Source organism: Poromitra crassiceps (assembly GCF_964638095.1).
Source record: "Poromitra crassiceps genome assembly, chromosome: 6".
In the NCBI taxonomy this organism is placed as follows: domain Eukaryota; kingdom Metazoa; phylum Chordata; class Actinopteri; order Beryciformes; family Melamphaidae; genus Poromitra; species Poromitra crassiceps.
Window position 1 is genome coordinate 1,006,888 of NC_139627.1, and position 72,089 is coordinate 1,078,976.

At 43.7% G+C, this 72,089-nt stretch overlaps 3 protein-coding genes across 4 annotated transcripts in view; 1 reads left to right on the plus strand and 2 right to left on the minus strand.

Annotated features, from left to right (window-relative positions):
• Nucleotides 1–24,867: 24,867 nt before the first annotated feature.
• elk1 (ETS transcription factor ELK1) lies at nucleotides 24,868–54,286 on the minus strand. Its single transcript, XM_083639230.1, has 12 exons — nucleotides 54,118–54,286; nucleotides 50,936–51,144; nucleotides 49,370–49,555; nucleotides 47,495–47,668; nucleotides 47,200–47,343; nucleotides 45,570–45,950; nucleotides 44,862–44,958; nucleotides 41,747–41,821; nucleotides 41,160–41,308; nucleotides 40,982–41,065; nucleotides 37,309–37,410; nucleotides 24,868–24,975 (listed from the first exon to the last, which is right to left on the minus strand). Exons 1-12 carry the CDS (start codon nucleotides 54,140–54,142, stop codon nucleotides 24,877–24,879), a joined length of 1,725 nt encoding a protein of 574 aa, XP_083495356.1. The 5' UTR covers nucleotides 54,143–54,286; the 3' UTR covers nucleotides 24,868–24,876.
• A 7,876-nt stretch (nucleotides 54,287–62,162) lies between these two features.
• uxt (ubiquitously-expressed, prefoldin-like chaperone) lies at nucleotides 62,163–68,807 on the minus strand (the record flags this gene model as incomplete). Its single annotated transcript, XM_083639175.1, has 6 exons — nucleotides 62,163–62,278; nucleotides 63,681–63,744; nucleotides 65,573–65,680; nucleotides 67,608–67,675; nucleotides 67,856–67,937; nucleotides 68,719–68,807. The coding sequence occupies 6 exons, from the start codon at nucleotides 68,805–68,807 to the stop codon at nucleotides 62,216–62,218; spliced, it is 474 nt and encodes a 157-aa protein (XP_083495301.1). The 3' UTR covers nucleotides 62,163–62,215.
• A 1,877-nt stretch (nucleotides 68,808–70,684) lies between these two features.
• LOC310778678 (cyclin-dependent kinase 20-like) overlaps nucleotides 70,685–72,089 on the plus strand; it is a 22,699-nt gene continuing 21,294 nt past the window's right edge. The window contains exon 1 of one of the 2 annotated variants that reach the window (XM_083639170.1): nucleotides 70,685–70,852. The gene's annotated coding sequence lies outside the window, so the exon portion shown is untranslated. The remainder of the gene's footprint in view (nucleotides 70,853–72,089) is intronic. The other variant, XM_083639169.1, reaches the window with a different exon arrangement.

The window sequence follows — 72,089 nt, forward strand, 5'->3', positions numbered from 1 at the left end:
AAGTCCCACCCACCCTTGTTACAGTAACAAGGTACCTATTAGGGTCATGTGATCAGATGTCTCTGCTGCCCAGTTGTGTAAAGATCTCATTCTGGGCAAAGTGGAGCGCATCCTCAAATGACCCTGCTCACCCCTTACATGACAAGTTCCAACTCAGCCACCGGGGAAAAGGAAGGATCAGAACCACCCAGTTTAGCAAGTCCTTTGTTCCATCTGCAATTAGACTGCTAAATGAGCGGGACAGCACAAAAAGTAAACCTAAGTCCTGATAGCTCTTTGTTCTTTTTTCTTTTACTTTTTATGTGCAATCGTTATTGTTATGTGCAATAGTTATTTTTGTGGGAAATAGTTATTGTTATGTGCAATAGTTATTTTTATGGGAAATAGTTATTGTTATGTGCAATAGTTATTTTTATGGGAAATAGTTATTGTTATGTGCAATAGTTATTTTTATGTGCAATAGTTATTGTTATGTGCAATAGTTGGGGCTATGGCAATCACCTGCAGAGTGTGATGTGTTTCTCTCTACTGATGTGCAAGGGAGAAAGGGAGAGGGAGTGCTAGTGTGGTGTACACTGGACAGAGGCATACCACCTAGCACACATACATGTGTATATATATATATACACTGTATATATATATATATATATATATATATATATATATATACAGTATATATATATATATGTATATATGTAGCATTTATATATTTTGAGACTCTTACGTGCTTTTATGTTTTTTAATGTGCTGTTTTGCACCTTGACCACCTGAATTTCCCTGTATGGGACATTTGAACTTGAACTTGAACTTGGACTAAAAGTTTTGAAAAGTGTTTGCATGGGGTTATAAATCGAGTAATAACACACATTTGAAGGCCACCGCTGCAATGCTATCACATATTTTCTAACTCTAGGTGTATGTATACCTTGCCAAAAATCACTATGAAAATTAAGCCCCAAGATGGTACCGACCAAACCTACTGGCTCACACTTTAATCATTTCTCTGTTGACGACAGCGTTTTCTCTCCTCTCCAACATCTGAACAAATCTCTCCCCCCCCCCCCCCGGCTCAGCAGATTAAATATTGATGAGGTATTAATTATTTAACGAGCTGTGAGTGCCTCGTTAGGTGTCCCGCTGCAGATGCTGTGATTGGAGGAGAGCAGGAGAAGGCGCTTAATTAGCTCTGAACGGTCAGACTGATGGAGACAGACGGACGGACGGACGGACACACACACACACAACCTCTTGAAGGTGGGAGGAGATACAAATATAGAACAAACTAACCCACGCTGACGCTGCTAATTAATTCTCTCTCACACTCTTGTAACTGTCTCTCTCTCACACACTATATATCCCCCCCCCCTCACTCCCTCCCTCCCTTTCTCTCTCTCTCTCTCTCTCTCTCTCTCTCTCTCTCTCTACCTATGGTGGGTGTTTGTTTCTGCAGTCAGGCCTGTCCTGCACCACTACATGCTAATAATAACCACAGATTCATGCGAGGAGTTTGCTGCTTCCAAAATGAGATTTGGTCCATCTGAGGAAACAGGAAACAAAATGAAACTATATGATGCTCTGACATCCTCTACATTTATATTCTTTTACGGACGTCAGCAACCAATCAGCTTCAGTTCCTGCATCACCAACAAGCAACCGATAATAAGGAGGTGAAAGGTCAGAGGTCACCCAGTGTCCCTAACGTAGCCATTTCAATAGAGATCCAAAGTCCCGCCTACTTCCTGTTGGGGCCTACACGTACCAGCATCTGGAAAAATATCAATGGTGATGAACGGCGTGAGACAGTATTTTTTAAATCCTGTTTGAATTGTGCCATGTACGTAGGTACACATGATGTCTGTCAATTTAAAAGATAACTTTGCAAGTGAAGAAAGTCACAGTTTGTGGTCAAACTGTTGCACTATAAGTTATAAATCAGAAAGACTAAACAGGTCTCTCCCACCAGGCCATGTTGGTGTGATATATTGTGCGAGATGAGAGATGTAGTTTTGTTTGCTTTTTTTCACATTTCCCCCCCATTTTTCTCCCCAATTGGACTTGGCCAATTTCCCCCTGCTGCCCTGGTTGCTGCTCAACCCTCTGCGACCGACCAAAGGAAGCGCTAGCGCAGTGACCAGGACAAATACCCACGAGAGGTGTAGTTGATTGAGCGGTTTCATACAAAACAATACGTTTCAGTTTCACAACAAACTGCAACTTTCGAGACATGCAAACGCATATTTTAAATTGAGGAAAAATCATATGTGTACTTCATAGATCAGACCGGCACATCCGGGTACTTCGCAAAACACAAGTCACTTCAGTGTAAAATAGCAGTACAAAAAAAATCTATAGAAAAATAACAGAATTAATTTAGTTTATAAATGACCCAAAGACACTATGACATGACAATATATTTCAACTCGGCCGGCCATAGAATGTACAGTACAAGATATATGGACAATAGTACTTGTCTTATATGAACGCTGTATCCAGCCTACTGATGAGTTTGCACCAGTTACATGCATCATCCACATTGATGGTGTCACAACTACTCTAAAAAACCCATCGCAGATCTGAGTTTTTATTAGATTTTTATTGTTAGTGAAACCAACAACACAGCAACTCTTCGGCATATCTATATCAAATTAAACAATTTAAAAAAGTTTGTTAATTGTTCTCGACTTCCTGTACAGTCTTTTCCTATGGTATGTTAGCCCGTAAAAGGGGCAGTAACCTTGGCGCTGGATGCTTGATGACGCGGCACAGTTGTGGTCTATGGCCCAATTCAAACGGGATGAAAAAAGTATTGTCTCTTGCCGTTCACCAACTTCACCAACATTCATATCTTTTTCTACGCTGGTGGTAAGGTGAAGCAGCTGGTAAGGTGAAGCAGCTGGTAAGGTGAAGCAGGTGGTAAGGTGAAGCAGGTGGTAAGGTGAAGCAGGTGGTAAGGTGAAGCAGCTGGTAAGGTGAAGCAGGTGGTAAGGTGAAGCAGCTGGTAAGGTGAAGCAGGTGGTAAGGTGAAGCAGCTGGTAAGGTGAAGCAGGTGGTAAGGTGAAGCAGGTGGTAAGGTGAAGCAGGTGGTAAGGTGAAGCAGGTGGTAAGGTGAAGCAGGTGGTAAGGTGAAGCAGCTGGTAAGGTGAAGCAGGTGGTAAGGTGAAGCAGCTGGTGGTAAGGTGAAGCAGGTGGTAAGGTGAAGCAGGTGGTAAGGTGAAGCAGCTGGTAAGGTGAAGCAGCTGGTAAGGTGAAGCAGCTGGTAAGGTGAAGCAGCTGGTAAGGTGAAGCAGGTGGTAAGGTGAAGCAGCTGGTAAGGTGAAGCAGCTGGTAAGGTGAAGCAGGTGGTAAGGTGAAGCAGGTGGTAAGGTGAAGCAGCTGGTAAGGTGAAGCAGGTGGTAAGGTGAAGCAGCTGGTAAGGTGAAGCAGGTGGTAAGGTGAAGCAGCTGGTAAGGTGAAGCAGGTGGTAAGGTGAAGCAGCTGGTAAGGTGAAGCAGCTGGTAAGGTGAAGCAGCTGGTAAGGTGAAGCAGGTGGTAAGGTGAAGCAGGTGGTAAGGTGAAGCAGCTGGTAAGGTGAAGCAGGTGGTAAGGTGAAGCAGGTGGTAAGGTGAAGCTGGTGGTAAGGTGAAGCAGCTGGTAAGGTGAAGCAGCTGGTAAGGTGAAGCAGCTGGTAAGGTGAAGCAGGTGGTAAGGTGAAGCAGGTGGTAAGGTGAAGCAGCTGGTGGTAAGGTGAAGCAGGTGGTAAGGTGAAGCAGCTGGTAAGGTGAAGCAGCTGGTAAGGTGAAGCAGCTGGTAAGGTGAAGCAGCTGGTAAGGTGAAGCAGCTGGTAAGGTGAAGCAGGTGGTAAGGTGAAGCAGCTGGTAAGGTGAAGCAGGTGGTAAGGTGAAGCAGCTGGTAAGGTGAAGCTGGTGGTAAGGTGAAGCAGCTGGTAAGGTGAAGCAGGTGGTAAGGTGAAGCAGCTGGTGGTAAGGTGAAGCAGGTGGTAAGGTGAAGCAGGTGGTAAGGTGAAGCAGCTGGTAAGGTGAAGCAGCTGGTAAGGTGAAGCAGCTGGTAAGGTGAAGCTGGTGGTAAGGTGAAGCAGCTGGTAAGGTGAAGCAGGTGGTAAGGTGAAGCAGCTGGTGGTAAGGTGAAGCAGCTGGTAAGGTGAAGCTGGTGGTAAGGTGAAGCAGGTGGTAAGGTGAAGCAGCTGGTAAGGTGAAGCAGCTGGTAAGGTGAAGCAGCTGGTAAGGTGAAGCTGGTGGTAAGGTGAAGCAGCTGGTAAGGTGAAGCAGGTGGTAAGGTGAAGCAGCTGGTAAGGTGAAGCAGGTGGTAAGATGAAGCAGGTGGTAAGGTGAAGCAGCTGGTAAGGTGAAGCAGCTGGTAAGGTGAAGCAGGTGGTAAGGTGAAGCAGGTGGTAAGGTGAAGCAGGTGGTAAGGTGAAGCAGCTGGTGGTAAGGTGAAGCAGCTGGTAAGGTGAAGCAGGTGGTAAGATGAAGCAGGTGGTAAGGTGAAGCAGCTGGTAAGGTGAAGCAGCTGGTAAGGTGAAGCAGCTGGTAAGGTGAAGCAGGTGGTAAGGTGAAGCAGGTGGTAAGGTGAAGCAGCTGGTGGTAAGGTGAAGCAGGTGGTAAGGTGAAGCAGCTGGTAAGGTGAAGCAGCTGGTAAGGTGAAGCAGGTGGTAAGGTGAAGCAGGTGGTAAGGTGAAGCAGCTGGTGGTAAGGTGAAGCAGCTGGTGGTAAGGTGAAGCAGGTGGTAAGGTGAAGCAGGTGGTAAGGTGAAGCAGCTGGTAAGGTGAAGCAGGTGGTAAGGTGAAGCAGGTGGTAAGGTGAAGCAGCTGGTGGTAAGGTGAAGCAGCTGGTGGTAAGGTGAAGCAGGTGGTAAGGTGAAGCAGGTGGTAAGGTGAAGCAGCTGGTGGTAAGGTGAAGCAGCTGGTAAGGTGAAGCAGGTGGTAAGGTGAAGCAGCTGGTGGTAAGGTGAAGCAGGTGGTAAGGTGAAGCAGCTGGTGGTAAGGTGAAGCAGCTGGTAAGGTGAAGCAGGTGGTAAGGTGAAGCAGCTGGTGGTAAGGTGAAGCAGGTGGTAAGGTGAAGCAGGTGGTAAGGTGAAGCAGCTGGTGGTAAGGTGAAGCAGGTGGTAAGGTGAAGCTGGTGGTAAGGTGAAGCAGCTGGTGGTAAGGTGAAGCAGCTGGTGGTAAGGTGAAGCAGCTGGTAAGGTGAAGCAGGTGGTAAGGTGAAGCAGCTGGTGGTAAGGTGAAGCAGCTGGTAAGGTGAAGCAGGTGGTAAGGTGAAGCAGCTGGTGGTAAGGTGAAGCAGGTGGTAAGGTGAAGCAGCTGGTGGTAAGGTGAAGCAGGTGGTAAGGTGAAGCAGCTGGTAAGGTGAAGCAGGTGATAAGGTGAAGCAGCTGGTGGTAAGGTGAAGCAGGTGGTAAGGTGAAGCAGGTGGTAAGGTGAAGCAGCTGGTGGTAAGGTGAAGCAGGTGGTAAGGTGAAGCAGGTGGTAAGGTGAAGCAGCTGGTGGTAAGGTGAAGCAGCTGGTAAGGTGAAGCAGGTGGTAAGGTGAAGCAGGTGGTAAGGTGAAGCAGCTGGTAAGGTGAAGCAGCTGGTGGTAAGGTGAAGCAGCTGGTAAGGTGAAGCAGGTGGTAAGGTGAAGCAGGTGGTAAGGTGAAGCAGGTGGTAAGGTGAAGCAGCTGGTGGTAAGGTGAAGCAGCTGGTAAGGTGAAGCTGGTGGTAAGGTGAAGCAGCTGGTAAGGTGAAGCAGCTGGTGGTAAGGTGAAGCAGCTGGTAAGATGAAGCAGGTGGTAAGGTGAAGCAGCTGGTGGTAAGGTGAAGCAGGTGGTAAGGTGAAGCAGCTGGTGGTAAGGTGAAGCAGGTGGTAAGGTGAAGCAGGTGGTAAGGTGAAGCAGCTGGTGGTAAGGTGAAGCAGCTGGTAAGGTGAAGCAGGTGGTAAGGTGAAGCAGCTGGTGGTAAGGTGAAGCAGGTGGTAAGGTGAAGCAGCTGGTGGTAAGGTGAAGCAGGTGGTAAGGTGAAGCAGCTGGTAAGGTGAAGCAGGTGGTAAGGTGAAGCAGGTGGTAAGGTGAAGCAGCTGGTGGTAAGGTGAAGCAGGTGGTAAGGTGAAGCAGCTGGTGGTAAGGTGAAGCAGCTGGTAAGGTGAAGCTGGTGGTAAGGTGAAGCAGGTGGTAAGGTGAAGCAGGTGGTGGTAAGGTGAAGCAGGAAGTAGGTGGTGACTTTGGCTCTCTATTGAAACAAGCCCCGCTCCAAAACGGCCCCCGACTGACATGGAAGCTTTGTGTATCACCAGAGTAATATATATATATATATATATATATATATATATATATATATATATATATATATATATATATATATATATTAGTTTAGCTTTTTACTGTCATATTTTCTATGCTGTTGTTCTTTTGTATTGTAAGCAGGGCGTCCTTGTAAAAGAGAGCTTGCTGTCAATGGCCTTTTCCCTGTTTAAATAAAGGGATGATGATGATCACCCAGGTGGGTGCTGCTACACATCGGTGGTGGATGAGTTGAGTTCCCTCCCCCTCCCTCCCCTGACATGTGAAGCACTTTGAGTGTCTTGAAAGGCGCTATATAAATCCAATCAATTATTATTATGATGATGATGATGAAGCAGAGGGAAAGAGAGGGAAAGGGAGAGAGGGAGAGGGAGAGACAGACAGAGGGAGAGAAGGAGAGAGAGACAGACAGACAGAGGGAGAGAGGGAGAGAGACAGACAGAGGGAGAGAGCGGGAGAGCAGAGAAAGGAATAGTGGAGAGCGAGAGAGATACAATAGAAGATGGAGAGAGAGAGGAGTGTCTGGAGAGGAGAAGAGGAGAAGAAAGCTAACTCAAGGTCAGGTCTGCTTACATCCTTGTTCATCTGAGCCAAAGGTGCAGCACGCGCGCACACACACACACACACACGCACACGCGCGCGCACGCACACACACACACACACACACACACACACACACCTGATAGTTCCCTCCCACACTGTGTCAAACAGTGACAATATGCTGCTTGTCCACCACAATCGACTCGACTCGTCTGTATCAGAGACAGTTTAGAAAAGCGAGACGGTCCAACAGCGAATCACTTCCTGTATCTGTGTCACGTGGGTTTTGCCACTGCCACACCCCTTTCAGGGCTGTACAAAATGCTACAGTTTTGCTAGCATATGCTATTAAAGATTATTCTGTGCTAAGAGAAATATGTAGCCTATCCACTCGCAAAAACATGGCGCGCGCGCGTGTGCACACACACACACACACACACACACACACACTTGTAATAAATAGATGTTAGAATAATATAAATATTTCTATAGGAACTCACTGTCAGCACTCAATAGCCAGTTTAGTGACCTTACCATAACTTTATTTTAATTTTTATTTCATTTTCTTTTATGTGTTAGTGTTTTGTTTTTTGTTGTATTTTATTTCATTACTTGTCTGTCATGTGATGTGTATTGTTGTCTTGGACCCCAGGAAGACTAGCTGTCGTGTCTGTCTAGGCATCAGCTAATGGGAATCCTTATTATAATAAACAAATAAACCTAGTAGCTGGTACATGAGATATGGCATCCATAACATGACCGTACTTATGACCTCATCATACTTCATGACCATTTATAACCTGGTAGTCTTCCTGGTATATTTATTTAACATACAATACATATTAATGAACATTTTGATGTGATATCTACGGTATCTCTACAATATTCCTGTAATAATCTGTGTAGTAGTTAAATATGAACACTATAGTACCCCTTTAACATTCCTAGTCTTACAGTGAGTTTGCAGTGACCTTATCATAGTTTATGACCATTTGTAATCTGGGTCTTCCCGCTATTTTGGGATGTGATGTCTGGTATTCCTATATTATTCCTATAATATTTGGTGTAGTTAGTCAAATACCATTTCTATAATATCACAATAACATTCCTAGTCTTACAGTGTCTATAGCCATATTTCAGTTTGCAGTGCCCTTATCATTTGTAATCTGGGTCCTCCCGGGATATTTTGGGATGTGATGCCTATGGTATTCCTATCATATTCTGTGTAGTTGTGTGTGGGTCAGAGGAAAGACGCCCATGATGCTCTCTCCTCTCTCTGTCTGTCTGTCTGTCTGTCTCACCTCTCCTCTCCTTGTGCAGCTCCAGACCAACTCTCAGGCAGGAAGTAAAGGAAAGCAGATGTCCAGATTTGGAGATGTTCCAGATGTTGCACAGCAGAACGTGTCCTCCTGGCTGCACGGCAGGCGCTCCTCTCCTCTTTTATCCCAGGCTTCCCTCTCTCTGAGCCTGTCCTCTCTCCGGTCCGCAGCTCAGCCCGATCAGCCAATGGGATTAATAGGGCCACCAGAGATGGACCAATCAGAGCGCGGATGCTGTAGGGGAGGGGGGGAGAGGGGGCGTGGCCGATCTGCCAACATGACATAATGCTCCAGATTCTCTCTACTTCTGCATCTGCATCTCTCTCTCTCTCTCTCTCTCTCTCTCTCTATGTCCCTCCCACTCTCTCTGTTTATTTCTCTATCTATAGCCTATTTGTCATGTCCTTTACAGGTAGTCTCAATGAAATCGAGATGTCTTCTCCATCAGAGACCGGTGTGCATACAGAACACCAACTGTAACTGTAAATTTATATGGGCCTATTATTTAAAGTCAAGCTGACTTTTTAAATAGTGCACCTATTTAACAATGTCTGCCTTGTCAATGTGAATTAGCCTTTTGCTGGATAAATGGATGAGAAATGAGTGCATATCAATGTACGAATATACTGTGTGTGATCTCTGTATGTGTGTGTATTAAATTTTTTATTTCTGTAATTTTATTGTTTTTGCTAGTTATTGTGGTGATTATTATTGAGCTCTGCTGCTGCGCGGCCTTGCCTGCCCTTCAGCTCACATATGCAGCTCAGCCGCTGCGTGGCCTCGCCCGCAGCTCGGCTGTTGCGTGGCCTCGCCTGTTCTATTGGCATGCGCAGCGCACAATTCCTCAACTTTGCATCACTGATGACATCACTCACTGATGTCACAATTGCGCGAGTGTAACCAAAAACCACAATTGCTTCACTGATGATGTCACAATGCCTAAAAACATCATCAGTGGGCTCGACCACTGTGCGGCTTGCTCCCTTCTGCAGCTCGACTGCTGTGCGGGTTCGCATAATGCAGCTCGGCCACTGATGGCATCACAAGAATTGCTCTTATGACATCTCTGATGATGGCACAATGCCATGCTCTTATGACATCACTGATGATGTCACAATGCCTATGACATCGTCAGTGATGTCACAAATGCCTATGACATCATCAGTGGGACAAACATATATACATACAGTATATATCAGGCAAGCTTCCTAGCTTAGAGCAGTGAGCTTAGAGCATACATACATACACATATATATATATATATATAAAGTGTATATATTATGGGCTGTATTTACATTATTATGTTTGTACATAGACTGTACCTGACCAGTAGGTTTCAGATTTGTCCCGTAAAATACATTACAATATACTGTGGGGTGTGCCGGAATGAGGAGAAAGTGTGTCTTGGATTCACTGGATTATTTATTCCTTCACCACAATAACCACGTAGGCTAGCGCTTGTTCTGCTAACACAGCTAACTTCCTACTAGCTCTAAACCCGGAACTCTCTTTTCTCAACTCTCGCGAACCCCATCTAACCTGACTTCATAAACCGTTTTTTCTCAAGTTCTGGTTTTATCTGTGGTATATAAACTACGGTAACAAGTCCTGTGACCTGGTGGCATATGCTGTTTCAGCCCAATCAGGGAATAGAGACGTTTTGTAAGCAGGGCCTTATAGATAAATACAATACATTCACTTATGTTAAACGTGCTTCAAACTTCTCCATTAGATCATGGTATTATTATTATGTATGAGCAAGAGACAGTGAGAGACACAGGAGTGTCACCTGAGCAGCAGTGATGTCATAGTGATGAAGTCAGGGTGGGCAGTAAAGGGTGATTCTGTGCAGATGAGTCACTGTTACTGTCAGAGGAAGAAGATCAATCAGCTGTTTTGAAGATGAAAGTGATGATGTCATGGTGATGAAGATGAAAGTGATGTCATGGTGATGAAGATTAAAAATAATAATAATAACGGGGCTGCTAGATACATCTGGTTGTGACCTCATCTCTTTAACAACAAACAATCTCATGACAGACACATCAACCCCCCCCCCCCCCCGCTCCTGAAATGTCTATGGAAAAATGAATGGTGGATGAAATCCCTTGGTTCGTATGCTGAATGCGGAAGAGGGCGTGACTTTGGCTCTCTACTGACTTTCTTCTAAACTCCTGAGAACCCTGACCTTCGGCCCTGAACCGTGACCTTCAGCCCTGAACCCTGACCTTCAGCCCTGAACCCTGACCTTCGGCCCTGAAGCTCTTCTCTGGGGAAAAGCTGCTAATTGTCCTCAAGTTCTTTTCTGACAATAATACTGAACTTTTGGACCTTAAAGGGACAGCTTACCCTAAAATCCAATATTTTTCCATTCACCTAGTGCTAATAATCCATCTAGATGGTTTTGTGTTAGTTGCTGAGTTTTGGAGATATCGTCCAGAGATTTCTGCCTTCTCTCCAGCACAACGGAACTGGATAGCACTTGGCTTGTGCTGCTCAAAGCAGCAACAAATACAATTGAAAAATCCAACATCAATGTCAATGTCAGCCAGCAGCAGCTAGTGGGTAGCCTGGTAAACCAGCCGGTCACGTGACCGGCTGGTTTACCAGGCTAGCTAGTGGGTGTACTTCGGTTGAAAATAGTTCCTATAAACTGCTCACAACTGGATTATCTTGAGTAACCGGGTCATGATTTCTGGAGACATTGCTGTTGAGTTTTTCAAATGTTTTTGTGTGTTTGTGCTTTGAGCACCACAAGCAAAGTGCCATCCAGTTCCAACACAGTTAGAGACACAGCTGTGCTTATTAAGCGGCACCCACCCCCCCCCCTCCAACTAGGGCGACCAGATCCAAATATGGGACAAGTATTTGTTTGTGTGGGTTACCAATGTAAGGCTGCAACTAACGATTATTTTGATTATCGCTTAATCTGCCGATTATTTTCTTGACTAATCGATTAGTCGTTTGGTTTATAAAATGTCACAAAATGGTGAAAAATGTCCATCACTTTCCCCCCAAAGCCCAAGATGATGTCCTTAAATGTCTTGTCCTGACCAACAGTCCAGAACTTAAAGACCAGCCAAAAAAAATGATAAAAATGCAAGCCAAAATTCTGAGGGGGCAACATCGGCGGCAACCTTTTTTTGTCTGTTTTTCTCAAATGTTGAAGCCAGATTTAGAGGAATATCTCATTTTAAATTAGCATTAGCATTAGACTGTTGTGATGTCATTATTACATTTTAACCATCAATATTTGCTCCTTTTCTCATTAGGGTAAATACTGTACATTTATTTTTAGATTTTGTCAATTATTTGTGCTGTTATGTTATTATCTTACAGTGCTTTCTCACTGGCACCCCGGTACCGTTCCCGAGCACACTTGTCCCCAAATTGACCCCAGTTTCAGAACATTTGACGAGTGTGAACGTTGCGTTCCGTTCTGTTCCGCGCCCGGGCGAGCAACAGGGACCCGTGACAGGATCCACTTGAAAAGGTGGTCTGGGGAGCACTTTGGCGTGCCCGGGCACAGAACACTTGCGAGTGTGAAAGCCAACTGTTCCGAACCTCATAGACAACACACGGGCGAGGATAAACTCCAGGCATAGTTGATGACGCAAGTGCACTCTGTTCCGTTTCCAAGCGCGGAAGAAATATTGTAATGTGAAAGCTGAACGGAATGAAAGCAATCGTTCCCAGTGAGAAAGCAGCAGTCACTCACTTCTACACTAGCTTCTACACTCACTGCTGCCACTTTTCTTGAAATATAACTAAATCTTGCTTCACCCAAAATGTTATTCACATAAAAAGACTTTCCACAATGATAATTATTTTAGAGAACTGCATCTTTACCTGGAGACATCAAGTGGAATTCTGTGTTTTGCTAACTACAGTATAACCTGTGATAGTGGTGGTAAAAACTAACAGCTCACTCACTGCCAGAACACTCACACAGCTCTACATGACATGTAAACAACATGATTGAGGGATGGCTAACTTTAGCTGCCTGGTACAAGTAGCCAACTAACTTGCAAACAAACTATGCTTATAATAACTATAATAACAGCATTTAATTTCCACATGTTTGAAAAGGGGATTGCTGATCTACTACTACTAATGACCGCCATGGATTTGATTTAGCCTAGATCCCCCCCGCAAATTCAGGGGGGCAATTGCCTCCTCAATTTTACTGGGCATGATGCCTCTGCCAAAGATAATCAGTTTACTGTCATAGAAGACTAAAGACACCAGAAAATAGTCACATTTAAGAAGCTGGAATTGGACTAGTTGGTGATTAATTTTCTGTCGATTGACTAAAGGCCAATGTCCACCAGCTGCGTTAGAGGTCCGTGTGGCTGCATGAACAGACCCACACCCATGTAATCTTGTCAGAGGCATGCGGATCTGGACAAAATAGAACAGCTGCATACTTTTGCCGTACCGAATGTGTTGCCCATGGGCGAGTTTGTTCCGGCAGCCGTACCGTAGCCGCACAAAGCCGTACCACAGCTGGTGGACATTGGGCTTAATTGCATCATCGAATCAGAATATTAAGGTTGTTCAGTAACAGTAATAGTAGAACCAATCTCTCTCTCCTGTAAACAGTGGTTTGTCACTCTACACTCCTGCACACACTCACACACAGTGACATCATTGAGCAGACAGGCTGTACAGAACAAAATAGGTTTTATTCCATCCTGTGTGTCAGCTCATAGAAAGCCAGAGGAATCATCTGGAGAACATTCACACCAACACAAAGTCAATTCAGGTCCATAAAAAACTAGCTTCTCTTTTTTTTCCAGTAAATACATTTACATTTTAAACATTGTCTCAGAAAAATAAAAGCAGCCCCGCCCCTTTACATCAATAAACCCCCGGACAGCCAATGGCGGCCGGGGAGAGGCGGAGCCGCTCGCATCTGATGGCGACGATAGGTCACAGAAACAACACATCATCAGGAATCCTCCTCTGCCATATTGGTCAGGCTGGAGATGATTGACATTTCTCACAGATGCACAGAATATATATATATCTATGACTATATTCGTATACAGAAATATATTTCCATAAACAACCTGCTGAATAGAAAAGCCCATTTACAATGAGAAGATGCAATAGCTCTTATAGAAGGTCAATGGAGAGTCTGGAAAGTCTTTGAGAACTCATGAACGCTCGTTAGCTTGCAGGTCGAGTAGGACCATATGATTCCCACAAAATCGGGGGGAAAAAACAGACAGAATCAGAATTTGGTAATTAAAATGGAATCAACTGTAAAACATGGAATATTGCTGGATTTTCCATAATTTGTCTGAAATTAATAAAAAGTAGGCCTAATTATAAAAAACAAAAGTAGACCTAATTATTCTAATAGCCTAAACCATGCGTGTGTGTGTGTGTGTGTGTGTATATACTGTTTCTCTATAATACTGTATCTGTATATCTGTTTCAATTGTTGTCCCACTGATGTCACAATGTCTATGACATCACTGATGATGTCAAAGGCATTGTGACATCATCAGAGATGTCAAAGGCATTGTGACATCATCAGTGACAGTGATGTCATCAGTGATGCGAAGTTGCGCAAATGGGCGCAAGGGGCCGATACCCTAGTAGGCTATCTATCTCTCTATAAGGTTTATTTGTTTCCCTGTTAAATTTTTGTCCCACTTTGGATGATGTCATCAGCGATTGTGATGTCACTGATGATGTCACTCGAGCACTCCATGATGTGATCAGTGATGGTCACTCGATATAGACCCTAAATTAAAATGAAATTAAATAAAATGGAAAAAATTGAATTTGGAGGGGGGTGGGGACGCAATTGGGGAAATAAATAAATAAAAGGGATTTCATATGGCCCTAGTTGAGTCTCCAGAATAAAATGTAATCAGGTTAATGTGGTCATTGCAATCTGGTCACCCAAAACACATTTTAAAGCCAGGTGGAAATGGGGTCAACATTTCAACAAGTCCTCTGACCACAGAGTCGACAACCGCGTTCACAAAGTTGAACCCGTTAATTAAAACCATCGCTCTGCTCATCAGCAGCGTGGTCACTAAGCCGGAGGCGGAGCCAGGCTCAGGCCTCTGATAACATCATCTTTACACTGTAAAAATCGACCCCTCAGGTTTAACACCTTACAGATGGCTCTTAGCAGTAGCCTACGTGGACAAAATCCATCCATAAGTCTGAAGTCATTTTGAAACTTCACATCTGTTAAAACCACCTGAGTTTCAAAACCCGCAGAAAGGTTTTGGTCCGACGATGACATGACAAATGAGCCGTGTTGAAAAATCACCATTTATCAACACGTCTGATGGATAACTTGTCAAGATATATTGAAAATATTAATCTCCTGTGACTTTTTTAATGATCTTACTTGTTTGTTTATATATTTGTGAGTACTTTGAGATCAGAGGAAAGTGTCTTGTTTTGTACGAAAACAGTTATTAAATCATCAGTCGCTGCCGGTTTCACATGAGACTGCTGCACGTGTTGAAAGTGGCACGTATTTCTTTTTACAGTGTAATACAGAGAACTGTTTCGAAATGGCGCCTCGTCTGGACACCAGCTAATATAAAAGTGTTCAGACCATAATGTTGATGGTTCAGACAGAAACAGACAATCATATGTTTTGCTGGTGAGAGAAGTTAGCTTGACGGTTGACTCTAAGCATGATGATGGTCGTCGTACAAAGTCAACTTCTACTTTAATAAATAAATAAGGGCTTATGCTTGAAAGATGCATATTGTGAATATTGAAGAACCAACAATTAATTTGCTCTCCAATTAAAATCTTCTGTAAGGGTTCATCACTCTGAAAACTCTCTTATATAAAAATAGAGCAAGCGAGGTGAGCATACAGAATGGCTCGGTGCTGCCTTCAGGTTCCCACCGACAAAACACAACCACGAACCGGTCTGACCCTGAACTGACACTCAGAAAGCTGGTATCTAAAGTCAGGGTACATGCAGGAATCCTGAAGTTAAATTCAATACCTTTGAAGACCTTTTCAATATATTTTAAGACCTCAACGCCACTTTGGTCACATCAGCGATAGGGGTGTAAATCACAAGTTTCATCACAATACAATATTATATAGATTCTTTGGACGACGATACGATATTTGCTATATCACAAAGTCTGCCACGATACGATTTTGATTCAAGTCATATGTCCATTTAACACAATAGCTACACAATTTAATACCTCGTCAAATGGTGATTAAGACTTTTTAAAGAGCATGGTGTAGGTTAGAGACCACTTTGCATTAATATGTGGGACTTTTATGTAGCAATTAGGATTCTCTTTTGTTTTCCCCCCCACAGCTGCCTGCATCTAGACTGGTTTTTGTGATGCATCTGCATCTAAAAACCTGCAAATCGAGCAATAACACCTGTGACGATTTTAATAAACAATAAATAAATGTTCGCTCAGATCATTACCTCCATACGCCGAGCGTCTGTCCGTCCATCGAGAGGACGATCGCTGCACTACATATCCTCCCCTCTCTGGAGCTAACCCCCCCTCTGGAGCTTAAAACTCATCTCCTCTGGGGCTTAAAACTCATCCCCTCTGGAGCTTAAAACCCGTCCCCTCTGGAGCTTAAAACCCATCCCCTCTGGAGCTTAAAACCCGTCCCCTCTGGAGCTTAAAACTCATCCCCCCTGGAGCATAAATCTCATCTCCTCTGGAGCTTAAAATCCGTCCCCTCTGGAGCTTAAAACTCATCCCCTCTGGAGCTTAAAACTCATCCCCTCTGGAGCTTAAATCTCATCTCCTCTGGAGCTTAAAACCCATCCCATCTGGAGCTTAAAACCCGTCCCATCTGGAGCTTAAAACCCGTCCCCTCTGGAGCTTAAAACCCGTCCCCTCTGGAGCTTAAAACTCATCCCCTCTGGAGCTTAAAACTCATCCCCTCTGGAGCTTAAAACTCATCCCCTCTAGAGCGAAAACTCCTCTCCTCTGGAGCTCCAGCGAGCACCACTTGCGTCCGTCTGCAACGATATACTAATATCGACGATAAAGTTATACGCCTCAGCCCATTCTGGAGCTGGCTTACATCAGCTGAGATGGTCGGTCGGCTGTGCGGTCTCGTGGTTCTCCAAAATTATATTTCCAAATAGGCGTTATTTTGAGTAACCGATTGCATATTGGGGGTCAACTAGTTTTAGTACTAGTTGTTTGACTACTGAAACTATTACAACTTCATAAAGTGCCATATTAACCATAGACAGAGCCGCAAGGCAACCATAGTTGCCTTGCGGGGAAAACATGGCGGCGCAAAGTTTTCTCTGCTGCTTCAGTGCCGAAATGCATTCAGTGTTGAATTATCGTACCAGAGGGTCAATGATCATTGTTTGGAGGTAGATTATCGTACAAATACGATAATTATTGTACGTCTGGTGTTTTGGAAAGTTTTCTACACTAGACTGTACATTCTGAGACACACATGGCGTTACGTCCACATGGAAGCCAGCCAGAGTGTTAAAACACAAGCCTCTCGCCGTTGACTTCAATGGAAAATAGCAGTAAAAAAAGAAAGAAATTATAGAAAAATAACAATCAATTATAGAAAAATAACAGAATCAATCTCGTTTATTAATGACACAAAGACACCATGACATGACATTACAACTACAATTACAACTCGGCCGGTAACAGAATGCGCAAGATACATCGGAAATAATAACTTTGACCCATTTAAAATCATCTACCGTATGCCCGCGCCCACTTTAGGGGGAACCCCCCATAGAAATATTTAAATATACGGTACTTGGAATGTGTGCTTCTTATTGAAGTATGTGTATGTTGAATTAGTATTCATAAAACGTCTGCATGTTTCTGTAAAGTCTCAACTTGTATGTTTAAACCGTAAGTTGCCAACTTCAAATGCAGCTCGCGCACTGACACTGACCGGACAGCGCGCTCTGTAACCAGGTCGATCTAAGCAAAAAACTGAAGCTTTGTGGACGGTAGGACTCAAAGTATGACAAAAGCAGATGCTTATCACCCTATGAACTTCAAAAGTACTTTAGTAGAGTACTAGACCAGAATAAGTGTTCCAAAGTATGAGAATATCACAACGTAGTTACGTTTGTTTCCGCTGAGCTCCATTGGAAAAGCGGCGAGTTTTAACAAACTGCTGTATTTAGTGTTTTTATTCGACACGAGGAAGCCCCGACTATAATTCGGCTCTGTCTGCAGAAGCTTCGTGAACTATGAAAACTGATGGAATCCATAACTTTCAAGCTGCTCACCTGTAAACAGTCTTAGGCTAACGTTAGCGCCAATGCGTCTGTCCGCCCCTCCTGTAGAAGTGCGTTGGGGAACCAGTGGTTTGTTCTTCTGACTCCTTCTCGTGGCTAGGAAGGAAGACGAAAAAATGAAAATCTTTCATAAGATGGTGGTTGTTTTAGGCCCCTGCATGACACAAGTTCAACCAATTTGCAATACGACCGAAAAATATGGCAATTCCAGCATTTTCGAGCGTTCTCAATGTTGAAAGCTGAGACTTCCGCAACCACGTATTGACACCCCACCCCTAAACCAGCCAAATACCCATAGGCTATTTGTGTCTGAAATAATTATTATTACAGTGGCAAATGTTTTTGGCATGCTGTACACAATCACATTATATTATTATTATTACAGTAAGTACAGTCAGTAGCCCGAGTGAAGTCACAGGTGTTATCTGCACAGATGGCTTTTTTCTTTTTTTGCATGTGCATTATGCCACCTTTTTCTCCATATTTCTGCCCATGGAGCATGTTTTAATTGTTTTTTTTGGTATTTTCATAAGAATCTTGAGTACTAACTCTAAATTCATTTTCTTTTACCTGCACCACGCTCTTTAAGGACCTTAATTTTCCCTAAATTGGTTGATCAACTTTTAATACTTTTCAAGACCCCGCCGATACCCTGAGGTTTGTGAAGATCTCACTGTCATTCTGCACTTAGCACATTTTTCAAGACAAAGTCTTTTAACACATTCACTGCCAGCCGTTTTTTTTTTACTGTAGGTAGGTTCTGCCAGAGGGTTTTTTTGAGGATTCTGGCTCATCTTTCAAGACCCGAGGATTATTTTCTGCTAAGATTTTGTGAACACACAATATCTCAAAAGAACTAATAGAATGTGTGCTTTCTCTGTCTAAAAGAGTTAGTTTGTAGAGTTAGTAATTATGTAAGCATTAGCAGTTGAATACAGCATGGTTTCAGCGTCAGAAAAATGATTCTGAGATAAACGGCTTTTTGTGAAATTCGATAGAACAGTCACTTTAACCATTCATTTTTGGCATCAGTAAGACGTCAGACATCTAAACAATAGTTTTGAACAGTAATTTCCTCCATAACAGCAGGAAACACCCCTCTACTTCAAACTCCTCCCTCCGTGTGTGTTCTTCTTGGCTGCAGCGGGCATGTCACAAGCTCGTTGCTGCTGCTGCTGTAACCTCGCGTCACCAGGCTCACTGCTTCTGCTGCTGCTGCCTGTCTGCTGGCGGCCGCTGTGCAAGTCTGGATCGGCTCGCTCGTTTCTTGTGGTTTGTGTTGAGAGCTTTGATGAAGCTTTTGCGATTCTGGTCTTATTTATGCTGCGTGTTTCAAAGTGTGTTCCACCCGTAATCTATTATGCAAATTTGCAATCCCGCAAGGCCAGCAATCAGCGCGAAAACGAAAGCGTTTTCGCCAATCCATTTTCACGAGAATGGCTTCCTCACACTGCTTTTTGCTTGCCTTCCTCTAGTCTGGGAGAGCACTGTCGCCACTTAGTGGGTCGGTGGAATGGGTTGTACATGTTCGGTGGCTTCAATATTGATATAAGAGATGTAAAAGGGTTAGATGCACATCCCACGGTCAAAAAAAAAAAATTCATTTTTTTGACGTAAAAACACGTCATTGGCAGTCAACCGTTGGATTCTGTTTGACGTAAAAACACGTCATTGGCAGTGAACGTGTTAATTGGAAGTGCGTGCCGTGTGATAATGGAATCCAACTGTGGCCAGTAAGGGCGTTGTGGTTGGGGTGGCAGACGGGGGTATACGTTTGTCTTCAATGCCAGCGGTCGGGTTCATTCCCAAGCATTTTCAAAATACATTTCAACCGTAAGTCACATTAACGTTTTGCTTATTTAACCATGACCAAACCCTAACGCTAACCTTAACCAAGTTGTTTTACTTGCCTAACCATGATCATAACAACCAACCTTTCAGACATACAGTAACTCATTTTCAGTAACATTTTCAAACTCATGGTGCAGGAAGGCCATTCTGGAAAAGTCGTGTCCATGTAACACATCTATAGATACCATTTTTGTGACTATTTCACATATTTTTGTCAGACCATGTTGCATGAAAATAGTCAAATTTAAAATATACTTAATATTGGCACTAAAATATTAGAAAATCAGTGGGTCCTGTGCCTCCCGTCTGTGAAGCTTTCAGACAATTTGGGCTGCAGGCAGCTAAAGATTATTTTCTTGGTTAATCGATTAGTTGTTTGGTCTTTAGACTGTCACAAAATGGTGAAAAATGTGGATCAGTGTTTCCCAAAGCCCAAGACCAAGATGACATCCTCAAATGTCTTGCGGATATTCAGTTTACTGTCATAGAGGAGTAAAGAAACCAGAAAATATTCACATTTAAGCTGGGATCAGATAATTTTGACTTTTTCTCTGGGGGGAAACAAACAAAAAACATAAACCGAATAATCAATTATCAAAATAGTTGGTGATTAATTAATAGTTGACAACTAATCAATGAATCGTTGCAGGTCTAATCACAAGGCTGAATGGAGGAGCGTCATCTGCTCCGCATAACAACAACAACAACAACAACCTGGGGGTTAACAACAGTCAGGTCAGGGCACTGTGGCACCACAGAGCTCAGCTACAACAGTCTTGTTAATAAAAGCGCAATAGGTTCCTGTATTGTCAGGATAGAGCAAGCCGTTTACAAAAACACAACATTCAGATTCAGATTGAGGCTTGGATTGACAAAAGTCTTTTTTTTTTTTTGGGGTGAGCAGAGATAAAAAGGTAGAAAACTTGCAACTGATTTGTGGCATTTTGGCAGCAGGCTAGCTAGCTAGCTTCCCGCTACGTTGCAGCAATCTGGCCGACGCCTGCCAGCTACCAGGCGTTTGTCACAAACTAATTTGCATAAATATGAACTTTGTTGCTTCAGACTTACAGCGACTTAGGTGAATTTCTCCTCCAGCAACGCTGAATCAAAGCTACGTTTTCACGCGGTGGTTTGAACTTCAAGGAAAGACTCTGATTGGGTGGCAATTAACTTTTTTTAACCCATCTGTGCAGTGATTGGTCGTTTCCTAAATTTACCAGCCACATCACTATTTTAGCAGCCAGACAACAACATTCATTAATCTAAAGTGATCCAGACCGACCACAGCTGCAATCTCCACCCATTGTGCAAAATTAAAAGTAATTTTAAAAAGGGGAATACTTCGACACATAACTTGCACACTGCAATAAATAAATAAATAAATCATCCATCCTATCAAGTCATTTCGTCTCATATTCAAACTTCAAATCTGATTCTTCTTAAAATAAGTGGAGCTGAACTTCATTCAACATAATTCTTGAAACAAGTTGATTTGCATTGGAAAAAATCAAATTATCTAACTCCATTGGCAGATGTTTCTGTCCACACACCAATTTGTTTCAATCACTCTTTTTTGGCTCCATGGTTAGACAAAAACTACCATGTCTGGAGTGAGAAGGGGCTCGTTTCCATCAAAGACCTATACATAGATGGTCATTTTGCATCCTTTGATCTACTGAAGAGGAAGTTTGAGTTGTCTGGCACAAACTGGATCCGATTTCTGCAAATCAGAAATTATGTTAGATCCAAGATTCACACCTTTGAAGCGCTTCCAAATGAATATGCTTTTTTCGATGTATTGCTGAGCCCTCCTCACTCCAAGCATCTTATCTCAAGATTTGTATGTCTGTTTAACAACTGCAACACGGCCTAAACTAAGAGAATTAGAGAAGCATGGCAGGGGGAACTTGGTATTGATTTATCTGACATTATATAAGAAAGGAGTCTGTCAATGGTACAACTCTGCTCAGTTAATAGCAGACACCAAGTGATTCAATTTAAAGTCGCTCACCGTCTTCACTACTCCAAGCATAAATTACACAAGATCTACCCTTCTGTCTCACCACTATATGACAAGTGTCAGGTGACAGAGGGCACACTGTCTCATGCCTTCTGGTCCTGCCCTTCATTAATGGAATTCTGTGCCAAAATATTTGATTGGTACTCTAAGGCCTACAAAACAACCCTACAGCCGAAGGCAAAAGTCGCATTCTTCGGCTGCTCTGAGTCCTCTTTGAACTTCCTACAGCTGTGCAACAATCTTTGACCCTGGGGACCACTGTCGCCAAAAGACTAATTCTGAAGAGTGGAAGTCCTCCTCTCCAGCCTCTTTTTGGGTATGGCTGATGGACATGATTTCTGTTATACAGATGGAGAGACTCGGGTCCCTGAGAACCAACTCGCTTGCGAGGTTCTCAACTATCTGGGACCTGTTTTTGGCCGACTTTGACGAGGTTAAGAATGACAGGTGACTGAGGTTGGGGGTGATGGTTGGCTTGCCCGGCTGGTGTCTTGTGGACCCCTTGCGTGAGATCCCATGCACCTTATCCATTACATACATGGGCGCCTTGAGCGGCTGGTAGCACCACATTGCAATGTTAAATGTCGATTATGTACGTACGTTTTCTTTTTCTTTTCCTGTGTCTGAGCCTGTTTGTCTTGTATTGTCTCGTGTATTGTTCTAAAAATAATGTAAAATAAAATATTGGCAGATCATGTCTTCGCTTGTTTTAAGAAAATTACAATTTTAGGAATCAATAAAAAAACGAAATGACTTGTGTAGAGGGAGATATTCTGCAGTGCACCTTAGGGATGGGCCCATTTGCGATCAAATCGTATATTGACGAATGAAGGAAGTGATCGCCAATTGGCTTTTCTACAGCGATTTAACTAATTTACTATCATATGACATTATAAAAATAATATCTAGAAGCTGCGCCCTACTGTACACTGCCTTAAGAGATGTTTCTGGCGAAGGATGTCCGCCCAGAGCTCAGCATGAGTGAGGAGGAAGAGAGGGGGGGGGGGGGGTGGGGCGGTGGGGAGCTGTGCTTTAAACAGCACTCCTCTGCTCTCGGTTCCTGTCTGCTCCTCTCAACGAGCACCGTCATTTCAGGAACAATCAAAAATGTTCCGAATCAGAAAGGATTTTAATTACCGAGTACAAAAATATACAGGAGGTGTCGATGGCGATGTTGGCGTGGTTTATGTTCAGCAGACGTTTGCCGCAAAACTATTTTTCCAGTATTTTCATGTGAAAAGTTGCTCCAGAAAACTTTGCTCAAATTTTGTGTCTGTACCTCATTTTACATCATGTATCTTACTGCTAAAAACTTTACAGAAACCCAAACAGATTAATCAATCAGAGTCATCAAACATAAATCAACACCTGGAATGAATGCAGAATGTGACCTGACAATCATAGTTATTGATCCATCCATCTATCAATAAAACATAAAAGATTATATCAACATCTCTTCCAAGACAAAGGAATGTGACCACGAAACCATCCAAATAAAGTCGGATAGATTTATCTCTGTGATTAAAGCGTTTTGAAAGTCATTCTCTTCTTTCTTCTCCAGTTAAAAAGATGTGCCTTCCTCTTCTGCTTCAAAGAATCCTTTATCAAATATACAATGCTTAATATAGAGATATTTATGTAGAAATAACTTGGCTGTGTAAAACTCTGGTGTTAAATAAAACCACAATGTCCCACCCAGGCCAAAACACTGAGCGAATGCAGCTCAGTTCAAATATCTTTCCTCCTCTGTGATTGGTCCGTTCAAACCAACGTGGAGGAAATCGGTCCAATGACAGGAGAAAGAAGGTGCCTTTTAGTGCGGCCAATAAGAGAGGGGATGCCCTTATATTGTCATCCAAGTCAAATGCGAAGGTATCCCGTCACTCCATGGGCCTCCAGATCAAATCGTTTTCCAAAATACAAACACTCAATTTACAAACCAATGCTTTTGGTTAGACAAGAAGGTGTTTGAACTCATAACCTCCAGGGATACAAATCCCAGATGAGCAAAACGCTCATCTGGGAGTAAAAATCAAGCACATCCAGTGTTAGTCAGTTGAAGAGTGCAGTCAAGTGCCGTGACGTCCGCCATCAAAAACGGTTTGCAAAGTAACAAGCTAAATGTCCCGAGTCAAAAATATCACGGTGTCTCCAGAGAAATCTGTCACACCGCCCGGACAATAGTAAACAAAAATAAATTAACACAGAAAACAACAAAGTTTTTAAAAAGACATGGTTAGCAAAAAACTGGAGGAGATGAACATGAAAGACTCCAGGCTGTCAGGTTCCATTGCCTCTTAGCTTGGTGTGAATTCAACATGGCTGCGCTCAGCTGGTTAGCAGCATCTAGCTCTTAGCCACGCCCCCTCGCCCAAGATGACGAGGGGGCGTCGCATAATGAGGACTTTCCCCAGGCATCCTCATTAATATTCATGATGAGCTGTTGAGTCAGACCAATCCAAGCATCAAGTGGAAAAATGGCTTCCCTGATTGAGCTCCCATGACTCAGCTGCCAGCTAGCTAGCTAGTCAATGTTTCTAAACAATCACTCTGCCTTGTTAGAAGGTGGTTTCCTTGCTCCCTAACTAGGAAGCTTCCTAATAAAGTTTGTTTGAACTATCTGGTTTGAGGCAGACAACGTCATGTGATTGCAACGTTACGCTCCACCAACAGTCTGATCTATCAAGACCGCTGGCACAACTATGACCAATGAAAGTCCTTTAAACACCTGGCTGGATTCAAATTAATTCATCATATTTTTACAGTCGTAGCTTTGTTTGGGAAAACCTTTCCTCAAAGCAGGGACTCTGTCGGCGAATAATTTTAGGAAATGTTCAACAGAAGTTTGGTTCTTCGCTGGTGTTGCAACTTGTTTTTCCTGAATGGAAGCTTCCTCGGTTGGAGATACAGCCAAGAAAGCCAGAACACTTTCTGCTTTCAGAACATCGGCTCATTGAGTTTTCTGCCAGGAAGGTCTGGAAAACAAACGAGCCTTCAGTGATCTTCAGCGACAACTCATGTGGATCGGTCTGTGGCCTGGACTTTACCAACATCAAACAGATGGTCTGGAGACACCAAACCAGACCTGCTCGCTCACTGGAAGCTGCTGTGGAAAGAACCACTAAATTGTAAAGTATGGACGTGACTTGGTGCGATCTCCAGTTTCTCCAGCGTTCCCCCGAGATTTAACTTCTACTCCAACCGACACAGGTTCAGATCCGTCTGCCAATTTCAACATGAGACTGGCGTGAGACCTTTCCACATGTCCACCGCTGGTGCCAATAAGTGCATGTATCCGGGGCACCTTTCCACACGTCCACCGCTGGTGCCAATAAGTGCATGTATCCAGGGCACCTTTCCACACGTCCACCGCTGGTCCCAATAAGTGCATACAGTATATCCGGGGCAGCATGTATCCGGGGCAGTGCCTCCCTGTTGAATAGTCCCCGTCAAAACTTCAAGTCTTACGATTCGGCGGTCGGGACCTAACCTGCCTAAAAACGGCATTTCTGTGGGTTTCAGTGGAGAGTTTGAGTCCTCCGGCCCCCTGGAAGGAGAGGGAGCCCGCGGCGAGGCCGAGCCCAGGTCGGGGCTCTGCAGGTGGGCAGGAGCTCAGGGCTTCTGGGGCCCCGGGGACAGAACCACCGGGGTGGAGAGACCGTCCACACTCAGAGCCGGTATGTGGATCTGGTTACTGCCGTTGGTAGGGAACTAGAGAGAGAGAGAGAGAGAGAGAGAATCCACATGTCAGATGTGTAAATATATACTGTATATATATATATATACAGTATATATATACAGTATATATATATAATGTATATATATATATATATATATATATATATATATATATACTAGGGGTGTTACGATTTAAATTCTGAATGGAAAATCGACCGAAATGAGCGTTCGATTCCAATCATCAAACTTACAGGCAGGATCAGTATTATTTCCCCCTCTCCACCCCACTTGCACGCGCGCTAAATAAAAACAAACACCTTTTCAATGAGACACAGTGGAGGCGGAGCGAAACAGCAGCTGAGCACAGTCAATGAGCTGAAAACACTGGTAGGCTGCATAGAGTGACATTCTGATTCTGTGCTATTAATGGTCTCTTGGCACATGTCCCAATTGTTTGTTTTTTAATCCGTCATCTGAAAAAAAAGTCACACACAGACATCTTGCACACTGAGTCCAATGCTGCGTTTTATTTATAAGTTTGTCGTTCTATTCGCAATGCGAGACAAATATTCGTCCTCTCCTGTATGCACATTACAACATGACTAGGTCGGTGGCAGGCAGCAGCGGTGAGGTGGACTGGGGAAGGCAGATCATGGCTGCACCTTCACCTCGCCAAAGCTGGCTGTGGTACGTCGTGACCGCAGCACCGTGCCTCGGGGGCCAGTGAGTGAAGCGAGCAGCGTCTCTCCAGCTGCCTCTCCGTTCAGCCTCTCTCCCTCCCAATCACAAATACAATGTGTATCAAACAACTCGCAAAAGGCTTTTGACTGATGTGAAAAACGCAGAAAACTGAACCTGTTCCGAAAACTTTGATGACGGCCGAAATTGACGGACTCGTGTGTCAACGATGATTGACACAAGTGAGGGCGTTATTTTTGTTTACGTGCGTCAATTTCAGACTTGTTGTGTAAAGACCATGTATCCACTGTTTTCTTGGTTGTCAGATCAGTTATATCTTTTGTGGATTGTCCTGAAGTGCTTTGGCAATTTTGTTATTAGATACATGCCAGTGAATTGAATTGAATTGATTGTTTATTTGGTATTGACAGAATGGCAGTGTGAATTAATTTCATACAGACTTAATATGGAGATGAAGATGGATGTATTTATTATTGCATGTATTAAATAGATCATTTAGGTTTGACCATATGGCCTTAATGTGGTACATAAATGACAGTTTAGCGGGGCATAAAACCAATGATATGTTGCTGTAAATCAAGACTTGAGTAACAAGGGCATAGTCGTCAGTGCTGGGGGGGGGGGGGGGGGAGAAATACATATTATGTGTACCGTAAATTCCGGACTATAAGCCGCGGCTTTTCCCCCGTTTTTTGGCCCTGCGGCTTATATAACGGTGCGGCTTATCTATGGATTTTTTCAGAAAAAAAAAAAAATAAAAATAATAAAAATCTCTCTTCTTTAGCACTCTTTCTAACTATAAATCCACTTCTGTTTTAATTTCCTCTCTTGCCCTCTTTTCACCACACCGCGGACACTGTGTGCACTGTAAAAAAAAACAAAGGTGGTGTTGTGTTATGTTGTTTTGTTGAAATGTTAATACGGTAAATGGGAGCTTCAAACAGCCATCTCTTTCCCGACAATCCCCTCTGTGCATGAACCCTTACATATGGTAATTACGGTAAGCAAACGGCCACTCGGCCACACGGCCACAGCTTCATCTGCACATTTTATGTGCATTGCTTTGCTGCTTGTTTTTTCGATTATTTTTTTGTAAAGCACCTTGAATTGCCTTTGTGTATGAAAGGTGCTATATAAATAAAATTTGACTTGACTTGACATCATTTGGCGGAAATCAACCGGTTACTCCTACCGGTTCAAAGTTCATTATAGTAGCAGACCGGAATCACAACAAGAGGAGCAGTAGCAGCAAAGGGTCGTCGTGCACTACCGGTAACTCTCTCTCACTCAAGATTCAAGATTCAAGATTCAATACTTTATTGCCATGTCAACAGAGTTGATTGGGGAATTCACCATGGGGAAGAAACGCAGAAATTCACACGACGCAGCTTTCAAGTTGAAAGCAGTCAATCTCGCATTAAAAGACGGAAATCGAGCAGCAGCACGAAACCTTGGCATCAACGAGTCAATGGTGAGGCGTTGGAAGGGGCAGCAGGAGGAACTGTCTCAGTGCAAAAAGACCAAAAAGTCCTTCAGAGGTCATAAAAGCAGATGGCCCGAACTTGAAGATTGCCTTGAAGATTGGGTGTTGACCCAGAGAGCAGACGGCCGAGGTGTTTCCCCAGTTCAGATCCGACTGAAGGCCAAAACAGTCGCCACCGAAATGAAAATTGAACATTTCAGAGGTGGCCCATCTTGGTGCTTCCGATTCATGAGACGAAAGGGACTGTCCGTCAGGGCGAGGACTACTGCAGTGTGCCAGCAACTCCCTCCCGACTACCAGGAGAAAATCACAAACTTCGGCGAATTCACACAAAGGAAGATCACGGAATATTATAGGAGTGTGAAAACATCCACAATCACCAACGGGTTCTGAAAGGCTGGACTGCTGTGGGATGAAGAGGATGACGCCGCCACAGCTGGCGCTGAGGGCCGTCAGAGGCTTCAGAGGCTGTTCGATGCCGACACCGACAGTGACGAAGAGGAGTTCGTTGGTTTTGAGAGTGACAATTAAGGAGAGAGGAGAGTGGTTGACGAAGCCACCCTGAACCTGTTCGTTTCCGACACTGAAGATGAGGACTTTGGTGGTTTCAGTACGCAGGAAGAAGAGGAAGACGAGGATTAGTGACTTGACTTCTCTGGTTACAGCCGTTTGCTGCACCTTCACCTAAAAGATGAAGACAAGGATTAATGACTTTTCTGGTAGGCTCACTACTGTTGACTGATTGTTTTATTATTGTTTTACAGTTATTTTGTTTACAGCCGTGACTGCACCTTATCCTGTGTGATATAGCCTATTGTTGTGTGATTTTGTCTGGGGATTAGTGACCTGACTTTTGTTTTGTTTTGTTTTGTTGAAATGTTAATAAATGGGAGCTTCCCCAAACAGCCATCTCTTTCCCGACAATCCCCTCTGTGCACGAACCCTTACATATGGTAATTAAACATTAAAACACAATAAAAAAAAACAAAAAAAAAAAAACATTAAAACACCCGCGGCTTATAGACCGGTGCGGCTTATATATGTAACAAACAGGCAATTTTGCTGCTGCGGCTTATACACCGGTGCGCCTTATGGTCCGGAATTTACGGTATAATGGAAAATTGAATTGAATCGTGACCTTAAAATCGAAAGTCAAATCGAATCGTGGATTTGGAGAATCGTGACACCCCTAATATATACATAGAGGGCAATGGAGGGCACTCTCGCTGCATAAAGATGATAAACATAAAGTGTGTAGAATTCACAGTTTACTCTACAATGTGGAGATTTTGACCAGATTCCTTCACCAACACTACTCGGACCCATAGAATTGGTTTAAAGCAGGGGGGGGGCGTTTAAGTGTAGCGTCTGTTACCTTTACAACTTCACAGCTTTGAACCGTAGTTGGGAAGCCTCTGGTGTTGTGCTTTTACTAAAAGAGTTCAGAGTCCGGACCAACTCTGCAGTGGAGAACTGGCACTTTAAGAGTCCGGACCAACTCTGCAGTGGAGAACTGGCACTTTAAGAGTCCGGACCAACTCTGCAGTGGAGAACTGGCACTTTGTTTTGGTCCAGCCGTGACCATAACGCACGGCCTCTGTGACGTTCTAACTCTGCTAAATGTACTCACTTAGCATCCTGCAACTCACCCTGTCTGCAGCTAAAAACACGCTCACTTCCTACTACGTCACCTGTGCAGGTTACCCACTACAACACCTTCTTAAAGGGACAGGTTACCCACTACAACACCTTCTTAAAGGGACAGGTTACCCACTAGAACACCTTCTTAAAGGGACAAGGGGCTTGATAGAGATATTCAAGTCATTTGGTGAAATTTCCTGTATTTTTTCTCATCAAAATTAGGGATGGGCATCGAATTTCGAATTTTCGAATAATCGTTGTTATTATCAAGGTCGACTTTTATTATTGAAATTCGAAATTCAAAAAAAAAAATTTTTTTTTTTTTTTTTTAGTGAAATGTTGCATTGTCTCCCCTGATTCTAAGTATAGTCAAATCGCTTGGTTTGAGCAAGTAAAACAATTTTTATAAGCATTTTAAGCAAGGTTTATGGAAAAATGAATGGCGGATGAAATCCCATGAAGAGGGAGAGGGGGTGACTTTGGCACCCCTTTGGCACTCAGACCTGAGCCTACTAAATATTTAATGAACCACTCATGATTGTCAAAACTGTTTTTTATTTTCGAAAATGTCAATGTCATGTAACATGTTCTTTACTTCAGTGGTGCAATGCTTGTTTGAGCTAAAAATCCACAGCAGAAGCTTTTTATATTAATTAATAAAGCCGTAGACTTAGAATCAGGGGAGACAATGCAACATTTCACTCAAAAAAAAAAAAAAAAATTTTTTTTTTTTTTTTTTTACATTTTTTTTTTTTTTTTTCGAATTTCGAATTAAATTCGAATTTGGCCAGCGAATTTCGAATAGTGTTTTTGCTAGAAATGCCCATCCCTAATCAAAATATATACTGTATAGCAGTTTTTTTTTCAATGTCAGTTTTTCCAATATGGTGCTTCCCTAGTTGTAAGGGTCTTCACTAACGATAACGTCCGGCTCAAAGAAAACAGCTGTTACTTCACTTGTAACATAATGTTCATAAGGCTTCCTTTCACAGCCCCCTATGCTGACAGATGGAGAGGAGAGTGAGCCAGATGACTACTGAGCCACGAGCTGTGTGTGTGTGTGTGTGTGTGTATGTGTGTGTGAGAGAGAGAGAGAGGGGGGAGGGGAGGGGGGGAGAGAAGAGAGAGACAGGAGAGAGAGAGAGAGGGGAGAGAAGAGAGAGGAGAGAGACAGGAGAGAGAGGAGGGGGGAGAGAAGAGAGAGGAGAGAGACAGGAGAGAGAGAGAGAGAGGGGAGAGAAGATAGAGAGAGAGGAGAGAGACAGGAGAGAGAGGAGGGGGGGGAGAAGAGAGACAGGAGAGAGAGGAGGGGGGGAGAAGATAGAGAGAGGAGAGAGACAGGAGAGAGAGGAGGGGGGGAGAAGATAGAGAGAGGAGAGAGACAGGAGAGAGGAGGGGGGGAGAAGAGAGAGGAGAGAGACAGGAGAGAGAGAGAGACAGGAGAGAGAGGAGGGGGGGAGAAGATAGAGAGAGAGACAGGAGAGAGAGGATAGAGCATTCATTTTGGTTAATTTCGTTGATGAAAACTATGATGAAAAATGCTCGTCGACCTATTTTCACTGGTGAAAACTAGACATTAACTAAATAAAAACAAAGTTGTGATGAGAAAAATCATTTTATTTTCGCCAACAAATAAAAACTAGATTATAATGTTAGGAAAGGTCTGTATTGCACGTTCAAACCTTAATACCATTCCATAATAACAGATTCATAGATTGCCAATGAGTTTGGAAACAATAGTTACAGTTTTCGTTGACTAAGACGAGACTAAAATACATTTAGCCCACTAAAACCTGACTAAATAAAAACAGGATGAGGTTGACTAAATATGATCAAAACTAACAAGGACATTTGACACAGGACTAAGACTAAATAAAAAAATACATGTGTAGGGTGTGTGAATGTGTGTATGAGAGAGAGACGGAGAGAGAGGAGAGCGAGCCAGGACACTAGTGGGCCACAAGCTGTGTGTGTGTGTGTGTATGTGTGTGTGTGTGTGTGTGTGTGTGTGTATGCTGTTTGGTGTGATGATACTGGAATTCAAATTGCCCATAAAAAAAATCTAAAATTGCCCTTGGAATTGGGATGACGGGAGCTTCTGAATGCCCCCCGTAAAATAAAGACTTAAAGAGCATGGTGCAAGTAAAGAAAAGATAAAAGATTTATTTATATTGTAGTTAGGACTCAAGATTCTAATGAAAATACCCCCCAAAAAGAAAAACAAAATTAAAACATGCCCCCAGGGTAGAAATATGGACAACTAGAATGACCGCAACGCGGACTTATGCCTCTGCCATTAGTTCATTCTTGAGTCCAAATCGCCATTTGAGGCAAATTGGAAGAAATTCCGTCAAGGCGCTCCTGAGATGTTGCGTTACAGAGCTTGAAAATTGGGTGTGTGAGGTCACAGTGACCTTGAACATTGACCACCAAAATGTCCAAGTGGACGTTTGAGGCAAATTTGAATAAATTCCGCCAAGGCATTCCTGAGATATCGCGTTAACAAGCTTGAAAATGGCGTTCGAGAGGTCACAGTGACCTTGACCTTTGACCACCAAAATCTAATCAGATCATCCTCGAGTCTAAGTCGATGTTTGAGGCAAATTTGATGAAATTCCGTCAAGGCATTCCTGCGATATCACGTTAACGAACCTTGGACGGACGGACGGATGGACGGATGTACGGACAGACAACCCGGATCCATAATGCTTCTTTTTGCGGACGATGCTGCTCTACTGGTCTCACACCAGGATAAAGGGGAGGTAGAAAGGATCCTCAGCCGAGAACTACTCAGGATCGGTTGCTGGCTGGTTGATAACAGGTTGTCCCTCCACTTAGGTAAGACAGAAGCCATCCTCTTTGGTTCTACCATTTAATTGAGGAGGTCTCCGGGGTTTAGGGTAGTGGTGGGAGACGTAGAGGTCTCAGCCAGAGAGGAGGTCACATATCTGGGCTGTGTGTTGGACAACACCTTATCAGGAGAGAGCATGGCGCAGAAGGTAGCCAAAAAGGTTAACCAGAGAGTGAAATTCCTCTCCAGGATTTCAACCTATGTCAACAGGTACGCGCTGGAAATCCTAGCGGGAGCACTGGTTCAGTGTCAATATGATTACGCATGTTCCTCCTGGTACACCGGCATCGCAGTGTCACTGAAAAACAGGCTCCAGACAGCGCAAAATAGATTAGTCAGACTTATTTTACAATTGAATCCTAGGGCTCACCTACTACAGTCTCACTTCGACAGCCTCAAGTGGCTCAGAGTAGACGAGAGAGTAACTCAAATCAAACTCGGCATGGTCCACAGGATAGTCAACAATGCTGTCCCAAAATACCTCAGAAATTACTTCACCAAGGTCAGTGACGTACATGGTCACGGCACTAGAGGGAGCCCCACAGATTTGGTCCCAGTAAAATGCAAAAGATGCATTGGCCAGAATTCTTTTCTATACTCAGCGGCAGTAGCCTGGAACAGTCTCCCAGCTGAGATTAAGACAATCAGCCCCTATCCCTCCTTCAAAGTTAAAGTCAAGAACTGGATCAGGAGAAACAGAACCTGGAGTTAGAGTATAATAATATATATATATATATATATATATTTATATATATATATATATATATATATATATATATATATATATATATATATTTATAGGTGTATATAGTATATTGTAATGTTATATTATTTTGTATATATATATAGCATTGTATGGTAGTGATGTGTAACATTATAATATATTATACATTATAGGTATGCTGGATTTAATGGTAGCCAAGGTGTATGAGGTGGGGGCGACCTGTTATCGGCCAGCCAGTAGCCGAGCCGGTATCTCAATCGACCCTGCATTTTATTAGTTTTATTTTATTTTATTTATTTTACTTGATTAGTTTTTATTGTACGTATTTTATTAGGATTTGTTTGGGTTTATTCTTAATTGCACTAAGTGTCTTTTATTTCATTTTAGGCTCATATTTATTGATTTCAATGTGCCCTATTTCCCCATGTTATCCTCCCCCCTGCGTGGCAGGCACACCCACGCGTTACCCGCAGACTCTGACAAGTGCTTGATGCACTCATACTGTCACACACTTACACACATCCAGGCATACACACAACAGTGCACTTTTTATCACAGTCACCTCAAGGACCGCAATGGAAATAAGCTGTTAGCTTTATTGCGTTTTTTATCCTTTTTATAATGGTGGGCCTGTGTATGTATATATGTATATACTGTATGTTCATTATCAATAAAGAACTCAATCAATCAATCAATGCCTCCGGCCTGGCTATCGCCGGCGGAGGCATAAAAAGGTAGCATTATAATGCACATGCTAAAAAAAACATCTGGGCAGATAACACCTGTGACGTCCCTCGGGCTACTGTACTTACTGTAATAATAATAATGTACAGTCAATGTGATTGTGTACACAGCATGCCAAAAACACCCAGAATCAGCGTTGGCAGACGTACGGTAATTATCCTATTTGTATGATAATTTACCACCAAAAATGATCCTTTTGACCCTCTGTTACGATAATTAGACAGAGAAAACTCCGCACCGCCATTTACCCACGGTGGCGCAATGGTAGTGGCACGGTGGCTCAGTGGTAGAGCTGTCGCCTCGCAGTCAGAAGGTCCTGAGTTCGATTCTCGCCTGGGACACTGCGGGCGCTGTGGTTGTGTTCCCCCCCATATCTTCAGTGCCTACTGCCCAGGTGGGGTATCTCGTCGTAAGGGCCTTTCTGTCTGTGTGGAGTTTGCATGTTCTCCCCGTGCTCCCCCAGGGGGGTTCCTCCGTATATAACCCCCCCCCCCCCATTAAAAACATGCAGAAGATCAGATCGTCATCGTCATCCGACCAGTGACGACAACATCCGAAGTCGGTCCCCGGGCGCTGTACGAGAAAGCGACCACTGCTCCTGGCCTGCCCTCCGGAGGAAAGGACAAAGCCAGGATGGGTTAAATGCAGAGGACAAATTTCACCGGCCACCGTCAGCATGTGTGTGTTTGTGGCCCTCCGTGCATGTGTTGATGTGTAACCGTGTGACAATAAAAGACGGGCTTGTCCGTCTGAAATCGTTTACCCCTCCAAGGCAACTGTTTACTTTCTGTTTATCTGCTCTATCTGTTAATATGGCACTTCATGAAGTTTTGAATAGTTTCAGTAGTCAAACATAACTAGTTGACCCCCAATAAGCAATCGTTTTTTTTAAATAACGCCTATTTGGAAATATAATTTTGGAGAACCATGAGACCGGAGAGCCGACCATCTCAGCTGATGTAACTCGGCTCCAGAATGGTCTCAGGCGGATAAGTATATCGTTGCAGACGGACGGACAGATGATCGGCGTACAGAGGTAATGATCCGAGGGAACGTTTATTCTTTATTAAAAACGTCACAGGTGTTATTGCTCGATTTGCGGGTTACTATGTGCGCGTGCCAGCTAGGGCTGCACGATATGAGGAAAATCTGCGATGTGTGATAACACTGTTCAATATTGCGATTAGGGCTGCACGATTAATTGTATTTTCAATGTCATCGCTATATGAACATGTGCGATGAACACATTGCAAAAGTCACGTGTCATCGCAATGAAAAAAACGTTACGTTACAGCCGCAGTTAGGCGCTGCTTCACCACCGTGCTCAGCTTCTGGACTTTAGACATTTTCATTTCCACACAGTGACAGAAAGGTTTCCTCCTGAACTATTTAAACTTTACCAGTCAAAGCTCCAATAGCTTCACAGCTAAGCTAACGTTAGCTTCACAGCTAAACCATTCACCTGAGTCCCATAAGAGAGGAGCGTCTTTTTCTCCTCAGTTATCTTTATCTTTATCTTTATTGTTTATTGAAGCAGGGACAGTACACAATAAATATATTGCACCAGAGATAGCTAAAAGCTCATTTGCATCTGTAGTCCCTGGGCACACAGAGTCCTGTGAGCACACAGTAGCCTACATATCAAATAGAGCAATTAAAGGAAAATCCTAATGTCTAAACAATCAAGATACATGACAAAAAATGATACTTACTATTAGCAAGATACAACAATGCGCCTAACAGTAAAAATAGAACACATAGAGGTAGATAGCAATCCACTAAAATCACACATTGGCAAATGGTAAAAAATAAATGACATAGCACAGAAAGAAACAGTATATGAGGCCACACCAATGACTATAGGTGGCCGCAGGACTGACCCTCTCTCAGCCACTTCTTAACACATTGAGTGCCAGCGATGCCATATGGCGTCATTAGAAATTTACCGTAGGCTGCCAGCGACGCCAAATGGCGTCAATAACTCGAAATTGTTTTTTTGACGGGGGGGGGGTGTCGATCTATGCCTCTTACATCGCCTCTTACAATATGAGAGCTATTGAATGTGTCTAACCTATTTTACAGAACCCTTAGGTGGCGACAGCGCACTCCAGATGAGAGAAAGTGGAGTAAAACACACAGAAGAAGTCGTTGGGGAAAAGGAAATCGCATCGCATCCGTCCGTATGCAGCTGCTTCATTGAAGCATAACGTTAGCTGTGCCCCTGCAGCAGCCAATCTGCTGTCACAATTGAGCACCTCCGTGTCCGCTGCACAGCCCATTCGCATGATCAGCCGTGGAGTCGTTATTATTCTCAACTGGAAGCATGGGAGCTGGTGACAAATACACGCGGTTGTAAAAAAGCTGGATGTAGCGGACTTGTCAGTGCAGAGCAAACGCAGGCAGCAGAAAGCCCCAGAGACACTCCCAGAAGGAGGAGTGTGCAGTTGAGGGGGTGGGGGGGGGGGGGGGGGGGCACGCAGAGCACGCAGAGCAGCATACAACACCCAGACAGCAGGACAGGATTAGGAAACGCAAGCTAGAATATCTGATGCCCACCAGCAGTAAATCAAGAACAGCAAGAAGCTGCAACCAGCAGCGCACGCAGGGGCCAGCGCTGCTGGTTGCAGCTAAAAAATTGTATTTGGCCAAACAAAATTCCTTTGTTTTCACTCTTTTATTGAAGGAAATTATTTTTGAGGTGTCATTACATCAGAAAATATTAGCAATGAGTCAATGATGTGCTTGAAATGCTTCCTTTCACAAAAGGCTGAATATCTCAGGTTATAGAAAAAAAGTGGCTGTTTTTGGTCAAATCAAGCTATCTTCTCCGGCTCATAACTAAAGAACGGAAAATGGGATCAATAAACTTTTTTTTGCAGGTGATAGAAGAGAGTCTCATCGTTATTTGTGCGTGTTCAGTGTTTACATAGTAATTATTAAAGAAATTATATGACTGTTTTAAAATGCATTGCGGCCTATGTGGCACAGTACAGCACCTTTTGCCCAAGGGCCGTGGCACTCAAAGTGTTAATGGAGGATTTAAAACCTCTGAGGGTACTACAGCCCTTAATTGCTGCTGGCAGGGTGTTAAACGGAGCCCCGGTCCCAGTTTATATGTTGGTGATAATATCATCCGCACATCATAGATATGAGTCTTGTGTTTGTAAATACACTTCTGAGTAGGCTACCCAGAGCTAGCATAATGCCCCCAACACTCTAAAAGGCTCTAAAATAATTGCCAAAGATATTACATTGCTCAGAAGTGATTTTGGTGCAGACCCTACGTTCTTGACTGGATGTGCTTTTGGTGCAGACCCTATGTTCTTGACTGGATGTGCTTTTGGTGCAGACCCTATGTTCTTGACTGGATGTGCTTTTGGTGCAGACCCTATGTTCTTGACTGGATGTGATTTTGGTGCAGACCCTATGTTCTTGACTGGATGTGATGTTGGTGCAGACTAGGGGTGGGGGAAAAAATCGATTCACCTAAGTATCGCGATTTTTAATGTCACGATTTTTTTAATCGATGTTTTATTCCAGAATCGATGATCGCAAAAAAAGAAAAGAAATTTTTTTTTTTTTTTTTTTTTTTTTTTTTTTTTTGGTTGCTTGCAGTCAGGCCACTCACTGAACAGCAGGCCAGGCGCCGCCTACTGGTTTACTAGTGGTTTTATTACTTTATTAGTTAGTCTGAAGTAATAATTACACTTCAGGGTTAAAGTGGGTGCATCTCATTGTAAAATTGGACTTCAAACGGCCCAAATCTGGCTTCAAACGGCCCAAATTGGGCTTCAAACGGCCCAAATTTCACGCGCGTCGGCCCATATCGGCCTGGCCTGCTTGGTATCTAATGCCCGGCCTGAATTATGATCCCAGTCCGCCCCTGTTTTTAACTATATCGCCCAGCCCTACTCATGATATAATATACAGTCTCTAGTGTATGATTCAACTTTTCCCATGTTCTAATCTAGTGTAAAAAGCAAACAAACTGAAAAAATAAAAGAAAAAAATAAACAAAAATCGCAATAAATCGTAATATCGAATCGCAATAATCGTAGAATCGCAATACTTAAGAATCGCAATATAAATCGAATCGGCACCCAAGAATCGTGATAGTATCGAATCGGGAGATAAGTGAATCGCCACAGCCCTAGTGCAGACCCTATGTTCTTGACTATAATGCATGCTGACAGAACTGAAACACTAGATGGCGGTGTGGATTACCTGGAAGGAGAGCTTGGCCGGGGAGCGAGGCGCGATGGGACTCAGGGTGCTCCAGAAGTGGATGGTGGAGGGAAGAGGACTGGGAGTCAACAAGACTGGAGTCTAGGGGGAGAGAGAGAGAGAGAGAGAGAGAGAGAGAGAGAGAGAGAGAGAGAGAGAGACACACACACACACAGACAGTGCAGTCAGTGCAAAAAAAAGTGCAGCAAACCCTTTCTTAACCTTTTCTACAGGGGCGGTCTAACTGCGAGCAATGCTTGCTCTTTTTCAGGAGCGCCCTTTTCTCTCTCACACACACACACACACACTAGGGCTGAACGATTAATCGAATTTAAATCGAAACCGAGATTTGAAACAACGCAATTAGATGAATCGCAAAGGCTGCGATTTGACGATTTAACATTATACATGTGAAATGACTGCATGTAGGTACACGTGACGTGACGTCGTTACGCAGCAGCAGCATGGCGTAGTAGACGTGACGTATGTTTACGCAGCAGCAGCAGCACGCAGTATCAAAAGTGCCTGGATGGAGGAGGAGAAAGCATTAGCTGCAGTCTGCAGAATATAGCTAGCTAGCGAGCCGATTAGTGAACTTTACAAAAGTTGACACATTATTCACTCTGACTGGATTTTTAATGGCTGGATTCTCTACAATGGAAGGGCAGCTATCTAACAAGACTCGGAAGTGTAATGTAACAAGAACAAGAAGCGGCCGCCGGATGATTTAGCACCGAAGAAAGGCTGGAACTACTTTGGATTTAGAGCATCGGTTAGTGAGCAAAAGACAGTATGCAAGCGCGGTGCATAACCACCGACAACGCTTCAAACGTCATAAAAGCTATGGAAATCAACAGATGGACAGATGGATCACAGACTACACCTCGCCATCGCTACGTTATTTAGCCTAGCAGCTGGGGGTAGCAAGTTAACTTTACTAACGCTAGCTCTCTCCCTAAGGAGATAGCTCATTTAGCTAGTTAAGTTAGCTTGCTAGCCCTAACTGGCTAGCTCACGTTACATGTTCTGGTTATCTTCCTACATTCTCAGTCTGACTCTGCCTGAATGCAGTACTTGTATTGTAACGTTAGCTTGGTAAGCCTACAGTAATGTCTAAATGCGCCTCTTCACCTCCCCCCAATATATTATATAGCCAATATATTGTCAGTCTGGAAAATGGAATGATTCTGTAGTAGCTAATGTCCTCTCTCCCAGCGTTCTGCTCTCTCCCTCCCCATCTCTCCTCCCTACTTTCTCTCCCTCCTACATCATCATTATTAGGATAATTAGTTCCAATCTTAAAAATGCAATACAGCTATGTAGTACTTATAGAATAATTTGGTTCATTATTTTGTTTTTCAGAAAAGTTGTGAACAAGCTACATAAGTGCAGAGAATGTCCCACAAATCAAGGCCCGGGTGAAGAGAGAGATGGAACAAGTGCAGGTGGCACTAAAGGTAACCTGCATTAATTCTCTCCTCTCCCACTCCTCTCCTCTCTCTCCTTCCTTTCCTTGCAAAATAGGGCTTCACTGAAACACTGCTTGTGTATATAGCCTGCCCTGTGCCCCGTCTTTGATGTGTGAATGAATGTGTGTGATGTGAATTGCATTAATGTGAAACTTAACAGTTGTGTCTGTGTTTTGCAGGAGAAGAGGGCTGCCATCACCCCCAGATGCTGCTGCTGTGCCTCAAAGTGCAGCACAGGAAGGAGCCAGGCCGTCGGCTGCAGAAAAGGCCAAGCGATCCTTGGGCAGTTACTTCAAGAGCTGCGTTGATGCTGGTGCTTTTTGTTTTGTTTGTATTGTTAAAGACTTAAGACTTGAGTTGTATCTCAGACTGAGACACAGAGAGAATTGCAGCTGTTGTTTAAAAGCAAATAAATGTTGCTGGAAGGAATTCTTATCCAAGTTCTCATCCTTGCATTATAATATAGAGCAGTTTGTTGATTGTGATGTTTGAATGTGGTAGGCAAATGCTCCCTTGTGTTTTAGATTTATTACAGTTAATATTGCAGTGAAACTTGAATTAAAAAAAAATCGAAATTAAATTGAAATTGATTACCGTAGTTTTAGATTAATATATTTTTTACCCAAATCGTTCAGCCCTCACACACACACACACACACACACACACACACACACACACACACACACACACACACACACACACACACACACACACACACACACACACACACACACACACACACACACACACACACACACACACACACACACACACACACGCCAGTCCGGGGATTGAACAGATGACCTTCTGGTCACAAAGTCTCTTCTCTATCCTTTGGCTGGTTTCACACCGGCGACCCAAGCCTTGCCTATGCCTTGCCTTTACCCACGCTTTTTAATAGGCGTCCGTTTTAGTCAACGAGGCTGTGTACACCGGACGCCTGAGCGTGAACCCTGCGTGTACCCACGCCTTGCCTGTGCCTTGCCGATTTTATCGAATAGGCGAGAGTTCTATTTTCACGCCGACAAGGCGCGTGCAGGCAGGCTTTTCTGTCAAGCCATGAAAGAAAAACGCGACAATATCCGTGGGAACTGGCAAAGTCAACTGAATTTCAAAATAAAATGGAGTTTCTACAACAGTATTGAGCAGAGAGAGAGAGCGAGAGAGAGATTGACGGGTGGCTATCACGTGGGGCTTTCTCCCTGTCGGCAAACAAATCTTCATGAGAGAGAATAGCGACCGAAGAAGCAAGATGGACAATGTTGTTGTGCCAGCACATATTCTTGCAAGATCACCTCTCTAAAATGTCCGACTATAGTCAGACCTGGTTATACATATCCAGCATCAATAGAACATTAAATATATCAGATTTATTTTACCTAGAGGCTACCCATGACAATTCTGGACAACACGTGAAAAAATACAGTCGGGAGAGAGGAGAGGCGCTTGTGACTCGGCTCCAGGTTCGGCGTGCAAAAGGCGTGCGGTGTGATCGCAAAAGCGTGTAACAGGTTCACGCCCAGCTCGGCGTAGGCGTGGGTTGAGGCAAGGCAAGGCGTGGGTCGTCGGTGTGAAACCAGCCTTTGGGCCACCATTGCCTACAACAGCACAATCTTCTTGTTTAAATTTTGCTCACACACAATCTCTATTTTTGTCAAACACCCACACAACATGCTCTCCCTCTCTCTCATCCACACTGTCAAAGTCAATGGACTGGATTTATATAGCGCTTTTATCCAATGCGCTTTGCAACATGCCTATACACACATACACACATCGATGGCGGCAAGCTAACACACATTAGCCCTGTTCGAGACGGGTCCCTATTACATAAGTAGTGGACCATATAGTGTGTTTGCCATTTTTTACTAGTGTCCGAATTCTCAACTGTTTATTTGATACATGATATACCGGTAGTCCACTATACACACACGGTGTGAGGTGTGGTGTTTAGTTACACACACACACACACACGCACGCACAGACAGACAGACAGACAGACACACACATGGTGTGAGGTGTGGTGGTTAGTTACACACACACACACACACACACACACACACACACAGACAGACAGACACACACAGGCAGACACACAGACAGACAGACAGACAGACAGACACAGACACAGACACAGACACAGACACAGACACACACACACACACACACACACACACACAGTGTGAGGTGTGGTGGTTATTTACCAGGGCATGGGAGGTGATGACGGTGGGGGTCAAGGTGTTGGTAGCAGATCCAGGAGCCAGTAAACTGTTCACAGCTGCATTCACCTGCAGACACACAACACAACACACACAAAAATAACTGAGCCTTAGTGGCCTAAGGGACAAAGTTGAGTTTGAAACTGAAGGTTTATGTGCTGACCTTGTCCAGGGAGAGGCCGGGGGGGAGATGGGGCGAGGTGGGCAGCTCAAGGCCCCGCGGCTTCTTCGGTTTGGGAGGAACCACTTCCACCACCACTGCTGATGATGTCACCACAGGGACTGATGATGTCACCACAGGGACCGACATATCTGAGAAAGAGAGAGAGAGAGATTTCAAGGAAAGGGTTGGAGATTTCACTACTCTTCTCTGCAGTCAGTTCCTCTTGTTCTGAAATTAAACTCTACATTTCTTCACCCTACGGCTTATGCCTCTGGCCTGGCTATCTCTGGCGGAGGCATAAAAACTCACGCTTAACTGGCCACTGCCAGGGTCTCTGATCATTTCCACTAATCTCCCAAGACCCACAGAATGTTTTCTTCTGTGACTAATGTAAACACAGAATATCTCAAAAGACAGAAGAAAGCCCCTATTTCATAGAATAGTTGAAGTGCCTTCATCAGTTCTTTAGTTATCAACACTTGAATGTAGGTAGTTTTCACTGAAAATGCCCATCTGTCCCAGAAAGCAGAGGAAAATGCACTTTTGTACCAGCGGAGCGAGGGAGAGAACGGACGTGCGGGTCACACTCTCGTCTTGCCCCGGGGGCGGGTGCTTCCTGTTGCTTGGTGTCTGGAGGTCTGGGGGCGGGGCATATCTGACGGCTGAAATGTACACGATGTGAGGGCTCACAAACAGGATTACTAATCTACTTGACAGGAGAAGTGATTTGTTCAGACGTTTACCAGCGTCTGGTGAAGAAAAATCCTTCGGCTTTGAGTGACTGTCACAAGTCCGTGTGACAACGCGTGGAGCCCGGGGGAAAAGCTTGTTGCACCACTTTGAGGCACGAGGCTGGATGGCTTTTCTGGAGCTTCCTCCTGAAGGGAGATTGTTTGCTGGTTTTGTGGGACAATAACCTTTTCTTCTGTGCAACATTGAAGCAGCACTTCATAAGGTTGCCAAGAACGCTATTTATAGCATGCCGGTGAAAACACAGATTGACGTAAAAACACGTCAATGGCGGGGAATGAGTTAGTCGCGAATAGTGTCGAAACCGCTTAACGAATCTCTTAGCAACGTAATAGAACACCGGTCATCAATAAGTACTGTAGGGATGCGTATCGTTAACGAATTAACGATACTACTACTCTTATCGATACTGCTGATCGATCCGGTACTTTAACGGTACTCTTATCTGTATTTTTGTTATTTTTAAGAGAAAAAACCCTGAAACAAATGGGTCTGGTTGTTTTGGTTTTTTTCTTTTAAGAAAACACTTTATAGACAATGTCTGTGATTCTGATCAGCATTTTATATCCACCTTATTTTTGTGAGGCTCCTGCTGTAAAATAATTCTGGGAGCAATATCCGGTCTAGAACGTGAGCAGCTGTGTTTACGCTGGCTGGACGCTGCCTGGATACTCTCTGCACTGCAGCGCGTGCCTCCTCCCATCGCATTTCCTTGTCGAACTGTTAAAAGTTTGCTCGTCACAAAATAACACTCGTTTTGGGAATGTAGCCTAATGATGTTATCTATCACATCCGCTAACCTGTTGCTCGTTGAACAAGTCAGCATATCAGCTCAGCTTCTCCGTTTACAGACTGGTACATTCGACGTAGCCTGGGTAAACCCAGCCTCCACGTGACCTCTATCTATCTATGCGCTATCAGTCATAGCGCATAGATAGAGGTCACGTGGAGCCTGGGTTTACCCAGGCTACATTAGACGGGCTGTGTTGTGTCAAGCTAGACGTAACGGGGGAAGAGGACAGCAGAAGGAAGCAGCACCCATGGTGCATCATGGCCGCCAAAAATAAGGTGGATAGGAATTAAAATCTCCTTCTACCACTGCCAATACCAACATTCAGCTAGAGAAAGCATAGTACAAATAAAGCAAGACAGTATTTGTCATTTCTGAAGGACAATTGAGATGATGCTCTGACGATTTATTTCAGAATGGATTTATGATGATTAATTAACACACCCAAACAGGTGGATAATGTTTACTACTCTTGTCTTAATCATTACCATATTCACATAGTTACCTGATGAGGTGGATGGGGTAACCGCATTGACAGATTGCATTAACAGATGATGAAGTCGTGTGAGCTAGCTTGTCAAAAACTATTTCTCTGTTTGTATTTGATGCACTTTGGCGTGTCTAGACAAATTGCTCGTGTTCCCACCTTTACTAGCGAATAATTTATTGCACTTGTGACAACGAGAATTGTCACCATCGACTTGAGTGACCTACAACCACACTTTTTTCTCTCTGCCATTTCTCTTTCACTTGCGTGCTGCCAGCTGTATGTGTCTACCTGCCTGCTTGCCTTCAGCGTGTGTGTATGTGTGTGTGTGTGTGTGTGTGTGTGTGTGTGTGTGTGTGTGTATGTGTGTGTTCTGTGCCCCGCCCAGCCCCTCCCCTGCGTGTGTGTATGTGTGTGTGTGTGTGTGTGTGTGTGTGTGTGTGTGTGTGTGTGTGTGTGTGTGTGTTCTGTGCCCCGCCCAGCCCCTCCCCTCTCCTCTTCAGCCAGGTTGCTTGCTGGCAGCAGCTGACTGAGAGAGAAAGCAACCCGGAAAAGAGGATCTCTTTTCTCGTTCAGAAATAGCAAAAAACACATCATAGTCTTACGGAGTTGGTGAGATAAAATGTGCAAGATAACGTTTATGTAACAATGATAAATAGGAAATCTATTTTCTTAATTTCTCCAGTACCGATAAGGGAACCGTTAACATTAAAGCTTATTGATACTCCAGTATTTGTTGTTTGATACCGAGTTCTGATACCTATCCCTATCAATGAGCCGCACGTTTTGAGGTCTGGCATGTCTATGTGGTGTGAAAAATGTGGAAGATATTACTTGCCAAACTTTTGTGTGGAAAGAATAATAAAAATATAGAATAAGTATGTAGGATTTCAAGATTGTGCTTCACTTTCAGCAAGCACAATAATAATAATAATAATAATAATAATAAATGGAACTTGTATAGTGCTTTTCAAGAACTCAAAGACGATTAGCTTTTTATGGTGATTCGCCATATAAATTCCAAGAGTGCTGAAACCTGTGATTCATAGGGGCTCAGCTGGATACCAGGCTAGGCTGCTAGTCAATTAAAAGCCAATAGGAGAATAGGGGCGTGATCGACACAAACAAATACTTGCCGGCCCCAAAATACAGGCCGGGGAAAAAACAAGGGAAAAAATAATGTTGGATACTGGTAAACTCCTGGTGCCTGTTATATGATGTAACTGTAAAAGTCGGGAAATGAAGGGATTATGTGCATGGGCTACGCTTTTAATTTTATTAACAGCATAATGCAGTAAGAACATTTTAACAGAAAAGTTTAGAAGAGAGACTCACTATTAAATTATTTGATCTCCATCCAAGTTAGCAGAGGGCTAACAGGAAGTTGATTACCAATAATTATCAAGATGCATTGGAGTAATAAACAAACAAACAAAACAAAAAACGGCTACCTAATGAACCCCAACAGAAGCAGATGAGAAAACAAGGAGACTTGGTACATTACTAAAATATGAGCAAATATACTTATCAAACAGAGGCAATTAGAAATAAAGGCCTGTCTCTACTATAAGCCTGTAAATAAAGACCTGGGCCTATATTAGAGGAAATGTGGTATTGTATTATTATTATTATTATAAATGAAAAACAGAACCTTGTCTGTGTGAGTGTGTGTTACCTGCTAGCACAACCTTGCCCTCCCCCTCCTCCCCTCCGGGAGGGGGGGGGCTCTCCACGATGCAGAGGGGGGGTTGTCCTGAGCCCAGAGGAGGAACCTGATTGAGAACAGAGGAACCAGACTGATGAGTTACAGCTTCAGGCAGAACCTCACATGGGCACCTAAACTCTGCTAATGTCACAAATGCTTACAATAGGGCTCAACAGTCACGTGACTTTCCGTGACATTTCCAGCCCCGGAAGAGGGTTCCCCATTCATTTTCTCCATAGACATTTCTGAAAATCCTTATATATATATATATATATATATATACATACATATATATACACATATATATATATATATATATATATATATATATATACTGTATATATATATATATATATATATATATATATACTGTATATATATATATATATATATATATATATATATATATATATATATATATATATATATATATACACAAGTTTTAAGGCTGGAACCAAGCCAACCCATGACCTACTGAATCGTGAGTGACCATAAAACATTTCCATAAAACCATAAAACATTCCCTACTAGCTAGCGTCACTGTTTTGCTGAGTATGAGTATGATCACGAGCAACAGGCTGCTGACTGAAGTGATGCTTAGGAATCTCTGATTCTTACATATAGCGATTACTGTGGAAACAACAGGAGAAGAAACTGATCATTAATTCCTCCTCTCACCTCCTCCACCTGTTTCTCCTGCAGGGATACCATCTCCAGCAGCTCCTCCCTCGACGGCAGGGTCTCCTCCTTCACTACGACGGGAGGCGCAGCGAGTGGAGCCACGGAGGGGTGTGTGGTCATGGAGGGGTGTGTGGCCATGGAGGGGTGTGTGGCCACGGAGGGGTGTGTGGCCACACTGGCCCGCTGTTGGGCGGGGGGTGGGTTGATAATGACGAAGACAGGCGGGGGAGGAGGGTGAGGGGGGAAGCTCGGGGGGCACTCGTCCTGCGGGGGCCCCCCCACCGGACCCAGGGGGAGGAGGGACGTGAGGGAGCCCGGGTCCCCGACGGTGGTCAGATAGATCTGAGGAGGGTCACTCAGAGGAGGAGCCAGGGGCTTCTGAAATTCAGAGATTCAAACAGATGTCAGATCAGTAGCACTTTCCAAACAGTACATTTAAAAATTCTCAACATAATAAGGTAAGGGGGAAAAAGTAAGAAAAATGTTAGCCTTTGTAGAAAAGGTCAAAAGGTTGTACAAAACTAGACGGTTTTAACTCGACAACATAAACATTCTAAATCACCCCCAGCTTACTTCCTGTTGCAGTGTTTGCTAGTACAATGACAGGAGAAGCTATGGCCCTCTCTGTTACTGGGAAGATCCACTCAAGGACAAAGTATTTAGCTAGAATAGCTAAATTCTTGGACAAGAGGACCATGAAGCTGTTAGCTACGTCCTTAATTCAATGTCACTATATGCCTATACCTGTATATCTTGGTACAGTGGTCTAACTAACAGATCAAAAGACAGGCTTCAAATAGCCCAAAACAAATTAATGAGGGTTGTCCTTGCCCTCATGTTCCATAAAATTCTGCATGATCATTGTCCAAGCTACTTTACAAAGTATTTTCATTTTGTACGGGATGCTCATGGCCGGAATACGAGAGCCAGTGAGACAGATCTGAAACTACCAAACCTAAAAAGCAAGGTGGGGAGAAGCACATCCCTCTACACAGGGAGAGAGGAATGGAACAAGCTGCCCAACGAAAGCTAGAATAGTTGGCGAGGCTCTTTTGTCCACGAAATTTTGCACTTACTGTATATCTTTTGTTTTTCTTTGCATTGTTTATTTCTTAATTAACCTGTAATGTGCATTATATGTTGGGTGTATTGTATGTCCTGTTCTTAATGTAACCGAGGTGAATCAGCGCGGATTCCTCGTGAGTCCCGAGTGGTAGCGAGTGGATTGGTTAAACTCACTCCCCAGTATAAAGGCATGTTAATCAGCTCCGCCAAGGGAGCTAGCTCTCTTGGTGTTGCGGTTAACATGCTGGACTCCCAAGCTGAAGGTCGGCGGTTCGTACCCACCCCTGGACAAGCCCTTAACATGGGTTGCTGCAAGTACCACCTACACAACGCCGTTACATTAACAACAGGGACCATGTTGGAAATAAGTGTTTGCACTTTCACATGCTATCCCTTGGATTGTGTTGTTTTTTATATCCATTTTACCGTCTTTTATATCCATAATAAAATAAAATAAAATAAAATCAAACTGACAGGACATAGCTAGATTCCAAACTGTTCCCTAGCAACACAATTCCGTGAAAACTGTCTATTTAAAAAAAGGTGAAAAAAAGAAACTGACCTGTGAATGGCTGGTGGTGCTGGCTGGTATCTGAGGGCTGAGGGCCGGAGTGGGACAGGGAGAGTGCTGAGTGACGATCACCTGGAGACCAGACTCCACAGCGCCCCCTGCTGCCTGGGAGGATGGAGAGTCCAACACACACACCTGGAGAGGAGAGAGGAATCAATCTTTTTACAAAAAAAATGTATTTGTCAAAATGTGTAGCCACACCCGCCCAGTAAAAGAGACTTTGGTGGTTTAATGGAAGTTTTAGGGTAAGTTTCTATTTTCACACGCACGCACACACACTCTCTACCTCTCTTGGCGTCCTGTCAACTTGGGGGGTGGGCTCTTGCATCAGCAGCAGCTCTGTTTTGATTGGCCGGGGGTTAGGCCCGGCCTGCAGTGATTGGATGGTGAAGGTTGAGTAGAGGCCGGACTTCATGTAGTCGTTCCGGGAGTTTTTCTGAGAGCTGCTGGGCGACGAGCGCTGCCGATCAACACATTAATCAGTCAGCCAATCAAATCATGATGATTTGTATTACTCATTAAAGCAGCTACGAGCAAGATTTTCAATTGTTATTAAACAGTATAATTATAATATTGATGCATCACATCTTACCTATAATAGTAGCTGAGACTAGGGGTGCACCGATCACATTTTTTGCCACCGATCACCGATTGCCGATCACCTATGAGAAATATCTGCCCAACCGATCATCGACCGATCACCGATTACCGATCACCGATATATATATATATATATATTTATTTATTTATTTTGTAAGCAGCTATAGCAGTCTATTATAGAACAGTTTCCATTTTACATATAGGCCTACATTTCATGCATCAAATTGAAAGTGCAGCACATTTTCTTTTTTTTCTACATCAATATTTTATATTTTGTAGGCTAAAGGAAACCGCCAACATGATTTTTTGTGTGTGAGATAATTGGAGCACAAGACTGTGTTGAACTAAATGGCTAGTAGTAGTCCAGTTCCCTCAGTTCAGTTTATAAAAGAACAAAAATCATTCCACTTCGGGATTTCCATGTTACCAGTTCAATGCAGTTCAGTTCACTCAACAAAAATACTCCATTTTCCGGGATTTCCCTGTTACACAAGGAAAATAACTTCGACCCAAGTTAACTATTTTATCGATTAAGCTAAAGCGGCTAAAGCTAACCGGAGCTATTAACGTTAGGAGGATACACGCAAATATGGATCAAACACGGACTTAACAGCATGTAAATGCCTCGGTAGGCGGGAGGACTGGAGGTAACTTCTCTCTGCTGAGTCTGCTCATCACCAGCTGATTTGTGTGATTCAAAGACGCAAGGGGTGTGTTGACAGTCTGGTGCGGTGTGTGGAGGTGAGTACACTGACGAAAGCAAAGCGTGTGCTTTGCAACACAATGATATAAACATTAGAGCACAATATGAAAGTTAAACGATAGACATTGAAGACATGAAAATGGGCTGCCTCATGTTTCTCACGTGCAGCATGATCGGCTATGCAATCGGCGACAATAAAGAAATATCTGCAGCAGCAGATCACATATTTGAGGTCAAAATCGGCCGATACAGATTGCGTGCCGATCGATCGGTGCACCCCTAGCTGAGACCAAAGCCGTGTGAATCGGAGATCGCTCTCTTGATGATTATAGAGTCTGTGTCTGTCTACCGGCGGGCCGGATAAACCCGGAAGTGAAACAAAACGGTTTACAGCAGCTGCCTGCCTTCAACCGTTTCGCTCTGCCTACCAACAGACCATAAACACGGAGAACGCCATGCAGGGGCTTGCTACTCTCGCGAACATCTCTCGTTATATTCTAACAGTTTGTTTTGAAGTAATTTTGTTATTTTGTGGTTATGGCCGAAGTGGCTGCCGCAAACCGTTTCATTTCACTTCCTGATCTGCCCCGGCCGCAGACAGACTAATCGTCAAGACAACACTGGCCGATTCACTCGGGGTTCAAGCGAGACTACTCGGCGTTGGTCTCGTCTACTATTAGAGGTAAGATGTGATGCATCGATATTCAATTTAGACTGTTTAATAACAATCGAAAATCTTGCTCGTAGCTGCTTTAACATAATTCAGCTGGTGACAGTAATATAAATTTCTACTGATAATAAATAATAAAGAAATTCTACAAAAATGTACAGGATGAGAAGATGGATGTCAAACTGTACCTGGGGTAAGCTCTTTAACGGACAGGTGGTGGCCACGCCCCCCGGACCTTTGGATTGGCTGTTTGGGTCATTGTTGTCCTGCCTAGGCCCATCCTCCCCTCCCCTCCCCCCCTCAGACAGAGACGGGTCGGGATGACTGACGAACTTATAGACAAACTTCTGACCGCTCACCTTCTTTATGATATTCTAAGGAGAACACACACACACACACACACACACACACACACACACACACACACACACACACACACACACACACACAAGCAGTAGTAGTCGTAACAGTAGCAGCGGTATCAGAGCTGAAAACTCATTTAGCAAACTGTGAGTTAAGATAAGTTTATGTTTAAAAGTTGAAACGTTATTGCTCTCTTGTATGTCAATGGGTGCCTGTAGTGGGTGGCTCTGACTGTCTAAATAGAACAACACAGTCTTCTCTGGAACCAGTCCTTGTTGCGCTGCTGTTGGTGTCTAATTGTGTTATGAACTGAGGAAATGGGGGAGGTGCAAGCCCATGTAAGACTTTACAAATGAGGCAAGCATCTACAAAATGTTTAAAACTATCAAAATGAAATAGATTGAACTTTTGCACTATATGGCAGTGGTGGTAGCTATTGGCCTTTTGATCAAGTGTTTTGAGTGTCTTTTTGTAAAGAGACTAAATTGGTTTCAGACTAGTTGTATTTGCTTGAGACGATGTGGGAGAAGCTCATAGCATGCATGAATACGTGGCTGCTGCAGTTGTTAGGTACAGGCGAATGTATCTGGCTAGGGATGCAGGTGGCGACTACTTTCCCAGAGGTTTAAACCGAAATTTTAATTGCGACTAGTCTATAAACAAGAAAACACTCCGAAAACCATCTAAATATAGCACAATTTAATCTATACGGTTAAAACGTTTAAAACACATATATTGCATGTATTTAGGAGCCATTTAGCCTAAACATTCTTCAAGACCAGGCCCGTCTTGCGGATGAGACGTTAAAACGAGGTCCTGACTCTCTGTGGTCATTAAAGATCCCATCGGCACTCTTCGCAAGAGTAGGGGTGTAACCCCGGTGCCCCGGCTAAATTCCCACACAGGCCTTCCTTCAATCATGGCCACCTAATCATCCCTCGTTACTTTAATTGGCACATTCAGTCCTCAACTCTCCACTGTGATAGGCTGATATGTGGTGAGCGTTCTGGCGCAAACTGGCTGCCGTGCAAAACCCAGGTGATCCAGGTGTTGTTACTGGATCAACTGTTACTTGGTGAAATCAGATTGTGCTTTAATATAAGTCAGTGTGGTCGTAGTATTAGCAGTAGTACCTTGTCGTAGTAGTCAGTGTGGTCGTAGTATTAGCAGTAGTACCTTGTCGTAGTAGTCAGTGTGGTCGTAGTATTAGCAGTAGTACCTTGTCGTAGTAGTCAGTGTGGTCGTAGTATTAGCAGTAGTACCTTGTCGTAGTAGTCAGTGTGGTCGTAGTATTAGCAGTAGTACCTTGTCGTAGTAGTCAGTGTGGTCGTAGTATTAGCAGTAGTACCTTGTCGTAGTAGTCAGTGTGGTCGTAGTATTAGCAGTAGTACCTTGTCGTAGTAGTACCGTAGCGCGCGGCTCAGCTTGTCGTAGTTCATGTTGTGCTTGTTTTTGCGGAGCCCCCACAGTCGGGCCACCTCCTCTGCGTCCAGCAGCTTGAACTCTCCGTCCTCGCCTGTCCAGGAGATCAGGTGACGCTGACCAGAGTCCTCCAGCAGGTGGAGCAAGAACTGCCACAGAGTGATGGACGGGTCCATGGCTGGAGGGGGGCAGAGAGAGAGAGAGAGAGACAGACAGACAGACAGAGAGACACATCACCAGATAGACCAGTGATTCCCAACCAGGGGTACAGGGCAGTGGTTCCCAACCTTGGGGTCGCGACCCCTGTTGGCTAAATCAGTGGTCCCCAACCACCGGGCCGTCGACCTGTACTGGGCCACAACGCATTTGGTACCGGGCCACAAGCCCGGTCCACACACAAAAATAAATAAATATATACAGTATATATATATATATATATATATATATATATATTTATTTATTTATTTTTTATTGAAAAAATAAACATAGGCTATAATATTATAGGCTGTGTGTGGTAGTTGCATTGAACTTGGCGTACTGTATGTCTGTGCTGCACTTTTACTCACCCCTGCCACACCCACAAACACATATGCACGCAAGGTAATTCAATGGTGATGGCCTGCACATGTGCGGGGTGCAGTGAGCTTGACAAAACGTCACTTGAGTTTGTTCAGAATAGGCGGGGGAGATATTAAAGGAGACCTAACGAGACGTTAGTAACGAGACAGCACGGAGGGTGCGCCGCACTGAGGAAGCGGCAGTGAGAATGGAAAGTAGAGCCCGACCGATATATCGGTTCGCCGATATATCGGTATCGGCCGATAGGTTGGCCAATATTGCCGATATTTTGTATTTTTTAAGTTATAGACAGCATGTTGTGTATATTTGATATTTTTTCTTAACTATTTGTTCTATTTCTTGTGTTTTTGTATTTCTAGTTATTTATAATTATTAAATTCCCAGTTAAGTTTACTCTTTCATTGCATTGATGTCATTTTGGACAATAAAGTTTATTGATAAGCTGTAAAATATCCTGCCTACATTACATATTTCAATTCATGTCAACTCATATCTTTGTCAAGTGTTTGATATTTGAGGGATCATTGCAAAAAATCATGTAATATAATGTGTATAATAATATAAGAATATCGGCTGATATATCGATATCAGAATTTTTTTACTCCCTAATATCGGTATCGGCATCGGCCTAAAAAATCCAGTATCGGTCGGGCTCTAATGGAAAGAGGGAGAGACTTTTTGTGCGCAATTGGCATGCGGACTGCACCTTTCCTCAGCCCTGCGCCGAGTGCGCCCACAACACACACACACACACACACACACACACACACACACACACACACACACACACACACACACACACACACACACACACACACACACACACACACACACACACACACACACACACACACAGAGGGGGCGGGGCTGAGGTGGGGTGCGGCATGACGTATTTAAGGTTCCAGCAGCGACCAAAGCGCTCAGAGCCCCCCCTCCCCCCGCCGCCTCCTCTCTCCCTCTGCCCACTTTCTTCCTCGCCTGTCTCGCATTATGCTCCCCAAGCAAATCTCACTGCAGTTTAAAATATAGCAATCATGTAAAATATAACACTACACTATAGCAAGACTGTCACTCTGAACAAAGTGGGAATGTTCTTCTAAACGCATCGGCTAGCAAAATATAGCCTATCCCTCGATGTCATGATGAGATTAGATTGGTGAAAGTTTGGACAGAATGGATTGCTTCATTTTCTCCCCTCTGCACGGCAGACAGGTAGGATGATCCAACAGCCTCTGACAGGGGCTCAAAACTACGGGATAACAACACTTTTTTATTAATTAAAGTTCATTGAAATTTGCCTCAACAAAAATATCTTAATTGAAATATAATGACGAGCCAGAAGCCAAGTACCGTAAACTCGGAATCAAATCAATGTGGGGGGTGGGGTAGTGTAAAGCATACAAACTTGTGCCTGCCTACATATAAATAGCCAGCCAATTCCCTGCCGCTCTCCTCAGGCTCTGGCACCTCCTGCCCACATTGTATTTGTTATTAAGAGTGGCTAATTAAATATATTGATCGTAGAAAGCTGCAGCAGCAGAGTTCGGCTGTCAGGAAGTAGCTCCCTTGCGTGACGCACACTAACTTGATGCATGACGAACCCATGACCCGCCCTAATCTGCCTCTGATTGGCTAGACTTGTTGCGTTCGTTGGTTGGATTGGTCAGGTTATCGCTAGTCTTTCACAGTAGTAGTCGTGACCAGAGTGAGAGTAGATTCACAACACACGATACGCGTACTGCCCAGTGCACCAATGCACAATTGAATTAACAGGCATCAACGCCTGTTTGCATAGTTTTAATTGACAAATTGTACCAGCGTACTTTGATGGCAAAACGCATGCATAGCACGAAAAATGAGTGCAGGTTGGCAGGCCTGCAATCTAAACTGTTGCAAATGAGTATTGTATCAGTTTCAAAATTTCAGTATTGATACTTTTCGATAGTATGAATACTTTTGACAACCCTAACACACACACACACACACAGAGCAAGGCTTCAGCATGCACACACACACAAACACACACACACACACACAGGTTCACATCATGACATCACAGCTTCAGAGGCAGTGTGTAAACAAACAGAAGCACACAGACAGGCTGCAGCTGCTAGCACCTTTTCTTTTTTATCAAGTATTTTTCGGTCCCCCCCCCATTTTCTCAATTGTACTTGGCCAATCCCCCTGCTGTCCCAGTCGTTGCTCCACCCCCTCTGCCGATCTGGGAAAAGTGTAAGCACATGCTTCCACCGATACATGTGCAGTCGCCAGCCACTTCTTTTCACCTGACAGTGAGGAGTTTCACCGGCAGGACGTAGCGCGGGAGCATCACGCTATTCCCCCCGGATCCCCTCCCCCCGACCGACCAGAGGTGATGGTAGTGCAGCGACCAGGACTCATACCCCACCGGCTTCCCACCCGCAGACACGGCCAATTGTGTCTGTAGGAAAGTCTGACGGAGCCGGAAGTACCGCTGCTGCCGGGAATTGACCCCGGGTCTCGGCGGTGGTTGGAGAGTGCTTTTACCTCTTTACACTACACTACCCAGACGCCCCTGCTAATGGATTCTTACCGTTAATCAGCGGGTTGGAGTCCATCTTCACTCAGGTCTGTGTGTGTGTGTGTGTGCAGCAGTCAGGTCCGCTCCATGCGCGGTATGAGCCTCACCAGCTCCCGTAGTCCCCACAGGCTAACGTTATGTAATCCGGGCTGCTCACACTCCATGCCTCACACCGTTTACACATAAGAGTATTTTTGCTGAGATCAGCCTTGCCGACAAAGACGTCTATTCTATCTGCAGAAAGGCAAAACTTCAGTCTGTTCCCTCACTAATTGACCACATCTAACTCGCACCAGCTGGATGCTGTTTATTGAAAAACATGTGTATTATGAATATGTCAAAAAGCTTCATATGGACCTAAAAGGTGGTAAACTGTCATTATGGTGAAGACCTAAAAGGTGGTAAACTGTCATTCTGGTGAAGTGAGTTCAGGTGACAGGCTGAAGACATCTAATGCTAAGCAGCTAGCGATGCTAAGCTAGCTGCTAGCTACCTGCTGGCTGCTTGTTTACTCCCAGTTGAGGAGGTCCAGCTGTGTCTGCTCAGCAGGTCCGAGCCTCCGCTTTAACAACACACACTCTTCCATGGCTCTGTTTAGCTTAGCGTGCTAACGCAGCTAGCTCTCCCTTACCTAGCGTGCTAAAACAGCTAGCTCTGTCTTACCTAGCGTGCTAAAACAGCTAACTAGCTCTCCCTTACCTAGCGTGCTAACACAGAGCTAGTTGTCCGCCCCCGCCTCCTGGTTCTCTGAAGGCAGACTGGTTTAAAGAGTTGACCGGAGAGAGATGGAGTCCGTCTACAGGAGAGGAATTTGTTGTTGTTGTTGTTGTTGTTGTTGTTTCTCCACAAGCCGCAGACTGTGATGCGCGCTAACTCCTTTAGCTTTGTTTCTTCCTGTTTGGATAGACAGACGCCTCCTCACAGTTTGGACCTTCTTCTTCTTCTTCTGATAGCTTTCCGGCAGACTAGATGCCTTACGGCACATTGCTGCCTCTCACTGGTCGGAAGTATGACTGCTTTCACAGTCCTTGCCTGATTCCCAGTGGGATTCAGCAGGCTCTTCATTGATACAATCTTTGTGCCCAGGCTTAATACAGCAGCATAGCCTACAGCCTTTCTCTTTCTTGTGTGTAACAGTTACATGAGTACGTGTTACACAGTTTGTTGTTTTTTGCAAGTTGCACACAGTCCATCTTCATGTTTTCCAATCTTTGCCAAGTCCCATGCCAGTCCACAGTGCCCCAGTCTCAATCTAGTCATCACAACTGTGTGTCTTCTCTCACTCCCTAAATAACAATGTTCTTTTCTTACACTATTTTGTATATCGAAGTAGTGCCGCCCCTTCTTTTCATTTTCCCACTCTTTCTGCCACACAGCTGTTATCCTTCTTTTGATAATGGAGCTACACTCATACGTCCCAATGGGCACTCTCAGATCAACAGCCCTCTTCAGGGACTTTTTAGCTGCCATGTCAGCTACCTCATTCCCTTCCACTCCCACATGGGCTGGCACCCACAGAAACCCCACTGAACCTCCAGCATGCTCAATCCTATACAACAGAACAAACAGCTCCACTACAAGATCTGAACGGGCTCCCAGGCTTCTTCCCCTCAAAGTCATCCGAACTGAGGCCGAATCCGACCATATGACTGCCTGGCTCGGCCTCACCTCCTCCACCCACTGCAATGCCCATATTATAGCAATTAGTTATGTTGTATAAACTGAAACCCCCTCAGACAGTCGTCTAGATTTCACAATTTCCAAATCTGGAACGTAAAATGCAAATCCAGGTTTTCCAGTTTTGGGATCTTGTATAAATTTGGAGATGATGTTCCCAGTTGTTTTTTTTAGCCTTCCCCTCTCTATGTCACTATAATCCGTATTCTCATGTTTTCTTATCGTTTCTAAAACAGTGAAATCTATTTCTGGTGTGGGTAAAAGCCACGGTGGTACAACTGGCCAGTGAATTATAGGGGCCACCCCTACCTGTCCCAACTCCAGCTCTTCCATCTCTTTATTAACTTTGAATATGAAACACTCCTTTGCTCCTACTCTGCCCCATTCCCATGCGTCTTCCAAAACTAATTTTACTGGCTTCTCCCCTTGGTGTCCCCTTAGTTTACTTATATATTGCATTGCTAGTTTTGTTCGTCATATTCCCAATGGAGTTTCCCCCATTTCTACAAGTAAAGTTGGAATTGGAGCGGTATGGAAGGCCCCACAGCAAACTCCCAGTGCCTTTACCTGCACTACCTCCAATTTCTTGAGAGATGATTTGGCTGCTGTTCCCTAATAACATAAACACCCATAGTCTATTCTTGATCTTATCATTGCTCTCTATATCATTGTGAGTCCTGACCTGCACCCCATGTACTTCCTGAGATGGACCGCATTACATTTACTACCTTTTCACACATTGTGACTATGCCGTCTATCTGCCTTTTCCATGTTAACCTTTCATCAAAGGGCACTCCCAAAAATTTGAATTATTTTACCCTCTCAATTGCCTGCCGATACATAAACAAACCCTGAAACTCAGTTTTCTTATGACCAAATACAACATACTTTGTTTTTTATACCGATATCTTAAATCCCCACCTGCTTCCCCAATCAACTATTTTATTCAGTGCTTCCTGCATTCTCTCAGTTGTGTGTTTAATATTTCTGCCTCTCTTCCAGACTGCCCCGTCATCTGCAAATAGGGAGAGTCCAAAACCAGCCCCAATGTCGTGAAAGATGTCATTTATCATGTTATTGAGAAAAATGGGCAGTTTTACCCCACTCACGCGCCAGCCGTATAACATTTTGTTGGCGTTCCCACACAGACCGACTGTCTCTATAGGCGAGAAATTGAGAATTAAAATAAGGGACCGTTCATTATTTAGAAGGGGGGGTCACTGGAGGGATTTGGGGTGCTCCGAATTAAAAATCTGTGAACCTTCTCTGACCAAAATATATTTTGAGAGTTGGAGACATGCTTCCTCCAATACATGTGCAGTCACCAGCCACTTCTTTTCACCTGACAGCGAGGGGTTTTGACCAACCAGAGGAAGTGCTAGTGCAGTGATCCAGGACTCATACCTAACAGCTTCCTACGCACAGACACGGCCAATTGTGGATGTGTGGATGCCCGACCAATGTGGAGGTAACCCAGGGGCTCGAACCTGCGACCCTCGTGTTGGTAGGCAGGGAATCTAGCGCTGCACTCCCCTGGATGTGCATTTTGACTCATTTTTAAGAAAAAACTATCCGGTTCCAGCTTGTTAAATGTGAATATTTTCTGGTGTCTTTAGTCTTCTATAACAGTAAACTGATTATCTTTGGGTTGTTGTGGACTAGTTGGTCAGGACAAAAGAAGACATTTGAAAATGTCATCTTTGGGGGAAAAGTGATCAAAATTTTCCACCATTTTGTGACATTTTTAAGACCAAATTAATCATCGATTAGTCGAGACTATAATCGACAGATTGACAATGAAAATAATCAGAGCCAAACTATTCTGAGCTGAGGAAGTGTGTGTGTGTGTGTGAGAGAGAGAGCATATGTGTGTGCTCCTGACAGTTTCCTTTTGCCACTGCCTCTATTTAGCATCCAGTTTCCACGGCAACTGCATCCGTGGTGACGGAGCGCACACACACACACTTAGAATAAAAATAGAAGCAACTGGTTTTACTCTTTTTTTAGTCTATTACACAGAAACAGACAAGACAGGACACTGCTTTCAAGTCTGACATTTACCTAGATTTGTTAGAAACATGAACATTTCAGCTTTTCGCCAACTGGGGTGCTGCTAGATGATGTCACTAGGTCAGAATCAGAATCACTTATTGCCACAATATGCACGATTATGAGGAATTTATCTTAGTGTCAGTATGCAGCATAGCGGTCATATATCAATATTCAGAGAAAGAAAATAGATCTAAAAAACAATCACAAAGTTGCAAGAGCAGTCCAATATAATATACACACGAGTATGTCGATTCTCACTGTACAGTAGGGTAGTAAGGATTTTGAACGTTTTGTTGAATCAAAACAACCACAATCCAAGTCAGAAACACAACAGCATATGCTGTGAGCGAGCCTGTTAGAATTCAAACTCCTTACTACCAACACTTAACTAGACTGTACTCCACTACTGTACCCTACTGCAGGGGGTCAGGACCCCCCAGGGCATCATAAGATTATTTTGGGGGGGGAGGGGGGGTCGCGGGTTGATTGTGTATAATGGAAATTATAGAATATAAAACTGCGATTATAATGTATAAAGCCAGGAATAATCAACTTCCTGGAAATATCCAGGCGATGTTCTCTGATAGAGAGGGGGGTTATTGCCTCAGGAGGGAGTTAAATTTAAAAACCCAAAGAGCTCGGACGACATTAAAATCATACTGTATCTCAGTATGTGGAGTAAAGCTATGGAACGGTATGGATGTGGAGCTACAGCAATGTTCAAGTGTGATCCAGTTCAAAAAGAAATATAAAAAATGCATTATTATGAGGTATAGGGAGGAAGAGTTATAGTAACAATATTGAGTTATATATAATCTGTGTATGGTGTATATTAATTTCTGGACGGTTGTATATTGTATATATTGTATTGTATTGTATATTGTAATGAAATATAATTATGAAAGTGATTATTGTGGTTATAATAATGATTATAATGATAATAATTATTAAGATATCCTATGTATATATATGTATATATATATATGTGTACCGGTATATGTGCATATTCGGGTAATGCAATGTATATGCAGTGTAATTGTCAATTGTGTAATTATTTGAATTTGAGAATTATTGTCTCTGTTTTTGTTTATAATTGATTATTCGTTAATCATTTTTCTGTTGTATAGCTTGTTTAAGTAAGAAGGGTAGGCGCTATAAGCTATAGCTTCAGCCTACACCTTTTCGGTCTATCAGCCTTGTGCTGCTTGTTTGTACTTTTTCGTTTTATTTTATGAAATGTTTTAATTTCCCATGACCGAAATAAATAAATAAATAAAAATTGTCAAAAGAGAAAAAAGAAAAAAATAAGAAATTATTTTTCTCCCATGATTAAATCTCCCATACCAATGGTTTCATGTATTATAAAGCTATATAAAAACGATTTCAGTGAGTGAAATCAGTGTGTGAAAGTCTTTTGGGGGTCGTGGCTCAAAAAGGTTGAGAACCGCTGCCTACTGTACTGCACTGCACAGTAGTACATCATCTAGCAGCGCCCTCCCTAATAGGCGAAAAACTGAAATGTTCATCTTTCTAGCAAATCTAGGTAAATTTCAGCCTTGAAAGCAGTGTCTTTTCTTGTCTGAGGTGAAATGCAAATTAACTAGTCACATGATCAAACATTTCATGTCCACTGGTAATTCAGTGGACATCACAGTAATTCAGCAGTAAAACATGTATAACAGAGTTGACAGCTCACTCTGCTCTCTGAGCAATTCCATCGCGGGCCACACAGGGCCGCATGTGGCCCGCGTGCCGCAAGTTGAGTATCACTGATGTAGGGGACCCATATTATTTTCTATTGTCACCGTTGTCATTTGTGTTTCCTTCCCTCTTTCGTACTGGAACTGTATTGTGATTGTGGCTGTGTGTGGCACTTTTGGCCTACGACAAATTTCCCTTGGGGACAATAAAGTGTATCTTATCTTAACACATTCACTGCCAGCCGTTTTTTTTTTACTGTAGGTAGGTTCTGCCAGAGGGTTTTTTTGAGGATTCTGGCTCATCTTTCAAGACCCGAGGATTCTTTTCTGCTAAGATTTTGTGAACACACAATATCTCAAAAGAACTAATAGAATGTGTGCTTTCTCTGTCTAAAAGAGTTAGTTTGTAGAGTTAGTAGTTATGTAAGCATTAGCAGTTGAATACAGCATTAGTTTCAGCGTCAGAAAAATTATTCCGAGATAAACGGCTTTTTGTGAAATTCGATAGAACAGTCACTTTAACCATTCATTTTTGGCATCAGTAAGACGTCAGACATCTAAACAATAGTTTTGAACAGTAATTTCCTCCATAACAGCAGGAAACACCCCTCTACTTCAAACTCCTCCCTCCGTGTGTGTTCTTCTTGGCTGCAGCGGGCATGTCACAAGCTCGTTGCTGCTGCTGCTGTAACCTCGCGTCACCAGGCTCACTGCTTCTGCTGCCTGTCTGCTGGCGGCCGCTGTGCAAGTCTGGATCGGCTCGCTCGTTTCTTGTGGTTTGTGTTGAGGGCTTTGATGAAGCTTTTGCGATTCTGATCTTATTTATGCTGCGTGTTAAAGTGTGTTCCACCCGTAATCTATTATGCAAATTTGCAATCCCGCACCACCAGCAATCAGCGCGAAAACGAAAGCGTTTCCATTTTCACGAGAATGGCTTCCTCACACTGCTTTTTGCTTGCCTTCCTCTAGTCTGGGAGAGCACTGTCGCCACTTAGTGGGTCGGTGGAATGGGTTGTACACGTCCAATACTTATATAAGAGATGTAAAAGGGTTAGATGCACATCCCACGGTCAATTTTTTTTTTTTTTTTTTTGACGTATTAACACATTGAGTGCCAGCCATTTTTTCAATCCTGTAGGTAAGTTGTGCCAGGTTTTTTTTTTAGGATTCTGGCTCATTTTACAAGAGCCGAGGATTATTTTCTGTTAAGAATTCGTGAACACCAATCATCTAAAAATAACTAATAGAATGTGTGCTTTCTCTGTCTAAAAGAGTTAGTTTGCAGAGTTAGTAGTTATGTAGATATTAGCCGTTGAGTACAGCATGGTTTCAGAGATTTTCAGAGAGTTTGGAGATAAATGGATTTTTAGAACCACCTCACGTGCCTGTGATTATGGGTGCCCTTGTCTCCCACTCTGTGCGCTCTCTCTCTCTCTCTCTCTCTCTCTCTCTCCTCTCTCTCTCTTCTCTCTCTCTCTAGAGAGAGAGAGAGAGAGAGAGAGAGAGAGTGTGTGTGTGTCTCCAAACTCCTCCCTCCGTCTGTGCTGCGCAGTGCTCTGCTGCTGGGAGTTTGAGCAGCGACTCTCCCTGGCAGCGAGTGTGGATAGGTCTCACTGTCTCTTGGGTTTGAGAGCCCCGATGAACCCCCGTGCGACTCTAGGCTTTATGCTGCTCACCCAGTCCATTTCTGGAACCCCCCACCGCAGCAGCGCGAAGCGTCCCCGCCTACAGTATGAGAATGAGGCTCGTTCGTTTCTGACTGTAAAATCGCCAAGCCATTTCCGCGGGAGGCGGCTGCTTTTGGTCCACGGGTCCCGTGGCTGTGGCTTTGTCTCTGTCTCTGTCTGGAGAGAACTGTCGCCACTTAGTGGTCGGTAAAATAGATTATACACATTCTCTTGCTCCAATAGTGATATAGAAGACGTAAAAGTTGTTGATTGATGTCCCACCGTCAAAAAAAAAAAATGTTTATGTAAGACGAGATATCTCGGCTCTGGCACTCAAGCGTTGGATTATGTAAGATGAGATATCTCGGCTATGGCACTCAACGTGTTAATACGTCATTGGCAGTCAACCGTTGGATTTTTTTTGACGGATTAATACGTCATTGGCAGTGAACGTGTTAAACATAATTTACACAACAAAAAGAGAGAAAAAAAAGAAACGTACACAAATCAGAAAACATTTGTTGATACCACAATGTCTGCCAAATTCAAAGCATTAAATATATCCATCTATAAAAGGTAAAAGGGAGAATGTGGGCAATGTTTGTTTGTCTCTCTCTCACACTCTCTCTCTCTCTCACACTCACACTCACTCTCACACACACACACACTCACACACACACACACACACACACACACACACACACACAGGTTTCTCCTCACTTGGGCCCACATTTCAGTGGAAGTTGCAAAGCCGTAGCCCGTATGCCTGATTTGTTATGAATTTCCAAAGTTTGAAACTTTGGACGGTCGCTGTAGCGCCAGCATCAGGACTATTGGGGTACAAACATATCAGCAACAGAAACAGAAAACCTCTATTGTGAATCAATTGTTCTGAAGCCAAACGTTCCACCGTGCCCCCGGCAGTCCGGATCCACCTTGGTCAAGTCTGGATCCACCTCGCTCCTGTCCGGATCCACCTCGCTCCCCTCCGGGTTTTCCAGCAGCTTAAGAAGACTACAGGTCCTCTCTTCTTCTGCTGTCTGGCTGCTCTCTCAGCCCCTGCAGCTCCCGCAGACCCTGAGACGGAGAAGAAGATGACAGCGGCCAATCAGATGTCTCATACGCTGAAGAATATAAAACTCCACCCTGATATCGATTAGAGCTGCAACAATTAATCCATTAGTTGTCAACTATTAAATAAATAAATAAATAAATAAATAACTATTTTCATAATGACTAATTGGTTTGAGTGTTTTTAACAAGTCTAAATTATCTGATTGCAGCTTCTTAAATGTGAATATTTTCTGGTTTCTTTACACCTCTATGACAATAAACTGAATATCTTTGGGTTGTGGACAAAACAAGACATTTGAGGACATCATCTGGGGCTTTGGTAACACTGATCCACATTTTTCACCATTTTCTGACATTTTATAGAGCAAACAACTAGTCAATTAATTGAGACAATAATTGTCAGATTAATCAATAATGAAAATAATCATTAGTTGCAGCACAACTATGGATTCAAATCTTTGTGGGTTTTGAACCCCGACTGGCTGGGAATGTGAATGAATAATAATCAGCGCTGAAGATTCTTTGAGCAAGGCACTGAGGGTAAAGCTTTCTCGAGACAGCTTGTTCTCAACCTGGGACTCGGGACTCTCCAGGAAATCATCACCACATGATTTATGGGAAAGGGGAAAAAAAAAATCCATATTTCAAATATGCAAATGTATAATCACATCTACTTTTTCTCTATCGTTTTGTCTTTTTAATGAAGTACAGAATAGAATTCAGACATAGCAACAGCAATACATGTGTAGTGTAGTAACAGTGTGTAGTAACAGTGGTACATGTACTGTATGTGTAGTAACAGTGTGTAGTAACAGTGGTACATGTACTGTATGTGTAGTAACAGTGTAGTAACAGTGGTACATGTACTGTATGTGTAGTAACAGTCATGCTGTATGTGTGTCAACAGTAGCACAGATATATCTGGTGAAAGGGGTAACAACTAGGCAACCATCAAATCGCAAAAATCAAGATAAAACTTGTTTCTTTTCTTTCTAGGGTTTCAAGCCTCGAAGGGCCTGAAGCTACAGTATTGTTATTGTGTTGGTTTATTAGGGGTTCAAGCCCCTGAAGGCTGGAAACCCTATTGTATTTGCTAATGTGTGTTTGTTTCTTTCTTATTATTCTTATTTTCCTTCCGTAAAACCGTGTATATCTCAGAAACCCTAAGGCCCAGCAGAACTAGCTTACTTTGAGACCGTTTTTCTCATAAACATAGTTTGGAAACAGGCAAGACTTAAAGGGGTGTGTCTCACTCAATCTTTGGAGTACAAAGATAATTCTTACATCACCAGAAATCTTACATTCTCCTCTTTCCAACAGTGTATACAACTCAAAATGTGTTTTGGGGTCAATGTGACTGACTTTGATAGAGCAGGTCATTATGTGCAGTAGAGTATGAGCTGACCTCCAGCACCATGCGGATGTTGGCTTTGATCTTGGCAGAGTCTTTGGTCAGCAGCTCAGTGAAGCTGAAACACAAAGCATGTTAGCATTCCTCATTCATAACAATGGACACAACTAGCAGAAAGCTAACCTGATGAGATGTCATGTAAGCAAAAGGAACTACAGTAAGTAACTAAAGTTCAAATCATTGCGGGATGTTAAGACTCAGGTTGCTTTCACATATAAGCTGTTTGGTCCGCTTTAAACGCGCCAGAGTTCGTTTCACCGGATTCACCGGATAGCTTCGTTTGGGGTGGTGTGAAAGCGCAAACGAACTCTGGTCCGCTTAAAAACGTGGGTCTCGGTTCGCTTCCAAGTGAACCCTGGCGCGGTTCGTTTGTTGTGTGAAAGCAAACCAGACTAAACACAAGAGCGCCAGTGCATCTGATGCACTCATGCAGTGCAGCATGAGTAGAAGACGGTAGAATGGAGCAAAACAAACACTGCGGTGCGCACACATGTACTACAGTACCTGCGCGCCGCGTGACGTACGTCATAACAACAACACATCGTTTCTCAACAGCTTTCTCCTTCGGTACGTAGGCTACTCGTCTCATCTGCAGAATGAAATGTTCAACAGCTCGCTGCCTCTTCTGCTGCTCATATTGGGCACATTCTTGTCAAATATTTATTTAATAGTAACACCAAAGTAAAAGCAGAAATCACAATATTGCAGGTGGTGCTGCTCCATGGTTTCTGTTTTGTGGATTCACTTGTGTTGTTCAGTCAGCCCTCAGCCAGGCAAGAAGCCTGCTGAAGAGAGGAGAGATTTCCCGTCTCTATTCTGTCCAGTAGATGAGTGACTGTTTCGACCACGTGACATTGTTCAGAAAGTTTGGTGCTTGTGACAAATTGCTGTGTGAAAGTGAACCAGACCAAATGAAAATCGCAACAATGTTGCAACTTCACCCCCCCAGAAACGCACCGAGTCCACCAGCTTTTATGTGAAAGCGACCTCAGTTCTCAGTCTCTATCCGCTGCTCACCAAACGTCTGGGAGCCGAGAGTATCGGGATGTTACTTGTCACAAAGTGGGAGGGTATTGTTTCCATGGTGTGATGCATTCCTGTTAATAATAATACCAACTTTGGGGATTTTTAGGGAGCATTTTTTTGTTAACAATATGATACTATGACATGGAACATTAAATCATGTTTCATTTTAGTATGATTCTTTAGTTTGGCCGCCCTCTGCTGGAGGTGAAGAATTACTGCAGAGATAACACCTGACCGAGTGTTTATGTAAACTAATGGGAGCAATATATGTTAAGTGTTTGTATCTATGCGTTTTAGATTTGGTCCTGGTCTACTTAGTGAGCTGGTTGTATCTATGTGTTTTAGATGTTGGTCCTGGTCTACTTAGTGAGCTGGTTGTATCTATGTGTTTTAGATGTTGGTCCTGGTCTACTTAGTGAGCTGGTTGTATCTATGTGTTTTAGATCTTGGTCCTGGTCTACTTAGTGAGCTGGTTGTATCTATGTGTTTTAGATTTGGTCCTGGTCTACTTAGTGAGCTGGTTGTATCTATGTGTTTTAGATGTTGGTCCTGGTCTTACTCATTGAGCTGGTTGTATCTATGTGTTTTAGATGTTGGTCCTGGTCTTACTCAGTGAGCTGGTTGTATCTAGGTGTTTTAGATCTTGGTGCTGGTCTTACTCAGTGAGCTGGTTGTATCTAGGTGTTTTAGATCTTGGTGCTGGTCTTACTCAGTGAGCTGGTTGTATCTAGGTGTTTTAGATCTTGGTGCTGGTCTTACTCAGTGAGCTGGTTGTATCTAGGTGTTTTAGATCTTGGTGCTGGTCTTACTCAGTGAGCTGGTTGTATCTATGTGTTTTAGATGTTGGTCTTGGGTCTTACTCAGTGAGCTGGCTGGTCTTCTTGTGGATGAAGCGCAGAGCTTCGTCGTGAGTCATCTCCACAAAGAAACCCAAACCCACCGCCACGAAGATCCTGGACGCATCCTCCCTGAGAAGACACACCACTCTGCGTCAGAAACACACGCACACACAGCGGACAGCGGCTAGCTTGTTCAGACTGCCAGCCCTACTGTAGACTGCATATGAAACGCATAGCGCATAGTTCATACGTTTGGATACAGTATCAACTACACTGTGTTTCTCCCACACACCGCACAGCCTGTGTTTATTTTTTCTCTTTCTCTCTCATGTCTGTGAGATGTTATGTTTCTTCAAATCGATAGCCTACATATCATTGTGGATGGCCGCATAGAAATGCGCTTGCAACACTTTATGATTACACTCAGGCGTAGGGCTGCCACGATTATCGCATTACCACGGTTATACAAAAAGTCACGCCCACCGCAGGGTCAAGCTGATTATCGCATAAACACTTTTTTCTTTTTTTGCTTGTAAAAGTTATGTGATCTGAAATAAATGCATTCGTTTTTAAATAATCATTATAATTGTGTGGCCTATATTTTTCACATCATGTGATTGAAATTTCCACTCATCAATTGGCAGTTTTCTGATCAGAAAAAGTGCTTTGATCTGCTGGCCGCTTGGACACACTGAAAACCTGGCTCTTGTGGAGAAACCCATCGTTACTTCTACTTTCACTTTGACGCTACCTCTCTTAATGCACACTATAGGTCTCTCTCTCTCTCTCTCTCTCTGTGTGTGTAGACTAGTCTCTCAAGCCAGACTGTCTCTTCTACATTCTGCGAATGCAGCTTAAACAGTCTGTAATTCACGCCCACAGAACATGGACAAAGGAAGTTGGGGGGGGGGGGGCGCTTCAGACCGGAGGAGGTTCGAACCGATGCAGGTGATTGGAGAAATACGAGCGGATGATGCTCATATTTCTCCAATCAACTGCCTTTAGGCGGGACATCCCCCTATCATCGCTCATTATTTTCCCTGAGCCTCCCTTTCCGTTTTGACCAAGTTTTCTGTGCCCGAATTACAGACGTTTAGGCGGAAGCATTTAGAAAGTGTGAGAGCCAACCGTTTGTTTTAAGAGATGTGTGTGTGTGTGTGTGTGTGTGTGTGTGTGTGTGTGTGTGTGTGTGTGTGTGTGTGTGTGTGTGTGTGTGGAAAGAGCGAGCAAGAGAGTGCTTTCTCTCTTTCTCTGCCAATCATATAGCTTCCCCGCGGCCCGGCAGCAAATGCTTTGCGGACCATGGGACCGGTGGTTGGGGACCACTGCTACAGATAACCACTTCTGGGTTAGGCAATAGGCATATTTAGCAAGGGATTTCATCCGCCATTTATTTTCCCATAGACATTTTGTAAAATGCTTATAAGCTTCACTTGCTCAAACGAAACGATTCAGCTATATTTAGAAACAGGAGACTATAGAACATTTCACCAAAACATAAAACAATCAATTGAAATGGTAAATGGACTGTATAGAGCGCATTTTATATAATCTATCGACTACACAAAGCGCTTTTACTTGAATACCTCACATTCACTCACCAATAGCAGATTAAAAAAAAAAAAAATCGATGTTTTAAAGCATTTTACGAAATTTCTATGGGAAAACAAATGGCGGATGAAATCTCTTGGTACGCATGCTGAAGCAGGAAGTGACGTCAACTTTGGCCCCCAGTTCCCCTCCCCCTTGTCTCTGTATGAACGCCCGACCCGTCACACCCCGTGGTTTGTGTTGAGTGTTTAGTACTCACCCGTCACACACCGTGGTTTGTGTTGAGTGTTTAGTACTCACCCGTCACACCCCGTGGTTTGTGTTGAGTGTTTAGTACTCACACGTCACACACCGTGGTTTGTGTTGAGTGTTTAGTACTCACACGTCACACACCATGGTTTGTGTTGAGTGTTTAGTACTCACACGTCACACACCGTGGTTTGTGTTGAGTGTTTAGTACTCACCCATCACACACCGTGGTTTGTGTTGAGTGTTTAGTACTCACACGTGAGCCTGGACGTAGAAGTTACAACCCAGATCCACCTCAGTTTTCAGCTGCTGAGATCCACTCTCCTGCAGGGACAACAGAGTCCGTTTGTCAGCCTTCACTCACATTCTCCTGAGCAAAACATGAATAACATGCAGTGTTTCCTACAATGAGAGTGCAAAGTCTGTGTGTGTGTGTGTGTGTGTGTGTGTGTGTGTGTGTGTGTGTGTGTGTGTGTGTGTGTGTGTGTGTGTGTGTGTGTGTACCTGCAGAGCGTCTATTGTGTTTTTCAGCTGGAGATACTGAGAGATCTTCTCATAGACTCCATCTCTCTGCTCCAGCACTCGCCTGAAACACGCAAGTCAAGGTTAAAGCACGCACGCACTATTCAGAAGATATGTGGCTTTGGAGAATGGGCCGAATACACATTAATGAATATGGGGGCGAAGGGATATGTCATATTCTGAGATCACGTTGACTTTTCCCATTGACTCCAATACTCCAACTCTGACCTGCCGAAAACCTCCTAATAGTGGCCGTGTCGGTGGAAAGCAATGGACAAAACCCGCGCGACAAAATGACAGGAAGTGAGTTGAAGTTGAATCGTCTTGCTTGAAATCCCATCGTCTTTGGCAATCAGTGTTGGGCAAGTTACTTTCAAAATGTAATATACTACATATTACTAGTTAGTTTGATTTGAAAGTAATTACTTTACAATATTACTTTCTGTGTAGAGTAACTTGTTACTTATTTCACTTCTTTTGCATTACTTTTACCAAAACAACAGCAGCAGCACGATGACATTGCCGCCCCGGAACCATCCCGAAAAATAATTTTCAACCGCCTTGAAATCAGTGTAAACAATCCAAAATTCTAAATGTTATTCTTTTCCTTTGTTATTGTCATCTATAGTGGTTATTTGCATAAAAACACAGTTTGATTAGGAAATAATTGTATCTTTTTTATGTGCTTTGATTTATCAAATGTAACTCAGTTACTTTTGTAATGAGTTACCCCCACCAACACTGTTGGCAATATACAAGTGTTCTCCTCCATGCTCCTTTCCAACAAATCAACAACAAATAAACAAACCAACAACAAACCAACAAATCAAACGGAGGAGACTCACTGGAGGTCTTTCTGCAGCACGTCAGAGATGAAGCTTTCATACTGCAGCACCTTCTCCTGCTGCACGTCGCTGTCAGCGGCCGCCGCCATCTTCTTCACTCACACTCTGACTCCACTTCCGCTGTTCCCGTTTCAAAATAAAATCTTCTTCTTCTTCTTCTAATGTTTTATGGCGGTTGGCAAACATCTTATGTGCATTACCGCCACCTTCTGGATTTTAGCAGTTACAAAAATATTCTCTTCTGTGTGAAAAACAAAACTACGTCCACCCAAAATACTCCAAAACAAATATTGTCCATTCTTCTGTCACCCAGACTCACTCGTCTGGGTTTTATCAAATGCTTCCCTCAGTATATTGTCTAGATCTTTCCCAGTTACATCCACCACGTCCAAAAACCTCCTGGCAGCGTCCAGCTAACCTCGCGTCACCAGGCTCTTCTCGGCGAGAAAGAGCCTGGCTCCCGCCCACAATTGATTTTGTCACCCTACTGGTTCCCGCCTAGAGCCCGCCCTAGACCGGATGGCAGCGTTTCTAGCTCGTCAACTTTCACGTTAACTTGACAATTTGACCCAAGTATCAGAATCCTCTTTCACCGTTTTGACCGGTGTGTCAGGCGGTGGTGGCGGAGATGCCATATTGCATAAACGTTTTGTTTTATGTAACGTTAGCTTTGTTTTGATCAGACTCTAGTTTAGGTAACATCACCGCGTCAAGCTAACGGCAACAAAGACGTTGTTAGGCGCATTGCCATCCGGTGTTAATTCTGGGTCCGGGGTTTACGCCCCCATGACAAAAAGCGGGGTGGAAGGTGCCCAGACTACGTCCAGCACCATCTCGATTCTCTCCGTCTTCCCCGTCACATCAACAGCACAGTTGACCACCATCGCAATGAAAGCCAAAATTTTCCTCTTTTCTACACATAGAAGGTCAGCTCGATCCATTTCCTGCTTTTTCTTCTCTGGTTCCTTCTGTACCACCACCCTATTCCTCTCTTCATTTCTCTCCCACCCCCATCTCTTAACAGCTTAACACATACGACATTCCCCTAGTTTCTCTTATCCTATTCACTTCCTTTTCTTTCTCTCTCCTTGGACACTGCACAGACCCTGCATAGTGATTTCCCTCACAATGTAAGCACTTAGCTTGTTCTTTCTCAATGCACCTCTCTTCACTGCATTTCTCCTTTCCACATCTGCCACACTTTCTTTTTTTTTTGACATACAGCAGCCACATGCCCATATTCTTGACAACAGTAACACCTCAAGGGAGCTCTTTCAAACGGTCGTACCTTATAACACACATAATCACAGTATATTCTCTCTGGTAATTCACAATCAAATGTCAAGCACACAGATGCACTATCCTCCTTTTTCCCTTCACGGAATCTCGTCAATCTCCTTCCCTCTTTTACACCTTCAACCTTGAGAAAAACTTGAACGTCCAAATACACTGGCACACCGCTTACCACACCTTTCTTCCATGTTTTGTCCCCGAGCGGGAAGCTATCCACAATCACATTGTCACTCTGAAAATAAAATCTAGTGTTTGTGTCAAAATAAAAGCACATCGGAGCCAACTAATTAGAATACGAGGGATCAGCCTAGCAGCATTTTGGTAAACAAACCGCGTCACTGGGTGGCAACGGAAATGGAACCCTATGGAGCCCAAGTGGCGCAAGGCTAGCCAGTTAACTCTGTTTACATTTTAAAAACTGCGACAGTTCAGGACATTCATGTATTATAGATCACTCTTGAGCTACTTCTGCTCTAACTCAGAATGTCAAAATATAAGCGATGTGATGTATAGTTTTTGAGATATTAACGTTTGTTTGGCACAACTCATACTGCTGCGGGGTTCCGCATTTCTGGGTGTAAAGTGACGTCACGCTCGTCACTCGTTGGATGACATCATCGTAAACAAACATGGCGGAGGGCTGACAGTTCGTCGTGTTAGCATCATTGTTAGCATGAACTCAAACTGCTTCTCTACTGACACTGACTGCAGTTGTGCACAACGTTCGTTTATCTGATAGAAGTCGTGACGTCACGTTGTTTGAACCTGTTCCAGACACCAGCGGCTGTTCACAGGAGACACATTCTTCTTCGGTGTTAGCGAAAGCTAGCAGGTAACCAAGGTAACGGTAGCTAACAGCTAGCTCAGGTCAGTGTTTTCAGAACACAGCGCGAATCAGAATTAGGCTACTTTATTGATCCCCGAGGGGAAATTGAGTCATAATTGAGTAACAACAATAATAATAACGAGTAAGGTGCATCCAGTCGGTCTAGCCTGGTAAACCAGCCGATCACGTGAACTAATTTCATTTCATTCTGCCACGAAATGAAATGGGAGTTCACGTGACCCCGGCTGGTTTACCAGGCTACATCCAGTCAGTAAAGTGAACAGTAGTGTGGATGATTGATAGACCCTCACGGGGGCCATTTTGTGTCGAAAAGGCAGGGTAAACACAGGTAGCCTAGGTAAACCCAGCCACCACGTGACCTGCTCTCTCAGTTCCCAGTGACTGAGAACAGGTCTGAGAGGGTTACATGCTGCCACTCCGACGTGCTGCCACTCCGACGTTCTGCCACTCCGAAATATCGGCACTCAGAAAGGGATCATGTCTATGTTCCCCGGGTTCTATATTCCCCATTTTCCCACGCCAAACCTAACCTCCCCCCATGCCTAAACCTAACCTCCCCCAGACCCTAACCCAAAACCTAACCTCTCCCACCCCCACGCCTAAACCTAAGGTCGGCATTGCGGCTTCTAAGGTGAACGACCGCCAGTCCGAATAATGGAAGTTAACGTTCGGAGTGGCAGGGCTTCGGAAAGGCAGACAGTTACCGTCTGAGAGCAGGTCACGTGGGGGATGGGTTTACCCAGGCTAAAACACAGGTACAAGCAAAACACTAATGAGGGTTTCCAACTTCCATGATTGGAATTTGGAAACCCTCATGTTTTGCTTGCACCTGTGTGTTTATTCTGCCTTTTTGACACAAAATGGCCTCTGTGAAAAGGGTCTATTATTGCACAAATTGCGGTATTTAGCAGTTATTGCAGGTTGTTTTGATTGCACAATCAGCTCTACATTATCAAAGTCGGTTTTGATTTGTGGATGGGAGGAGTGAGTCTGACCACCCTGTCTGTCCGACACACAGTTTTGCAAGCGCACATACTGTAGTCTGCCAGACAGGTAGTCAACAATCCAGGACACTAGGGGGGCATCCACCCGCATCGCTGTCAGCTTCTCACCCAGTACAGCCGGCCTAATGGTGTTGAAAGCACTGGAGAAGTCAAAGAACATGACCCTTACAGTGTCTCGCCGGTTTGTCCAGGTGGGCCTTGTAGGCACGGTTGATCAGGTAGATGAC

What these genes read in the sequence shown, in the direction of transcription:
- elk1 (XM_083639230.1), bottom strand. Translation starts at nt 54,142, where the DNA reads ATGGACTCCAACCCGCTGATTAACG. An exon ending in TTGACAGGACGCCAAGAGAG is followed by an intron (nt 47,344 to 47,494) that starts GTAGAGAGTGTG and finishes TCTCCTCTCCAG; the next exon opens with GTGTGTGTGTTGGACTCTCC. An exon ending in CCGGCCTCTCCCTGGACAAG is followed by an intron (nt 41,066 to 41,159) that starts GTCAGCACATAA and finishes GTGTGTCTGCAG; the next exon opens with GTGAATGCAGCTGTGAACAG.